The sequence below is a fragment of the Simochromis diagramma genome, unplaced genomic scaffold, assembly GCF_900408965.1.
Source record: "Simochromis diagramma unplaced genomic scaffold, fSimDia1.1 OVJJ01000703.1, whole genome shotgun sequence".
In the NCBI taxonomy this organism is placed as follows: Eukaryota; Metazoa; Chordata; class Actinopteri; order Cichliformes; family Cichlidae; genus Simochromis; species Simochromis diagramma.
In genome coordinates, this window is record NW_024386914.1 from 10,825 (window position 1) to 82,913 (window position 72,089).

General features: G+C 39.3%; 2 long non-coding RNA genes across 4 annotated transcripts; both read left to right on the forward strand.

The window, feature by feature from the left end:
• The first annotated feature begins 35,568 nt into the window (after positions 1-35,568).
• LOC120736370 lies at positions 35,569-36,748 on the forward strand. 2 transcript variants are annotated; one of them, XR_005696483.1, is made up of 3 exons: positions 35,569-35,783; positions 36,204-36,267; positions 36,625-36,748. It is a non-coding gene; the product is annotated as an uncharacterized LOC120736370 (long non-coding RNA). The 2 variants fall into 2 exon arrangements; XR_005696484.1 differs by having other exon boundaries at positions 36,232-36,267.
• LOC120736371 lies at positions 36,742-38,583 on the forward strand. 2 transcript variants are annotated; one of them, XR_005696486.1, is made up of 3 exons: positions 36,742-36,777; positions 37,144-37,234; positions 37,834-38,583. It is a non-coding gene; the product is annotated as an uncharacterized LOC120736371 (long non-coding RNA). The 2 variants fall into 2 exon arrangements; XR_005696485.1 differs by lacking the exon at positions 36,742-36,777 and having other exon boundaries at positions 36,841-37,234.
• Positions 38,584-72,089: the final 33,506 nt, after the last annotated feature.

A 72,089-nucleotide genomic window follows, 5' to 3' on the forward strand; every position in this document is an offset into this window, starting at 1 on the left:
TTGAAAAAATGTATAGATTTCATTGTGAGCCGTCCCTGCCTTCACACTGATGAGAGATTGTTGTCTAAGAACTGATTTAACCCTGATTTCAATGTAAAGTAATAAACTTGTGCAGACAAAAGCTTCGAGTGTAGCTAAAAAGTAAATAGAGCAGGTATAGAAGAAGGGGAGGAGTCAGGTGGTAACAGACACTCATATCCAGGTTATCAGACTTTGCGCTGAACCTCCTTTCTGAAACAGATCAGTTTTAGGCTGCTTTAACTCTTTATTTGTGGTGCAGTGTCAAGCCACGGGAATGAATCAATGAGCACAGGTCACATCAGTGTGTGGTGTTGTTTTGAAATTTAGAGTCAGGATGTTGGATCTGCCAAAGACTGATTGCCCTTACTCCCATATATCTTGGCTTGGATTTGTCAGTATAAGTAAACTGGCTTGGTAGTATACTCTGGGTGAGCACTAAGATAACAACACAACAGTGCATTCCAGGAATGTTCCCAGACTGACCTGTACTGTGTGTGGTCATGTTTAGACATATTTGTGAGAACAGAAAATTGGCATGCTACTCTACAACTCTACTTGCGGAGATCAACAGTCACTTATGGGCACAAAATATGGATCCCCGTGAGTTTGAAGGGATTTTTGAGGCACAAAATGTTGCTTTAGTGTCAGGGTTACAATTAGGTTAAGGTTAGGTTTAGGCATTCATTTTTGAAGGTTAGGGTTAGCAGCTAGGGAAAGCATTATGTCAATGAGATATCCTCACTAAGATATGAAAATGAGCATGTGTGTGTGTGTGTGTGTGTGTGTGTGTGTGTGTGTGTGTGTGTGTGTGTGTGTGTACAAGCTAGATTTCACCTGCTGAGGCAAACATTAAAAACATTAAACTTTAAATCTGTCTACATTACCCCAAAGTTGTTGAACTAAAGTGAGTGGGATGACTGGTGTGTTTATTTTCAGCAGCTCGCTGTGTTTGCCTTTCAAGGAAGATGGAGTTAATCTGTTTCAGAACGAAAAAGAAAAACAAGGGTGGAGTTCTAAAAAAACACAGGATCCTGTTTCAGAGCTGTTCATCTTTAAAAAAGAGCTTCACATGAAAGGCCTCATAGAAATGATGTATGCATGCAGTATAAGACAAATTATGCTGGTTTAGAACACCCATCCAATATAATGTCAATACAAAAGCACCAAATCACAACAACGATTTCCTTTGGGATGCTTCATATTGTAATGTGAAGATCTTGCCATAATACAGAGAAAAAACACAACAATCAGAAGACCCCCTATGATCAAGCACTTGGCAACAAAGGGAAGGAAAACAGTAAGAGACCTCCAGCAGAGCCAGGCTCAGGGAGGGCTGTGACCAGTTGAGGGTGAGGGGAGAAAGACAGGATAAAATACATGCTGTGGAAAAGATCCAGAGATTAATAGCAAGTATGATTTAATGCAGAGAGGACAATTAACACATAGTGAGTGAGAAAGGTGACTGGAAAGGAAAAACTCAATGCATCATGGGAATCCCCCGGCAGCCTACGTCTATTGCAGCATAACTAAGGGAGGATTCAGGGTCACCTGGTCCAGCCCTAACTATATGCTTTAGCAAAAAGGAAAGTTTGAAGCCTAATCTTAAAAGTAGAGATAGTGTCTGTCTCCTGAATCCAAACTGGAAGCTGGTTCCACAGAAGAGGGGCCTGAAAACTGAAGGCTCTGCCTCCCATTCTACTTTTAAATACTCTAGGAACAACAAGTAGGCCTGCAGAGCAAGAGCGAAGTGCTCTAATAGGGTGATATGGTACTACAAGGTCATTAAGATAAGATGGGGCCTGATTATTTAAGACCTTGTATGTGAGGAGCAGGATTTAAATCTGTTTCCTGGTGGCCTGTTGTTGGTTTTGGACATACTGCTTTTTAATCACACCGAAATAGAAACTAATCGAGTGAGGAAAGATCGGTCACATAGGGTGTTGTATCAGACAGATTTATGGAACAAAAATATCAACAAACAAAGAAGCTAAGAGTCATTATTACACAATGGCAGGCAGGAGAGCACCAAGCCGAATGAAGTGACAGCAGCAGATTATACAGCGTGAGAATGCAGGGTCCCGGACCTGGAAACATACCCCGCCCAAGTGTGACATCTACAAGTGTGACATCAGCAGTCACGGAGAGTCTCCATCCAGCTGGATCACTGTCACAGGTGAGGAGCTTCACTTTTTCACTCTGATTTTTACCTTATTTTTTATCCACATATTGTATTGTATTGTATTGTATTTGTATCTTTATTTGTTTCAGACATATAAAACAAAAAACAATATATACACACTACATATATTTTCATTTACAGATACGAATATATATGCAGATATACACACACACACGTATGTGTTCAGATAAACAAAAAATATATAATGAAATAAAACAAAATCGTCTGACATAATGTAACAATGTTTGGTCTGAAAAGGAGTAGGAAGAAGTATGAACATACTTATTAATTCCTACCCCTGCTCAACATCTTATTGATCCCACATAATTCACCTAATTCCCATCATCACATACTCCACACGATACACGAGGAGAACCTATATAAACTTGGCTACTGTGATTGATATAATTTGGATATAATTTGATATTTTTATACATACAATGGGTGATCATCTTTATCGGTATCATATTCTTCCAAAATCAGTTTTCGAAGTATTTTCATGAACTTACTAATTCCTGAGCATTGCTGTAGATCTATAGTAAAACTATTCCACAGTTTTACTACATAAATAGTGACACAAAAGGTTTTAACCTTTGACCGTGCTTTAAGAATCCTTAGATTCAATTTCCCCCTCAATTCATAGTCTCCTTCTCTGTCATAGAACATCCTCTGTATATTTCCTGGTAACATATTGTATCTGGCCTTGTACATAATTTTTGCAGTTTTATATTTTATAAGATCCATAAACTTCAGTATTTTTAATTTCAAAAACATGATGTTAGTATGGTCTCTAAATCCTGCTTTGTTAATCATCCTGATTGCTTTTTTTTAATTTTACATATTGGTTGAAGTGCAGTTTTATATGTGTTTCCCCAAATTTCCACACAGTATTCCAAATATGGCAATATAAGTGAACAGTAAAGTACCCGGAGTGATTTGGAAGGCAAAAAATATTTAACTTTACTTAGTACGGAGATGCTTCTTGACAGTTTGGCTTGTATATGCTTTATGTGAGGTTTCCAGCAGATTTTGTTATCTATTATCACACCCAGAAATTTTGTATCTGAAACTTGCTCTATTTCAACATTGTTTACTAATAATTTTGCTCCTGCATCTTTTTTACAATTTCCGAATAACATAAATGTAGTTTTTTCCAAATTTAATGATAGCTTATTTCTATCAAACCATGTTTTCAGTTTAATCATTTCTTGTGTGACAATTTCCAAAATCTGCTGTAAGTTCTCTCCAGCACAAAAAATATTTGTATCATCTGCAAATAGAATAAACTGTAGTATATCTGATGTTCTGCATATATCATTGATATAGAGGATAAACAGCTTTGGTCCCAATACTGACCCCTGCGGAACTCCACAAACAATGTCCATACACTCTGATTGATATTCCCCAATTTTCACAAATTGCTTCCTGTCTCTCAAATAACTCTTTACCCACTCTAACACCACTCCTCTAATGCCGTAGTACTCCAGTTTATCAAGTAATATGTCATGATTAATTGTGTCAAAAGCTTTTTTTAGGTCAATGAATACACTAACTATACATTGTTTTTTATCTATATTGTTGGTGATATTTTCGATCAGTTCCATTAATGCCAATGATGTTGATCTATTTGATCTGAAACCATACTGACTGTCCATTATTATTTTGTGTTTATCTATAAATTTGTCAAGTCTATTACTAAAGACTTTTTCCAGTATTTTTGAAAATTGAGAAAGTAGAGAGACAGGCCTATAATTTGTGAATTGGTGTCTGTCACCATTTTTAAACAGTGGTGTTACTTTAGCTGTTTTCATTTGTTTTGGGAATGTACCAGTTTGTAAGGACAAATTGCAAATGTGTGTTCAGGGTTTGGAAATGCCCTCTATCACTCTCTTAACGATTTCCATATCAATGTCGTCAGAGTCTGTAGAGTTTTTTGTTTGTGATTTCCCAACAATATCAATGATTTCCATTTCTTCCACCACCGTTAAGAACATTGAATGAGGATTGCGGTCAATGAGTCTAGTTTCTTTCTCTACAGAATCTGTTATATCAGGAATTGTTTCAGCCAAGTCTGGCCCAACACTTACAAAGAATTTATTGAACTCATTTACCACATCTCTCATATTAGTAATATCATTATTTGCGAAATACGAAGGATAGTCTGACTGTCCAGAGCCCTTTTTGATGATGGTATTTAATGTTTTCCAGATCCCTTTAATATTATTTTTATTCATAATCAGTAATTTCTCATAGTATTCCTTTTTACATGACCTTAAAATACTCGTTAATTTATTTTTATATTTCTTGTATTTATTTTCAGCTTCTGTACTTCTGTTCATTATAAATTCTCTGTATAAGGTATTTTTCTTCTTACATGCATTTTGCAATCCTTTTGTAATCCATGGGCACTCTGCATATTTTTGTTTTTTACTGTATTTCCTTACTGGGCAATGACTATTATATAACAGTTTAAATTTTCCTAAAAAAATCTCATAAGCTTTATCAATATTTTTTTCCTTATACAGCATCTCCCATTCTTGCTTGAGTAAATCACTTTTGAATCAGTTTATTGACTCTTCTGTTCTCACTCGTTTGTATTTTATTGTGTTTTGCTGTTTAACCTTCCTGTAATTGCTGTTATACACTATAAAAACAGGTAGATGATCACTGATGTCATTAATTAGGAGACCACTTATGGTTCTATTTTCTATTTCATTAGTAAATATATTGTCTATTAGGGTTGCCGACTGTGCTGTAATCCTGCTGGGCTTAGTGATCACTGGAAAAAGTCCCAAGCTATACATTGTATTAATAAATTCCTCTGTCGCTCTCTGCTTGTTTGGATTTAGTAGATCTATGTTAAAATCCCCACAAATGAACATGACTTTTTGATTTGTCCTAATGAATGTTTTATCTACCCACTCCTTAAAAATTTCAATATTAGAACCTGGTGTTCTATATATACAGCTTACAATGACATTTTTCTCTTTTCCCATACTAATTTCTATTGTTACACACTCTAATATATTATCTACCGCCATCGTAATTTTTTCTACCATCTTGTATTTTAAATTTTTATCCACAAACAAGGCCACACCACCGCCATTCTTATTCTTTCTATTTGTAAGATTTAATTCATATCCATCTATTACAAAGTCCTCTCCTTTCTGTTTATTAATCCATGTTTCAGATAGTGCAATCACACTGAATAGATGTGTAAATTTGCTTAAATATTCCCTTATTTTGTGAAAATTTGCATATAAACTTCTACTATTAAAGTGGATTATAGATATTTTGCCGTCGACCTTGACAGTTTTGTTGAATTGTTCTTCAGTATGATAGTAGCAGGTATTTTTGATGTTAAAAAAGTTCAGTTCTGGATCAATGTCCTGCTCTGTGAAGTGTGTTTTGTATTCCGTGTTTACTGGTGAATTTATCTCCTGATTAGCAATCCTTTGTGGTTGCAATGTATAATTCCCAGATAATGAATTAATTGATTGTTTCATCCTTGAATACGTTACGCTTTAGCTTCCGTTGTTGTCTTCTATTACCTGCTTTGATGACTGTAGATTGTTTGTCCCGCTCCTTGCCTTTGTAGTCAAGTGACCTGTTAATATTTTTCCAGATCCTGGATGCATTTGATGATGCACCTTGGCTTCCTCCGGTGTACCGTTGAGCTTTATAAATATTTTACAGTTTGCAGTCCAGGTGTTCTGAATTTTACCCAGTTTCTTTAGGTATCGTGCTTTCTTCGCTATGTTCGCATTGGATTTGGTTAGATGGTCATTCATGTAGACGTTCGATCCTTTTAGTTTCCTCCCCTGCTTCAGCAGTGCATTCTTGTGTTTCCTGTTTACAAATCTTATGATGATAGCTGGTTTATCACTAGCATTTCTCCTGGGCAAGGGGTGGCATGCCTCGATGTTATTACAGTGCAGGTCGATCCCTTTCGACTGCAAGAAACCAGCTACTTGTTGCTCCGCAGAGCTCCCATCCAGATCTCCTTGCTCCTCTTTACTGCCAGCAGTCACAGCCCGAGCATATGACCGGGGTTTTATGTACAGCCCTGTGATGATCACGTCGTTCATTCTGGTATATTGCTCCAAGTCCGCGACCCTGCTCTCCAGATAGACGATCCGTTTCTCCTTCTCTGCATTCTGGTTACGTAGCGACCTTATTTCCTCAACTAAGTCTAGGATATATTTCTGTTGTAGCTTGATAGCCGATGTTTCCTCAGTTAGAAAGTCCAATGACTTTTTGATGTCCTCAATTTCATCGGCGTTCGGTGTTCTCTTAGGCCCCATTGAGCTTGTTGTCTTGCTCGCTCCGTTCACCGTCTTGTCACTGTTGATTTACTTGTTGGTGCCTTGCTAGAGGATCCTGGGCCCAGTGGCTGCTGGAGGATCCTGGGCCTGGTGGAGCAGTAGGATCCTGGGCCTGGTGGCTGCTAAAAGAGCCTGGGCCTGGTGGCTGCTGCAGGAGGATCCTGTGCCTGGTGGCTGCTGGAAGAGCCTGGGCCTGGTGGCTGCTCCACTATTCACCTGAACAGGTGGGATTTAAAATCCCACCACCACATCTCTACGCCCTGACTCCTCCCTCCAGCTTCTGATCAGAGTGGTTTTCCGTGTGGTGGTGTTCTCTCCATACCTCCTCTCCACTCTCCTCCTGGTGTCATTATATCAATGCAGAGCCAGAGGTAACGCTCTGAATCCTTCACTGATCAATCAATATGACTAACGTCTCTCTCTGTCTGAACTCTTCACATATTCACACACATTTTCTCTATTTTCTTGCTAGAGAGCCATCACAGTCAGACCAAACAGGGATTGGATGATGACTATGAATACATTTGTGATGTCATCACACAGTATCAACCCTGAATTTCTCCTCTGATGTTCCCAGCTGTGGTCAGATCTGCTGCATTTACTCATTTTGTAGTTTTTTTTAATCACTTCATGTTTAAAAGTGGAGAAGAACATCTGCCAACACAGACAGCACATCTGTTCTTTGTTATGGTGTTTTCAAAACATCATCAGCTGCTTATCAGCTACACACACCTGATTCTTTCAGCTTTGAGACTCACTGTAATGGTGACTGATGAACTGCCAGGTTTCAGTGCACTTGAATAGTATTTCTGGGTCCTTTTACAAACGTTCAGCTCAAAGTGAAATAAGACAACTGTCTCATCCATCACAGGAAACCTCAGTTTACAGGTACTGAACCGGAGAAAACACTCATGCCCTCTCGCTGCCTCTCACTGAGGGAAACTCCAGTCTAGGTCCAGCCCGTCTATAGGAGACTGCTTCCAGGAGCTGAGCTGTGAGTTTAATGATACATTACACTCCTCCTGACTGTATGAGGCTGCTTACACACTTTCTCTAGGCTCTTTTGTCACCACAGAGATTACGTTCTCAATCTTATGACCTGTTTCAGCAGGATCTTAAGAGGCTTTAGGGAGAAAGGCAGATACTTGTCTGTGTGATGACACAGGGCCAAACACAGCCTAAAAGATCCTGCCTGATGTTTTCTACATCAATTTTCTACATAAGTTAAATACAAATTAAGCAGACATTTTTTTCTTAAAGCAGTTCATTTTACCAGTTTAAACAACCTGAGCCTGAGGTTGGGAAGAGTCCCACAGCTCTGGAAAACCTCCTGTGTTGTACCAGTGCCAAAGACTTCACGCCCCAAAGACCTCAACAGCTACAGGCCGGTGGCTCTGACATCCCACCTGATGAAGACCCTGGAGCGGTTGGTCCTGGCTCAGCTTCGGCGCCTAACAAGCTCATCACTGGACCCACTTCAGTTTGCCTACCAGCCTGGCATTGGAGCGGATGATGCCGTCATTCACCTCCTACATCGTTCCCTCGCTCACCTGGAGACCGCTGGAAGCACTGTGAGAATCATGTTCTTTGATTTCTCCAGTGCCTTCAACACCATTCTTCCCTCGGTTCTAAAGGACAAGCTGGTGAACTCTGGAGTGGACCATCACCTCACTGCCTGGATTTTGGACTACCTCACCGACCGACCACAGTATGTGAGGTCTCAGGGCTGTGTGTCGGACAGGGTCGTCTGCAGTACGGGAGCCCCACAGGGAACGGTTCTGGCTCCGTTCCTCTTCACCATCTACACTGCAGACTTCTCCCACAATTCCACCCAGTGCTTCCTGCAGAAGTTCTCTGATGACTCTGCAATAGTCGGCCTCATCACTGATGGGGACGACAGGGAGTACAGAGGACTGACCCAAGACTTTGTGGACTGGTGCCAGCGGAACTACCTCCAGATCAACGCCAGTAAAACCAAGGAACTGGTGGTAGACTTCCGCAGGCACAAGCATTCCCCACTTCAACCACTGAACATCCAAGGTATGGACATTGAGGCTGTGGACAGCTACAGGTACCTTGGTGTTCATCTGAACAACAGACTGGACTGGACTCATAACTCAGACGCCCTCTACAGGAAAGGGCAGAGCAGGCTGTACCTGCTGCGGAGACTCAGGTCGTTTGGGGTGGAGGGCCCACTCCTGAAGACCTTCTATGACTCTGTGGTGGCTTCTGCTATCTTTTATGGCGTGGTCTGCTGGGGCGGCAGCATCTCTGCTGGGGACAGGAAGAGACTGAACAGGGTGATCCGAAGGGCCAGCTCTGTTCTTGGATGCCCTCTGGACCCAGTGGAGGTGGTGAGTGACAGGAGAACGGTGGCTAAGCTGTCATCCCTGTTGGACAACATCTCCCACCCCATGCAGCAGACTGTGACAGCACTGAGCAGCTCCTTCAGTGGGAGAATGCGGCACCCACGGTGTGGGACGGAGAGATTTCACAGGTCTTTCCTCCCCACTGCTGTCAGACTCCATAATAAAGACTTTAACTGATCAAACACACACATCCATACATATGCAATAACACTAAGTGCAATAATCCTTTCTGTCATCGTTGTATTTTTACTCAGTTGTATATAGCATTTGTATTTGTATTCTATTTTTATCTTATTGTATATTTATTTTATTTTATTCTACTGTATATAGTATTTTATTTTATTCTACTGTATATAGTATCTTATTTATTCTATTCTGTACAGTTGTGTACTGTATTTATTCTTATTGTATCCAAATTTTTGCCTCATAACTTTTGCACTGTCCACTTCCTGCTGTGACAAAACAAATTTCCCACGTGTGGGACTAATAAAGGTTATCTTATCTTATCTTATCTTATCTTATTTGACGATTTTATTTTCTACAGTGATTAAAAGTTGTGTTTCTGAGATTTGCAAATCATTGCATTATGTGATTCTTTACATTTTACACGGGATCCTGTTTTTGGAATTGGGAATATAAAACTATTTTGGTTGCAGTTTTTGATTAAAGTGATTTTATCATCTGTACTAATGAAGCTATGAAGCCTCCAACATGATGGAAAAAAATTGTGAAAGGTGGTCAAATTTTGACCCACCCTGTGTACTTTTAGCATATACTGTTTTTAACATATACTGTGACCTGCCAGTGAGAGGCAAAGAAGCAAAGAGTAGTCAAGTACCAAGTACACTTGAAATGCTTTCAAAAGTATTCGCCCCCTTGAACGTTTCCACATTTTGTCACATTACAGCCACAAACATGAATCAATTTTATTGGAATTCCACGTGAAAGACCAACACAAAGTGGTGTAAGAGATGCCGTTCATTTTATATGTAGTGTGAGAGTAGAGGAGTTAAATATTATGTGGATTCTCTGAAAAAGGACAAAAATCATTACAGCATAAATATGGAATAAAAATTATTGGAACGGGCCTCTTTACAGTCCGATTAAAGAAGCGCACCATTCTTAAATGTACTGCACAAACTCTATTCGCAACAATTCTCAAAACCACCACAAGATGGCACTCTAACACAAGGAATGAACTCATCCCTGATCAAGCACGTCTGCAATCACACCCACCAGTCAACCTACAACCGGTAAAATGGTTCCAATACCACATTTACCACCATTGTGAGATCTTGCCTCATCCTGTCATGTGACCTATTGAGATCAGCTGTTGCAGGATGTGATCAAGATCTCAAAGCTGGGTTGTAGGTGGCGGACAGTCGGTGTTGTGAGCCGCCTCCTCTGTTCAGAAATGGTCGTTCACAGATGGTTCATCCCAAGGACAAAACTCCCAAACACAAGCCAGTCAACATAGTGTGTGCTGTGCAGTACAGCGAGGAGTGCTCAGACCTCTACACTGGCGAGACCAAACAGCCACTTAATAAACACATGACAAAACATAGAAGCGCCACCTCGACAGGGCAAGACTCAGCTCTACATCTGCACCTAAAGGTCAAAGGTCACACTTTCAAGGATGCCGATGTTCACGTTTTGGACCGAGAGGACAGATGGTTTGAAAGTAAAGTAGTAGAAACAGCATATCTAACAATAATACAACGATATCTCTCAGAGTGTTTGCTGCAAGCCAGGCTGGTGTTAATCTGCTCGTACATGCACTGGATTCATTCACATGTCCTTTATTGCACATGACCAAGTGTAAAACATTTTGCTGATGTTACCGATTCATCAATCTGTAAAATTAGTTATAAAAACTTTGTTCTTTATACTAATAGTTAAAAAAAAATATAAATCTATGATCGATTCTCATGATGTTATCCACTGTTAATGACAAAATACAGTAAATAGTCCAACATCTTACTTTTTCCTTTTTTAATTCACATTTTATATTTTTCAAAGTCATCCAGTGGACTAGTGACGGCCATCAGGGCTTATATTTGGCCCTCGTTCCATATAATGTAACCTTCCCTTCTCAACAGTATTTTAAGTCTTTAAAAATGCAAAAAAAACATGTAAAATATAAAAATAAAATGTAAAATAAAAAATATGTAGGACAAAAATATCAAAATGTAAAATTCAGAATTTATAATAGTCACCATCAAATATCACTGAGCTAAAAAAGGCAGCAGATAACAATGTAAACAAACATGTATGTTGAGCAGGAAACTTCAGATAATCACAAACACGAACATAACTTAATGTTTCCTCCAGGTGCTAAATTCCAGTTTAATTGTGCATCGTTAACTTCTGTCTGTCCTCAGCACATCTGTCACTGTGAATGCTGAGTGGGTGGGTGGAGTGAATATACACTGTGATATTTCCATCTGTGGCCTTTCAAACTGGCTGCAGTTCAACAGACAGCTAAAACAACAAAACAGCAGCAGCAAGCACAACAGAAATCGACATGTCAACTTCTACGCCATCAGATCCACTCCTCTGGTCTTTGTCCTTATCGAGTACTGTCTGACCTGCAGGTGAGAAACAGGTGTGAGGTGTCAGCTGTCAGGTAGGTGATGAGTGAAGAACAGAACAGAATCAAACTGCTGTCAGACATTATCTACTGCACTCTGATCACATCACTCAGACCAGCTGCTTTCTACAAAGTCTCATCAACAACATCTTTAGAAACAAACATCAACAACCAGGAAGCAGCTCAACTTCACACTCACCTTCTTCTTTTACCTTCAGGTTGATGCTCTTCAAAAGCTGAGGTCTCTGTCTGTGGTATCCAGCATAACATTCATATCTTCCAACGTCGTTCATGGCGACATTTTTGAGAATCACAGAAAAGTCTCCATTTTTCATCTCTGGATCTTTCAGCTCCACTCGACCTTTAAATGATTCATGCTGTTTGTCTTTGTGAATGTGTTCATCACTGAAGTAAAACACATAATACTCTGACTGCAGGTCAGGCTTTTGCCAGCTTATCATTATGTTAGCATCACTGGGGCCATAGCACTCCAGAGTTACATCCTTTGCTTGTTTGACTGTTAGCTCTAAAATAAGAAGAAAACAGGTCAGTCATAAAGATAATATGCATCCAATAATTCAAACACGCTTATTATTGTGCTTCAAATATCAGAAACCTGAGTTTTTATTTTTGTGTAAATTATGTGGGAATTTATAAGAGAGTAAAAAAAGCTTTACTGCGTTACATTCAGACCCAGATATGTTTACACATCCAGCATTGTGATGGCCAAACCCGTGGCCACACTCTAAAGTCGGTAACTTTTGTATTTTCATTCTTCATTTGAACATAGTAATACATTTTAGTAGTGATGGCCCGCTTGAAGCTGACGCTCCGGAGCGTGTGTCGAAAAAAACAACACACTGGTTCAGAAGCACTGTGTCGAGGCTTGCTTCGTTTGGCAAAAGTCACGTGACCAGTGACGTCCGAAGCTTCATTACGCACGTAACTGCTTCGGTACCTGATTCAAACGGATATAAGGAAGTGAATCATCCACGGGATTCGTGGAGTGTGTTGATGGTGACAGAGAGCGAAGAGGTGATCATTCCACTGACAGATATGGAGCCAGCGAGGAAGAGAGGACGTTCTGGCGTGTGGGAATATTTTGAGTTGATTTTGCTCAATTCATTTTATCTGCCGAAGTGAAAAACTTGAAATGTCCAAAATCATGTTTTCATAATGTAAATATCATTACAGCATATGACTTCAGGAACACTTCCATGTGAATTAAAGCTAATGAAGACTACAAAAATGTATTTGACACTATACGTACATTACATTGCTACACAGTTTAGAAAATCATTTTGTTTATTGTTTTTAGGTGATAGTCTGCAGGACCCAGGAATACCTGCATATCTACCAGCTTGCAGTGTGGTTCCTGCACTCCACAGCCTCTTCTGTTCCATGCAAGTGGATTTTCTCCAGGGCAGGAGAAACTATTTCTAAGAAAAGAAACAGACTCAGCCAGCACACAGTAACACTAATCCTCTTTCTAAATGTAAATAACAAAAGGGCTACCTGACATAGATCATGTTTTTACTTTGCAAGTTCTTGATTAGGGGTGGGTTTTGATTATCGCTTTTCTGATTACAATCCATGCTAAATTGAATAAAGTGATATTGATTCATTACAATCCTGTGTCGATTTGTAAATTAACGTTATTATGCCTGAAACGCCAGCATATCAGGTTAAACCTCACAACATGTCGTCAAACACCATACAGCTAAAACAGTAACTGGGAGCAGGTTTACGGATTCTGCATACAAACGTGAACACAGAGCGCGGACCCGACGGGTCAGAATCAGATTTTGGTGTGTCGGCGGGTCCGCGCTGTGTTTGCCTCTTTTTGCTCTTTTTGCTCTTTGCTCTTTTGCCTCTTTTTGCTATTACAGCATATGACTTTAGGAACACTTCCATGTGAATTAAAGCTAATGAAGCTCAGTAGGTAGAGTGGTGGCCCCATGATCGGAAGGTCGGGGGTTCGATTCCCCTGAACAGCTACCCTGAGGTACCCTGAGCAAGGTACTGTCCCTACACACTGCTCCCCGGGCGCCCAGTGGCTGCCCACTGCTTCACTGAGTGAATGGGTTAAATGCAGAGAGGGATTTTCCCCAATAAAGTTCTTCTTCTTCTTCCCTGGCTTCTGCAGCTGCAGGTTTCATAACTCTCTGTTTACATCTCTAATTAAGTCTCACATGTGTCAGCTTTCTTTTAATAGATACGAAATTATGGATATATACTGATACATGACCAGAATTGTAATATTTCTGACTGAGGCAAAACTTTCCAGATTCCAATCAAATTGAATCGGATCCTGTATCGAATCAAAATGATTCTACAAATCAATAACGATGCAGCCGTACTCAGCTCCCTAAGCATTTTCCCTTTCCAGTTCACAATCAATCCCACCCCTAGGTCAAAAATATGTATAGGACAATTGGCCTCATCTAATATTTTGTATGAACCTGTCCAGCTGTCCAGTGATTAAATGACAAGTAGATGGAGGCAGGACTCCACAGCAGGGGCATACTCCATAATGTGCTGTGCGTTATCATATGTATATTGTATATATTGCTCACTTATTGTATTTACCAACATGAAGGAGTTATGAGCAAAGAAAGGCCACACCATAGTGCATGTTTAAATGGGGAAAGTTTATTGATCAAAATGTATTACGCAAATACGCATTACATTTTTTTCAGCCCCCCAATCGAGAAAACAAAACCAATTACATGTTCAAAGCAACACAACGGTGGCCCAATATCAGCGAGAACTCCACTCTTGAGTGAGCAGTGATGATTGAGCAGTCCGTTTTATTTTGCAGATTCAAGCTGCTCTTCAAAATATTCGCCACCAGATGTCACCGGAGAGGACTGTGTTGAAAAGCTTCGAGTAATGAACCGTTTTTTCAATACAAGCTTCAGTGTTTCGCAAAGCTTCATTTGGCCATCACTATATTTTAGTTTCCAATAACTTTATTGATTGGTTTGGATACATTTGTTCTATTTGTAAGCGCGCACATTTAGTTTACTTATGTATTCATACGACTTCATTTCTTTGCTTTCTGACTAACCTTGGTCTTTTTATTTCTTACCTGCTATCATCCCTGGGAGTTGCCGGACAAAAAGATGGTAGCCAGGGTTTGAAACCATTAAATACAAAGGAAGATAATTGGACCACACCACCACTTCCTGCTGAAGGGGGGGGGATGTGTGTTTTCTTTACTTTAAAAACAAAGTATTTGTATTTAATTAAATATTTGAGTTTAGGGTTTAATGGGGTTTTTGATTTTCTCCTTTAGTGTTTAGTTTATTAACAAACTAGATTGTACTGCATCGTTTGTGATTTATGATTGTGTTTTGTTTGTTACCCCTCATGTGTCACAATGGTCTGATCAGCCATTAGACCCTTGTATGTCATTTTTCATATATGACCTAAACATATTTCATGTTTAGGTCAATTATGTATGTTTGAGCAGTCATTTGGTTTGTTAAGTTTGCAGTCTTTGCCTGAGTTCAGTTTTGTTTCTGTGACCTCTTTTATGAGCTCAACATTTATTAGTCTTGTAAATATAATTTTTGGGGGTTAAATAAATGGAAACCATATTTTTCTAATAATTCCTGGGCTCCTCTTGTTTTTCAACTCGGTCCATCACAAGCATGTTAAATCATGAACTTCAGTGGGTTTTGAATGTCTAACTTCAGAGTTTATACGCTTTTTTTAACATTTGTAGACTGCATTGTGAGTTTTGTTGAGCTAAAATGGATAAAATGGCTTCACATACTTTGTGGAAAAGCCCAGAGTCTGTACAAAATGATAAAACAAAGGTATACAAACCTGTTTGTACTTCTCAGTCACGTTTAGGGTGTTTAATACAGAAATCTGTTGATTTTTGTGTACCAGACAGCGATGGCTTGTTATTCATTTCATAGTATATTTCTAAAGGACCTGTACATAAGCCCAGACAGTTGAGAGGCTGTGTCTGATGTACTGAACCTGTACTGTATATTAGCATTTGAATTTAACTACAATTAAATGTTTTACAGGATTAACACATCTTACCTTCACAATCCAGACGTCCCAGGAAACATGAGAGGACAAACGCAGTTAAAGCTGTTTTTAACATGATTTCCTTTCTTATCTCCCACAGCTTCATTGTTGGTAGTTTCCTGGATTAAAAAAACAATAATAAGGAATATACAGATGCTCTTTAAAGCTATTAAATTTACCTAAAGTTATTTTATGCGGTGTATGACTGATACCCTGAGCAATATCCCTGTGCCCCTGTGAGAGGAAATTCCACCACATGAAAAAAAGGGAACTTACAGGAAATTATGAGGTAAGGTGGGGCCTATTCGTCTGTCTGTATAAACAAGTGTTCAGAATCTAGTACCTAAAAAGATTTTGTCTGTTTTAGGTTCGAGTTCAAAAATGTCATAGTTTAAAATGTAAAAGCTTCTAAAGGTGTGAAGGTTAAATGTTAATAATGAATGTAAAATAATAATGTGAGGCCTTCATTGGATGGTATGATGTCATACCAGCTAATAAACCGCTGTTTGGATCGTAACACCTGATCAGTATGGAGGACCAGGGGTGTCAGAAATAAACATTTACACGAGTTTAAAAAGTGTGATTAAAAAAAAGTTGTTAATAAATTATACACTTTACGATAATTTTTAAAATTTTATAAGTTATAACTTATTATATAACTTAACTTATAAGTTCTATTATATATTCACACCCAGCTACAGTCACACATCTAGTATGTTAAATCATGAACTTCAGAACTGGTTTTCAAAGGCTAAATTAAGAGTTTATACACCTTTACCAGGAGTGAAATAAACCATTACATGAGTTTAAAAAGTGTGATTTTTTTAAGTCATTAGTACATTATTTATTTTATGATAATATTGGTAAATGGCCTGTATTTGTGTAGAGCTTTTGCTAGTCCCGCCTAGGGACCCCAAAGCACTTTACACAACCAGTCATCCACCCATTCACACACTGGTGAAGGCAAGCTACAGTTGTAGCCACAGCTGCCCTGGGGTAGACTGACAGAGGCAAGGCTGCCATATTGCGCCATCGGCCCCTCTGGCCATCACCAGTAGGCGGTGGGTGAAGTGTCTTGCCCAAGGACACAACAACCGAGACTGTCCAAGACGGGGCTCGAACCAGCAACCTTCCGATTACAAGGCGAACTCCCAACTCTTGAGCCACGATCACGTTACGTTTCCCCACGATCACGATTTAACCAGATTTCATATGTAGTCTGCAATAGGCAAACGTCTACTATCCCGGGTTTGTTTATGTTTTGCACTTTTACAGCTTATATAATATAACATTTTGGTTTAAATCAATTCCTACAAGTTTGTTAAGTTAACATGTTATTTATTTCAACTGTTAATTGGTTTAGTTAGAACTAACCTTACCTACCTGTCTTCCAGAAACAAAAGGAGGAAAGTAGTTTTACTTCCTGCTTTATACCTTCTGGGTTCATCTGAGGTCACAGGAAGAGACCAAGTGCAGAAGGGGGAAAACTCTTGTAATTTAAGAAAGTTGATTTTAGAGGGTTTATGGAGAAATAGATTTATTGTCATATGTATTGATTACACCAGAGTTTATGTTGCTAGTAAAGAGTGGCAGTAGAGGTTTGAATATAATCATTTTCATCTTATCTACCTACTGAATGGAATAGTCCAGTGGTGAAATTGTTTGGTTAAGTGGATTATTTGGGGCAATCGTGGCTGAAGAGTTGGGTGCTCGTCTTGTAATCAGAAGGTTGCCGGTTCGAGCCACGGCTCGGACAATCTCTGTCGTTGTGCCCTTGGGCAAGACACTTCACCTGTCGCCTACTGGTGTTGGCCAGAGGGGCCGATGGCGCGTTATGGCAGCCTCGCCTCTGTCAATCCATTATTATTATTATTATTATTTAAGCAGAACTCAGGTGTTTGAGGAGAAAGGACCAGGTCAGTGTAGCTGTGTCCAGTTTGACCTTAATTTTCATTGATTTAAGTTCAGTTATGTTTATTTGAACTGAGTTAATTTGGAGTTGAGTTTCTTATTTGTTTCTTTGTAAATATTGTTTGGGTCACAAAACGGTGACAGCATCAGTCTCCTGCACTTCTTTGGGCCGCTTAAGTCAAGTCCTACTACACTGATGAGGACTTTTATCTATCATTCCAAAAACACAAACCACTGCTTCCCTCTCTTTGCACCTTACATTGTTTATAAGCTACACTTGGTAAGCATGGAAGTATTTCACTAAACACACGAGGAAGCTTAGCTCGATAAAAAAAAAAAAATGCAGGTCATACGCCCTCATGGTGTAGAGCTCTAGGCACCTGTAGAGTCTTTGTATAGCAGAAAATAAATGCTAAATTGCATTAAAACTCTCAATGAAAGTGTGATAAATGTTTGTAGTACAGAGTGTGTACACGACAGGGAAGCCCAGCCCAGTATGCACTCTTACTGTCGATCTCAAACCCAGATACATGGGCAGGGCTTTGTCAGGAAGGAAATGTGTCAGGAAGCAACTGCAAAACATGGAGGTCATTAAAAAAGAATGTTAGGAGGCAGCAGGAGAGCAGGAAAGGCAGGATTGTGCTGATGAGAGCAGTCACTGTAAATGTTTTTATGTTCTGTAAAATCACACCAGAGAGAATGAAGATAGAAGGAGGACAGATATGTTGGGTGTGAGGGACAATAGATGGAAGAAAAGCAAGGACTTGTCCACAGGAGGGGTGGTGGACGTATTGTACAAAACATGATGAAGATGTTAAAAATTGAAAAAGATTTTTGGTCTGCCTCTAAAAAAAATTGGCAAACTGTCAGGTTGCTCGGGAGGGAAAACAGTTCTCTTCTCAAAAGGTGTCCAGTGTGGGTGGGCAGCGCAACGGAGGCTTTTTTAAAAAAAAACTTTATTGACAAACAACAGTATCACCGCAACGGAGGCTAGACCGTCCCATTTCACAAGCCTCGCACTTCTGGCCTTAGCGGTCTTTGAGTACGCGGCCCTTGAGGATCGTTGAGGCTGCGTACTTTAAGGCTGCAGACCCTGAATTGGGAGACAGCCACTGTCTGCTTGTGAATCTGTCTGTGTAGTTCATTGTCTTGTCTGGTTCTCTGTGTCTGAGTTTCCTGTTTTATTCTGAAGGTCTCCGTCTCATGTGAGTGTGTTCAGGTTACGTTTCCCCTGTCCCCTCAGCTCTGATTCCTCCCAGCTGTGTTGCCCTCCTGTCTCTCATCCCCTGATTACTGCTGTGTGTATTTAAGCCCTGTGTGTTCACCTGCCTGTTCGTCTGTGTTTCATGGTGTTTTGTTCCTCTGTCTGCGGCTCTCTGCGCTGCACCCCGTTTCTTATGTTTGTCATTTAGTTTTCCAAGTTTAGGTTTTCCAGTCATTTGTCATTCCTCACTAGTGATGGGCAGATGAAGCTTCATGAAGCACTGAAGCTCTTAATCCAATTGGTTCACCCCAGCGCGAAGCTTCATTTGCTCTAGCAGGACACCTACTGGACGTAGAAATATTAGTTGGCATGAATTTGAAGAGTGTGGCCTTTTGCACACAGCCTGTAAATGTCAACAACAAAAGGAGTGTGTAAAACATCTATATTGTAGTGATGCAGTATACTGTGTATATTTATACTGGCAGTATGGAAAATGATCATTTGGAAATGCTTAAAATGGAAATGATCATTTAGTGTGAGGTGAGGTGTGGTTGGGGTGTGGACAGTGGTTGTGCTTTTGTAACGTTGAGGTATGGACAGCTACACACTGAGGCCTCAGTCCTGCCTGTTCACATTTTATTCTGTAAAAACTAAATTTTCACTGCTTTTATAACCTTTAGTGGGGAGAACATAGCTAGGATTTAACGATTTAACAAATCTTTTAAATCCTTTGTCCTCCATAATGCTAAATGGCTGGGAGTCCTCAATCACCATGCTAACCAGGTCTTCATCTATTTGAGATTGTTCTCCTGAGGAAAGACAATAAAGACAAAGCACAAATATAAATATCACACACGTAACTTATTACAGTTGTATAATATTGTTATATCATTTAGTAACATTACTGCATGCTATATTATCCTGGCATTTGATGGCTCACCTGGTCTTGCTCCACAATCGGTGTTCCCCTTATTCTCATGCAAAGCTCTGTAGTGCCTAAGCATGGATGAGGTGTTGTTGTTATATCCCAGCTCCCTGGCACATAGCAAACACTTCACCTTGTACAAAAGTACAGACAGCTTAACATAAATTGTGTTGCACCATCAGTATTATGAAAATACATCTTCTGTAGAAATGTACATACCTTGTTGGGAGGAATAAGATCAAAATGTTCCCACACAGGGGAGGACATCCTCCTCTTCTTAGCTGGCTCCATTCTCTCCTGACTTTCTCTCCTCACTCTCATAAACCTCCAAACTGTCTCCAAACTCTCACTAACCGCAACTCTCCATCAAACACCCACATTTTTGAATGAAGTCTGAGGGGTTTATATCGCTGTCATAGCTCGCGGCACAGTTCGAACCACTTCATGAACCAGTCACGTGGTACAGTCGGGCAGCGAGGCTTCGGACGTCATCATTTTCAGCTCCTCCCATAAATGAAGCAAGCCTCGATACGCGCATCGCGGAAACGCCCCGTCCATTACTCGACACAAGCTTCGAAGCCTCGATACAGAACGTCACATCACTATTCCTCACTGCCTGTTCCGTCACTCTATTACTTGTAAATAAACGTCACTTGCACTATCAGTCAACTGCCTGCATTAGGGTCCTTTTACCTCCAACACCACACGGCTCTCCTCGACAGCTGTGACAGTTTCGTTTTTTTGCACCTTTACATTTTAATCCAGAGTTGGGATGTGAAGAAACAGGAGTGGGCATACTCACACACCCCTGATCTTCAATAGGAATAGAAATGTTTAACAAAGTAAAATAATAAAGCTGATAATGGTAAATCTATGTTCCGTTTATGTAGAAAAAGAAGCATGCATTTTATTTGAAAGAAAAAAACACATACATGCAGTGGAAGCCCAGATGTCAGTTTTACCCTGGGACTCGAACGCATCTTACATATGTGGCTCTGTGGGAAGCTGCCAGCGTTACATTTGTCTCAAACCCCACATGGGTGTGAGAAGTGATCCGTGCGGTGATTCGCGCACACATATTTAACCTCCTAAGACCCGAACTCTTCCACAGCATTTTTAATTTCTCTTTGATATTTGGGCTGATTGGGGCCCGATGAATGTAAAAACAAAGAATTGCCAGATTTTTTTTTTTTACCTTATTTTTGTTTTTAAGAAAAATAAGAGCCACATATTAGGATATTCATTTAAAATTTTGATACAAGAGTAGCAGTATAACGTCCTCGTAAGTGGCTATCAGGCCCATGTAGAGCAAAATTGAGTATTTTGCTCTAAATAACCCAAAATTTGATGTCCACATATGTGGACGCAGGGTCCTAGGAGGATAAGCTTTTGTGGGCCGGAGTGATGTCGTGTGTACTTCTAGATATTTGTATGCTCAGAAAGGTTTTCAAAAGGTAAAATTTTCAAATCCAGGAAGCTGAACTTAGTAAACTGTGCTTAAACGATCAGTAATTATTTGGCTTTTGCACATTTGTAAAATAGTTTTACGTGGTGGTCAGACTGCCTCGTATATGTGTGTGGATTGAAGCACCTGCGTGTGGGTCCTCAAAATTTACACGCAAATCATTGCACACATTTGCAAAGCTTAGTTTACATGTGGATTATGTCTCATGCTTTGCAACACTTTTTTGACGCTATTTAGAGAACAAATATAAAGAAGCAGACAAAGTCACAACATCAGAACAATTTGAACTTTTGCCGTAGTTAAAGTGTGCTTTAAATCGGCATCTCTGATTTGTGTCATTAAATTACCTCTTCATCATCAACAAGCAGAAACGCCTCTGTGTGAGGTCACTGTCTCTTTAAGACATCAACAATACTGGCTGCTTTTCACTCTCTCCAGTTGGCAAATATAAAATTAGAAAACAATATCAAAATAATAGTAAAATACATCATCAGTACTAGTATTACTGTAGTTATTTTTAGGGGTGCTGTGATGAAATTTAGGGTCTACTATGCCTTAAGGTGGAATTCTGAGTATCTCTGCAATCACCAAAGGCTTGGGTGAAAAATGGTTGTGTTCAAAGAGTTCTACTCCCTGGGTTTTCTGACTGAAGAAGTGAATTACAAATATTTGGAGTTAACACACTGACAAAGGTATGCACTAACTATTTTAGGCCTCCTGCTTGTATGGCCCTCTTTCCTTAACAACAGCTCCTTCCTCCAACTCACTTAGTGGGGGAGGGTGGGAGAGAGTGGGTCTCATACTAGCCCCAAACACACAACAGCTACCTGCTAAACATTATTTCCCAAGTTGACAGTTGAAAAACAGGGTTGTTGTTTTTTTTTTACCATTTTAACAAAAGTACAACGCTTTAAAGCATAACATAGAAAGGTCACATGGAGTTTGATCATCTGTGCTATTTTAAATCAGCAGTCGTAATGGTAACAAGAAAACCACAAAGCAGTATATGTAGCCTTGCATGCAGAAGGAAGTTGATTTAACTGCTGTGTCTGAGCTCAGTCAAGATGAACCCAGCATCTCTTCAGCAGCTGCTCTGTAAGTTCAATCTTTCACTTCCAAATGCAGTTAACTGTTTTTATAGTATATCAGCTGAGTTATACAAGGGTGGTGACATATGTTGTGAGACAGAGTACTGTGCAAAAGTCTTGAGCCACAGTTTTAAGCATTAAGCTATTTAACACTGACTTATGAATCACAGATGAACCAGTGTTGTTTGTACATAAAACCGAGAAATCAGGAAAGAACATATTTTAAAGTGTGTATTTTTAATTTGTATCTTGAGGAATGAAGGCTTAAAGTTGATATTATTGTAGGTGTGGCCTGTTTGATTGACAGGCGGATGTTGACACAGGGGCTGTACCTGCTGTCTGCTGCCGTTCACCTCAGCTATCCCAGAAGTGGGAAACTGAACCTATTTTATTTGTCTGTTACTGACACTGATTAGCAGCTGTCTGTGTCTCTGTGACACATTCATGATATTTATGGATATAGTTTTAAAAAAAAACCCAGACAAACGAACAGCTAGAAAAGGCCTAAGCAGAAGCTAAAAGTCCCCTAAAGGGGAGACGTGGTACCAGAAGGAGCTTTGCTGTAATGTGAACCAGCTGAAAACTCAGATTGACTGATATCATTTCTCTTTAGGTCTGAACTTACTGCTGTGCTGCACAACAAACCAAGGTCAGTGACCTCATCGTGATCATCCAAAACATCTCAAAGAGTCTTAAATAGAGATTTTCTGCATCTTATTTTTAATGCTGTCTGCCACGTATACACTTTCAATAAAGCTTGTCTCTAAAAACTGAGGCATTAAATCCAAAACCACCTTTTTTTTTGGTGTTTTTAATGACATTAATTATAACTGTACATCTGAGAGCACTGAACCTGGACCAGCCAGGATCTGACTGCATGCTTGACTACTGTCTTTACTATCAGTATCACATTTTAAATGTAAAGTGATTTAGGAATACTGAAGACACGTGATGTTTACTGCATTATATGTTTATAGTGCAATATACACAGCCACCCAAAATATGTTTTATTTTGGGTGGCTGTGTTACTGTTGTTGAAACAGTAAAAGATTATGAAACTCAGTTGGTCGTTCTCTTTTGAAAATTGATTCACATCATATCCTCTTCCTGGCAGCTCGTCTGACTGTGAGTCCCAGCAGCTCTCAGTTCTTTAAAGGAGACTTTGTGTCTCTGAGCTGTGAGGAGGACGACAGCTCTGCTGGATGGACTGTGAGGAGAAACACAAAGACACGACAGAGGACTCAGTGTGGAGATGGGTGGGGAAAACCAGCTGGTTCTTCCTGTAACATCAGCTACATCGACCCATTGGACAGTGGAGTTTACTGGTGTGAGTTCACAGAGGGTCCCATCAGCAACATGGTTAACCTGACAGTCACTGGTAAGCTGAGTGTGTGGAGTTAGTGTTGATGAAGCTGTGTGTAAATGGATGAAATGCTGTAGTTTGTCTCTGTGTTGAGGTGGATCAGTGATCCTGCAGAGTCCTGTCCTCCCTGTGATGGAGGGAGATGACGTCACTCTGCTCTGTAAAACAGAGACCACTCCCTCCAACCTCCCAGCTGCTTTCTATAAAGATGGCTCCCTCATCAGGGAGGAGCCTACAGGTCACATGACCATCCAGCATGTTTCCAGGTCTGATGAAGGCCTCTACAAGTGTGACATCAGCGGTCATGGAGAGTCTCCATCCAGCTGGATCACTGTCACAGGTGACACACTCACCTGTCTGTGTTTCTGCAGCTTTCAACATTCACAATGTGACGACAACTTAATGACTGTGTTTGCTTTATTTTAGACAAACACACCACCACGCCTCCACCTACATCCACCTCCAGCACTCTTCCTCCATCACTCTCTCCTGCTGTTCTCTCTGTTTTGTCATGTGTTGGATCAGTCTGTGTTGTGGCTCTACTGGTGTTACTGGTTCTGCTGGTGAGACGATGTGTTTACAGGAAACGTGAAGGTGAGATTCAGACTGTGGGGGCATGGAGGTGGGGGTGGGGGGTTGATGCATGAATGCTTCATGATCTAACAAAATACAATCCGTTAAATTCAGTTGTTACTTCAAACTATGGTGTGATGGTCTGTCCAACATTACATTACATTGTGGAGCAGCCATCTGTCACTGTCAGTTGGGGGTGAAGGGAGTGAAACCAGAAAAAAGCCATTCTATGGAAGAGAGCGAGAGATTAATAATAATGAATGATTCAAATCAGAGAGGTGCATAAACGCATTCTAAGTAAAGGAGAAACACTCATGAAAATCCCCCAGCAGTCTACACCTATTGCAGCATAACTGAAGGAGGATTCAGGGTCACCTGATCCAGCCCAACTATATGCTTTCTCAAAAAGGAAAATTTAAAAATAGAGATGGCGTCTGGCTCCCAAATCCAAACTGGAAGCTGGTTCCATAGAAGAGGGGCCTGAAAACTGAAGACTCTGCCTCCCATTCTACTTTTAAATACTCTAAGAACAACAGTTCCAGTCTGAGAGCGATGAGCTTTATTGGAATGATGGTACTAAGAGGTCTTTAAGATAAGATGCAGAGCTTGCCATATCCAGTCTTTTCTTGCAAAGGCAGGCAAGCCCTTATTCACCAAGGGTTTCATGTGTTAAAGCTTTTATAAAGTCAGGTGTGTTGTGACTTTTAAACCACATCTGGGCCTTTGAACATTCCAGCAGTGCACAAAGGGGAAAATAAAGCAGCCTAGAAGAGGCTGAACAAGTTGTTAGAAAGACTGAACAGACAAAAGATCATTAACTGTCATTACCTGTAGCTCAAACTGACCTTCAATCATTTTGACCACTTTAAAGTTCTGTGTAAGACCACAGCACCTCTTCCCTCTTGTTGTTTCCAGTTAACTGTAGTCTGACGCTGATCGGAATTTGCACTGCTACAAACGGGACAGACATGACTGTCCTGTTTTTAGCAACCGAAAATAAAATAAATTCATAATTATAATAAAGGTCAATCAAATGGACCAATATGGCAAGGCCATGATGATCCACTTGGTAAAATAAATCCGCTTGGCATCTTTCTTGGCCTTAAGACAACAATTCTGATGGCTAAAGATCCAAACGGGACACAAAAAAAAGAAGAAAAAAAAGAATTTGCACTGCTAGGTGTTCTGGTTTAGCTTAAAGTAGGGTTCATGTAGTAAGAAGGTGTTTTCCTACAAGTGTCAGTTTGCATTAACAGATGAACTTTGTGCAGCTTTGTGGTTATTTACAGCCCCCTGTTCTCTGTGTTTCACAGCGGAGGCGTTACGGGAAATAAAGCTGTTCACAGTTGATGGTGTTTATAAATATCATTGATTATTCTCTTCATGATGCGAAATTACAAATAATAAAAGTGTGTGTCATAGACATAGTGTACTAAAACACTCTTATTAAGAAAAAATGGAAAGATGGAAAGATGTTAAATAAACTTATTTAGCTCACTCACACATTTATAAAGCACTTTTAGTCAAAGTCAAAGTCAACTTTATTGTCATCTCTGCTATGTACGGTTTAGTACATAGAGAGACAAGACGATGAGGCTCCAGTTCCATACAGTGCAAAAGAGCAACAATAAATATAGGAAGAATAAGAATAAGAAGAATAAATAAAATATATACATACATACATATATATATATATATATATATATATATATATATATATATATATATATATATATATGTATGTATGTCTTTTCTAGGGTTCATGTAGTAAGAAGGTGTTTTCCTACAAGTGTCAGTTTGCATATATATATATATATATATATATATATATATATATATATATATATATATATATATATATATATTATACTGCCAATGATCTATCTGTCTGTCTGTCAACGATCATCTCCTTGGTTTTGTCCACATTTAGTGACAGGTTGTTCTCGCTGCACCAGAACGCCAGCTGCTGAACCTCATCTCTGTACGGTGACTCGACGTTGCTGTTGATGAGTCCAACCACGGTTGCGTCGTCAGCGAACTTGATGATGTGGTTAGAGCTGTGTAGGGTGGTGCAGTCGTGTGTCAGGAGGGTGAACAACAGAGGGCTGAGAACACAGCTCTGAGGAGCTCCTGTGCTCAGCCTGATGGTGCTGGAGATGTTGTCGCCGATACGGGCGGACTGAGGCCTCTCTGACAGGAAATCTAGTATCCAGTTGCAGAGAGAGGTGCTCAGTCCCAACTTGCTGAGTTTGTTAAACAGTTTTTGGGGGATAAAGGTGTTGAATGCTGAGCTGAAGTCTATAAACAGCATTCTGACATCCCGGGAGAGGTGAAGTGCAGTGGAAATAGCATCTTCGGTCGATCTGTTTGGCCGATATGCAAACTGCAGCGGGTCCAGTGAGCAGGGGAGGTTGCTCTTCATGTGTTCCATGACAAGTCTCTCAAAGCACTTCATGATGATGGGGCTCAGTGCGATGGGACAGTAGTCATGCAGGCAGGATACTGAGGATTTCTTTGGCACTGGGATGATGGTGGTGGACTTATAGTACGCTGGGACGATCATCTGGCTCAGCGATGAGTTGAAAATGTCTGTGAAGACATCACCCAGCTGATCAGCGCAGTCTCTCAGCACACGAGATGGGATGTTTTCTGGTCCAGGAGCTTTCCGTGGGTTGACCTTGGTGAGAAATCTCCTCACATCGGCTGCAGGCAAAGAGATGGTCTGGTCGGTGGTGGGGGGCGTGGCTTTCTTTGCTTGTGTGTTGTTCAGGGCATCATACCACGCGTCGAATTTGTTCAGCTCCTCAGGGAGTGTGACATCTCCATCACAGCTGCTTGGTACAGGCTTGTATTGCGTGACAACCTGAATGCCCTGCCATAAACTGTGAGAGTCCTTTATGGTGTGGCAGTGGCTTTGGATCTTTTGTGCATGTGCACGCTTTGCTCGTCGGATGGCGCAAGAGAGGTTGGCTCTGGCTGTTCTGAGAGCTGTTTTATCTCCAGACCGGAAGGCAGCATCTCGCTCTCTCAGACATGCACGTACAGTTGCACTGAACCAGGGCTTCTCATTGGCTCTCGTGGTGATGTTTCTGGAGACAGTTACATCTTCTGTGCACTTACTGATGTAACAGGTCACAGATTCAGTGAACTCGTCCAGGTCCAAGAAACCATTTTGGGTGGCTGCCTCTTTAAACATATAACACTCTAACAGATGCATTGGGGGAAACTCAGGATTCAGTATCTTGCCCCAGAATACTGCAGCACATGGAGTGGGGGAGTCATGGATTGATCCACACACTCCCTGACTCATAGATGAACCACTACCACCTGAGCCACAGTCACAAATAGGGCTGCTTGAATTACTTGAACCCTGATGGGCCTGACACAGGTGAAGATCCAAGTCCAGGCATTTAATGTAGGTTATGAAAAGTAATCTAAACTAAAGTAAAGAGCTAAAAACATTTGAAAATACCATCACGGATCAACCTTTTTAAGAGTGTGGAGACAAAGATATTGACAGAGCAGTCATAGCTCGACTATAACTGCATTGTCACATGGTACAGCAGAGAGGCTGTCTTGATCAAAACTTCCTAAAGAAAAAAAAATGAGACATTCTTGAGAGAAACACTTTTAGAGATTTTTACTGAATCCCTGCTAATCAGAGACAAACTTGTGAAAGTCACCTTTCTGCTCTCAAACCTAGAACGTGGCTTTGGTGGCCTACAGACTGTGGTAACTGCAGTTATTTTGAGAACATGAAAGTTGACACTTTAAATATGTTTGGCAATAAAATAGATCATATCACCAGTTTCATAAACTGCAACATGACTGGAAGTTACTGCAGCTACAGTAACTGGGATGCTGCTCTGCCTGTTGTAGTAGAGAGAGAGTTGATGATGTACAGCTTGATCTGGTCATTCAGAAACGGCTCAGAGTAGAGACGTTAATCCTCCACATTGGAAAGGATTCATTTAAGGTGACTCATAATCTGACCAGGATGTCTCCTGGGCACCTCCTACAGTAGGCGAGAGGTTTGGGACTGGAGGCCGATCCAGGACACAGTGGAGGTTTTATATCTCTGGACTGGCTTGTTGTGTATTTATTTCAATTACTTTACTAACACTGTTGTATATTATTATTATGTTGGTTATAAAGTTGATTTAAATTTCCTCTGTTGACACAATCTTCTGTTACAAAAGTGCTTTTAACAGACCATAACAGCATGCACATAGTGTTGCACACCTATGGTGAGTGAAGCTGCTCTGTTGTATCTTTGTATCTCTGCACTGGGATGGAAGAGTAAGCCAATATGTGTTGGTATATTTTTAATGTATTTTACAAAATCATTTCTTTTTTTCAAACCTAGCATAGGTGCCTGGACTTGGATGTTTTATGTCATTTTATGTATAATCATTTTTAGATTTCTCTTATTGCCCTTATTGCAACTCCTGTTATTTCCTTTTAATATGACACTGTTCTTGCTAAATTTGCAGCTTTTGTACCTGCAGTAATCTAAATGTTCTTCATTGAACAGGAAGTGATCCAGATGCAGTCTACTCAACAGTGAGTACATATGAAGATGTCAGTGAAGGACAAATAGCCAACAGACCAAGAGGTACGAGAGGTACAGCCAGTGTAAAAGTGGACCCATTCTACTTTTCTTATTCCCTGGCATATATATCCTTTTTCACTGTTGGATGTTCATATTAAGTGTGTTTAAAGCTTCAAATAAAGAAGTCAACGTAGGCACCAGGATGGACTGAGGGTCCCAATGGACCAGTGTAATTTAAAGATAAAAATGTTGTGCTGAAATCATATTAGGTCCACTTCAAACAATTTGACATGACCTATTTATTTTAACAAGACATCTTTAAAATTAGTTATTCTGACAAGAGTCAGTTCCACGTCTTAATGTTTGAATTTGTGCTGAATTTAGGAAAACCAACCAAATAAAAAAACATATGACGTTGTAACAAATCTCATGGCTCACCAAAGTCTGGATGTCAAATTATTTTTAAAGCAAAACAGAAACAAAGGCCAAAAATCATTTCTATTAAAAAAAAGCTGTTTATGCAAAAGAGGGCAGCTGTACAGTTTTCACAGTTTCTGATTTTGAATGCATTGCATCTCCAATCTGTTAAGAAGTGCAGTTTCTACCACTCATTGGAGCACAGGTGCTACCCTTGAATTGTAATTTTTAAACTATGAAAATGGAAAAATGGCCTGATGGGAAGCTTTTTTTTAATGTTTCTCTCCTGTTTATGTCAGGGGGGCAGATCAGACACCTGTGTTTCCTTTTGTTTTCATTTGATGTAAGTTAGATCATTATATGTGAGAATGTTTTCATTTGCAGTTTCTGCCATGCTCACCCTGAAGTTGTGTTATGGACTGCAGATTCTTTGGAACATGGGAATCGTGTTAAGCTCAGGTTTCTCCAAAGCTGGGATGTATCCAGCAATATGCCCCTTTGGGGTCCATGCTAGGGCTGTGTGGGCCAATGTGGGTGTCACACTACTGTAGGCTACCTACACTAATCAAAGAGGGGGGCCAACAATGAGGTCCACTGTGGGCCCGCAATGTACCCACAGTATGCCCACACTCTAGAGTGTGGGCATACTGTGTCTAGGTTTTTCTACTTAGACTGATCTTCATCGAGGACCTGAACCCACATAAGTGGTAGAAAATGGATGGATTTGAGGTTTTGATTGAACTACAAAGATTGTAATCGTGTTTCCTGTTCTTTGGACTGTGTGTTTGTTTTCAGGCTTTAAACTAGTGCCAAACATCATCTACACTGGGCTGCAGCAGTCCACCAGTCCAACCACAGCCGCAATCCAGCCGACCCCGCCAACACCTCAAACCAGAGGACATCAACATGTTCAAAAGGATATTTTATGTCTATACCTGTCTAATTACAATTACAGTGAACCTAACCAAAACCTACATATTACTTAAAGGCACACACACACACACACACACACACACACACACACACACACACACACACACACTTATTTAAGACTAATACAAACATGCAGTTAATCACTGTTATTTGTGGGTTTTTTTTCACGTTTGTCAGATCCATCTCTTCATCCCACAGTAGAGATGTAGAGTTCATGTTTTGTAAAAGATTTTTTCACTAGTTTTTCTCGTGTGGTTCTGTGTAGGTTTCACCAAAGGTTCAGATAAAAAAAAAATTGGAGTTGTTCCATTTTGGTTAACCGATACACTTCACTCTTCAGAGCAAAAAATAAAGAATAAACCACAACCACAGACTAAGAACAGCATGGGCACTCTTGAGTGGCTGCAAACTGTGCAGAAAGCCTCAGTGCATGACGTATGTGTTTGAGACTGAAAAGATCTCATCTTTATGTACAAAAATATTCCAAGTAAACCGACCAAAGAAAACATTTTGAGTCTTTTTTTTTTCTTGATTTTCATGATTTGTATGATTGAAAAACTCTGGAGAGAAAGAAAAAACCCAACTCCAACAAGTTATTTTGAACTTTAGTGAATAATTAATGACATGAGTTGTGCTAAATTAAATGATGATCATCATTTTACAGTTAACCTCATTTTTACAAAACATCATAGTATTTGTATCAGTCTTTCTCATGGAAACTTTCTAGTGTCACACTTGATAGTTTAAGATGAAAACAAAGAGCTTTCAATTCAATTTTAACAACAACAGTTGCCTCAAGGTGCTTTAAATTGTAAGATAGACCCTACAATAATACATACAGACAAAAACCCAACAATCAAATGACCCAATGAACAAACACTTTGGCAACAGTGGTAAGGAAAAACTCCCTTTTAACAGGAAGAAACCTCCAGCAGAACCAGGTTTAAGGAGGGGCGGGGCCATCTGCTGCGACCGGCTGGGATGAGAGAAGGAAGACAGGATAAAGACATGCTGTGGGAGAGAGACAGAGGTTAATAACAGATATGATTCAGTGCAGAGAGGTCTATTGACACAAGCGTTCAGTCATAAACTGAAAACTCATAAATATGTGTGATTGAGACTGGGTATTTTCTGACTCCCATCTCCAGAACCAGCACAGAGTCCCTCCTAAAGCTCTGGCTCTGTAAAGCCAGAGGTGGATATGACGCACATTTACATTTTGCTGCCATCTGCTGGTAAAACTGGTAGCACAGTAGCTGCTTTATAAATGGCAACAGTTTAACCTCTTTAACATTTCCACTGCTGTCAGTATAAAATGTGGTGATTACCTCGTCCTTTATAGAATCCCTGTTCTTCCACTTATCCAATCACAGCCAGTTTTACTCACTAAAAAATGAAGCTCAGGGAGAAAATGCAAACTCCACACAGAAAGGCCAGAAAGGTAGATTTAAAATCAGGGCCTTCTTCCTGTGAGTCAACAATGCTAAGCACCGCACCACCAGCTGGCCTATGAAGATAATTACATTCTTTACCTTAGCACCAAACAGGTTAAAAGCAGTGTCAGGCTGTAAGCAGGTGAGTCTCATGGCCAAGGCCATGAACACTTGTGTAAATGTTATATTTTTGTCTTTTATTCACCCCTCGAAGGTAGAGGGATAATCAGTAAGCAGTCTAGCATCCACAGTTAAAGATGTCATGTTTAGATTTTGTGTGATGTAAATATGGAAAATTTTAATTCTGCTCCAATCATAGGGGTAAAAATAATAAAATAGGCCATTTTAGTATGCAACAGTCATAGGTCACAGGTCAGACATCAGCATAATGTAATAACGTCATAAAACTGGATGTTTCCATTTCATTATTGCTCTTCAAAGGGAGTTGTGCTCTAAGTGCTCTTGTTATTATGTTATTATTTCACATGTACAGTCCAGAAGCTTGGTGACTGGGTTTCATTATACCCCAAAAAGACAAAGTTAATACAAACATGTTAAATGAGAGAAACAAGCTGTTTTAAGAACTAAGTGGGCCCATAAAAGAGGGGAAATGAACAGAATTCTACATAAAAATTCTTAACAAAATATCATAACTCAAGAAAATGACCGGCCCAAACGACAGATAGCTCCACTTACACAGCCAAGCAGTGCTGTTTGGCTCACAAACACTGACCCCATTATGTGAACCTTTGAAAATCAACCGCAACAAAATAAACTTTTATTATTAGTGCAATATTTATCCAGGTAAAAAATCATCATGGGAAAAAAAGTCATAAATGTGATTGAAAATCAACATTTTTAACTACTGTGCAGTTGTACAATCAACTGCACAGTAGTGGACTCCATGGACTCTGTTTTGGAGAAAGTCCTAAGTGGACATAAGATGAACTGAACTGTACAGGCTTTCACTCTGGTTTGGGTCTAAGAAGGGGTTTATGCTTCTATAGTAAATCTTTGCTGTAGGTATGTCACAGCTGCATACCCTTGAAATATAACTATACGTCCTACTGACGCAGTCCGCTGAGATTGTTATTGCCACATTACCTTCTTCTTTAGTTCAGTTCAAATATTGTTGCCTCTGAAAAATAAACCAATAGAAAAATTATACACAACTTTTGACTCTAGATTTCTTATGTGTTTCCAGGAAGACTTTATTATGATCCATGATCATGTCCCATATTTGTTTATATCTATAGCTCCTTCCATTAGTGTGTGGTTTTGTGTGCACCCCTGTTTGCTGTTTGTTGTTAGATGAGAGCAATAGTCTTTGTAAATCATGAACTGCAAACACTCGACCACATTTTTGGGGTTGGTTTAAATGCAACAATCCAACATTCAAATTGTTCTTGACCAAAACAATATTAAAAACCATTTTATCTGGTGATACTCCCATATGTAAGAAAACTGAAAGGTCACCACACCAGTGCTGTGAAAGTTAACAGTCTAAAATGTGCAGTTTGCATTTTCTGCACTCACATGAACTCCAGTCCACCAGCACCACCTGTGGCAAACTGCCATAGCTTACAACCAGATTAACTTGTAACGCATCTGCACCTGGCTTTGTCACCACATTTTAATACCCATGTCATGCACAATACATTTGTAACTTTCATTCTTGTTTCTTACAAATTAACTATTAAATAGTGATTTATTCAGTTATCTCACACCATTTGGAACATGATGTTTTAGAGAGTAATATTTTGCTTGTGTTATCATGTTCTGTTGGCATAGACTGGTTTTGTTTTTGCTTAGGAAATAAATTCAATTATTTAAATGCCTCTGAAATGATGGGGCGGTGTATTTTACGTTTTATTTGTGTAACTATAGTCACCTGGGCCACTGGAACACTTTGGGCAAATATAGATGATTAATCAGCACAGCTGGAGAGAATTGCTAGTTACACACTGTCTGTATAAACTCAGTTAATTTAACAAACACGGATACAGCAATCAGTGATTAGAGAACAACTAGAGACAAAGTAAATGAGTAGAGACTGTGATTGGATATAAGAACGACGTTTTGCAACTGTGGACTTTTTTTTGAGCTTGTGTGATCATAATGAAGGTCCTCACATAGTTTAGCTTGCAAGTGAGAAAACAGCTCCTCTACTCAAGTTTAAACTGAAGTGACAAACATGCTGAGTGTAATTCATCATCTTTTTGAAAGTAAAAGTTAATAAATGATTCAATGCTTCTCAGTGCTTCCTCATAACACTATAAACTCACTGAGATGTCTTTCAGGAGCACACAAAACACATGAAACATAGTTTTAGTCTTCGAGTTACAAAGCCTGATTTTAAACCATCATATACTTTCTTTTGAGTCACAGTTATCAGCTTGGATATGTTTTTGTTTGTTTTTTTTTTCAAAATCAGGATTTGCAGCAGTGATTACTGAAGCTTTGTTTTAAACAGATATTTACCATTTACATCCCAGTTTGATCTTAAGTGGGCTGAACCAGTATGACTGTTGCGTAATAACCTGCATGGAAATTAAGCCCATGCTACCACATAATCAGTAACATTCATTGTACACTAACCATTAACTAAGGTACCCAGCACATACGCTTAAAAGTTAAGAACAAGTGTCCCATCTTCCCATGTGCTTTGGAGTTTGTACGTGCTTTGTCTCTAGGGGCCACTGTAGAATTGACGGAGAAGGCGTATAAGTTCATGCACTGCACTGGCCCCTCGAGTGAAAATACCAGGTAATAAAAAACTGCCTAGTGTCTGTGTACATGTCTGTGTGTGACACAAGGAAACTTTATAGACAAGTTGTCTGTACTCTTAAATACTTACAGAGACCAGTTGCTGGATTTTGCAAGACGACTGTTGTACTATTCATGTCTGATTCTAGCTGCTCGACTGTCCTGGGTCTTCTTCTTTTTGTTTGTTTGTTTGTTTTATGGTGCTCTAGATGTTGAAAGGTCTGGACCAGAGATGGGCAGTAATGCGTTACTTGTAACGCCTTACTGTAATCTGATTACTTTTTTCAAGTAACGAGTAAAGTAAGGGATTACTATTGCAAAAACGGTAATTAGATTACCGTTACTTTCCCGTAGGAACGCTGCGTTACTGCGTTACTAAAACCGTGATTTTTTTGTGAGAATGTCTCACGACAGTGATGTAAGCGAGTGCGCTGTTAGTGACAACAGCTGTGTGCAGATCAACAATGGATCATATATCGATTGTGGGAGAGAGTATGAGCGTGCAGCGTTTAAAGCGTGGAAGTACTGACCTTACTTTGAGTTTGATTCCATAAAAAGTGACAAAAACATTAGTGTCCGTTGTGCGTGGGAAGAAAACTTCTTTTTACAGCGAAAAAAACCCCTAAACTTCCAAGCAAGCACCGAGAGCGCAACGACGTAATAGGAAACTCACAGAGAAACTCGCGGATTCTTCAACTGACCGCTGCACACCTGCACCAGGGTAAACCTCCGCCTACCCTGCTCCTGCTTTACAGGTGAAAATAGAGCAACAGGACCGCTGAGTCTTTGACTTTATTTATTTTCTGCTGTGTTTTACTTGCATCTATTTGAAAGAGTGAGTGTAAACACAAAAAATATTTTATTTTATGTGCTGGAATGTGCAGAAAATAGGTTTAAATGTTAAACTAATTTATTCAAGTCAGACAATGTTGCATATAATTAAATTTTTGCTTGATGCATAAAGTTAAAAGATTAAAACTAATAAAACAAGTAAAAAAAAGAGACTTTTCCATTTGATTACATTTTGTATGATGGATTATGCAGAAAAAGTAGAATTGGGCTGAAAGATCTATCGCTTTATCACCTATTCAGGTTGTAAATCGTGTTTTTAAAAACTAAGTAACTAAGTAATTAATTACTTTTGAAAATAAGTAATCAGTAAAGTAACGGGATTACTTTTTTGGGGAAGTAATCAGTAATTAGTTACTGATTACTTTTTTCAAGTAACTTGACCAACACTGGTCTGGACTGCAAACTTCAGGGAGGTGAGTTCAGCATCCAGATGCTATGTTGACCTAAACTGACAGTATTGACAGTATCTTACCAGATGTGCACTGAAAAAAAGGGACTGGCCATCTCTTGGATTTATGTAAGCATCTTGCATGTATTTAACACAATTGCCTCATGTTTTAAAGTTAAATGTAACTATATAGTGTAAAAACTACATGATATGCAGAAAGGGTGTATTAAATTGTTCATATCATGTTCAGGTGAAGTAAGTCAATAAGATAGCAACGTTAAATCTCGTGAAACCACGCGTGATTTCATCTCGCGGGCTTTGGATCGTGGTTTAAAAAAGGCATCCATCTCAGTCAAGTCGAGCAGCCAACTCTACGTTTTTGGTATGTCTTGATTTTTTGAATTAATATTTACCATATTTCAGCCAAATGTAGTTAAACGTCTAGAGTGTCGCCATGTAACATGCTAAAAAAGAGCCGTTAGCTTATTTGCTGTTTTATCGGTTGTCAAAGAATTGGCGCTTTTTCATCTGAATTTGTCTTTGGCACAAGAGCCGTAATATCACATTAAACCTAATTACGAGGCACTCATAACATAATTTGGTTTTCTGTGTGAATAGATTTGCCAACTGACTCTTCAGTTACATTGTGTATTTACTGCACCGTGGTGTTAGTGAGATTTTGAACATTGAACAGCTTTAGCTAATATCATCAGCGACATTATGCTAGCTTACATCCCTACCCCTCCTGCCCTCACCTGCTGTCCTTTTGTTTTTGTTTTTGTTTTTTTTGCTGCACATTGAGAGACGACCTCTATTCTGCATTTCACCAGGAGTCAGCTGATGGATTGTGGGTTCAAGGTGTTATGGTAAGAAAGTATATTCTATTTTCATTTCTGTAACTTAATTATAATAGGTTTTTTATAATTATTAGGTGCATGCATACTCACCCTATTAATACAACTGAGAAATCCAAAATCTTCCATAGGTTTAACTTATACCTGTATGTATTGCCAGAAAGGTGATTACTGGACTCACATTAATGCACACTTGAACTGAAATGAGGTTGTAACTTGTGGGTTCTTGGGTTGCAAATCAGAAACAAACATCTTTGGATTTTTTTAATCCCATAAGATCTGGAAACACAGTTTTTATTCAACAAAACATTACTGATTAACCAAGCACAGTGCCTGCTGTTATTTCAAAATAATTTTATGTCATTTCAGATAAAATGCAGCATTCCAGTGCATCCCAACCTTGCCTTTACAGTCAAGGTTTCTGACGGAGCTGAGTTTCTCTCTGACAGTCTGCTGAAAGTGTTTGCAAAGTGATCGGGGGAACAGGGCACAAGGCTAAAGGATGTAGCTGCCATGATGACAGTAAGAACTTTAAAATTATTTAACTACAAAGTGTATATGTATTGCATTAGGTCAGTAAAAGATTTTTATGCTACATCCATTGAAACAGTCAACTATTACCTGTGAGTACTGATTCCACTAAAAGGATGCCATAATTTTCGTCATGCATTTACTGGCCCACTGAGAAAAATTTATCTTTTTTTAAAAATAAATGTTCTGGAAACGATATATCCATAAAGTTGATGTCAAACAGGAACTTTTGATATTGCTTTGTAGATGCTGGTGTTGCATGTTGACTGGTTTAAAAAGTCAAGAGTTTTTGTCTGGGATCATTTTCTTCTGTGCTACTGAAAAGTTCACAAATCTCTGTTTTCTTTGTTATAATAGTCAAGGATGACATTAATGCTCGGAGTCCCTCATCAAAGTGCTCCGCATCTGTGTGAAAGACAATTGCAACATCTTGGTGCAGGAGTTCATGGTGAGTGTTTTATGAGTAGATTGTGGCTTTGCAACATTTAAAAATGCATTTAGTTATCCACTTGATCCTCATTGGACTGGTTAGGACCAGTAGTCCTCTTTAATAATTTGAAGTTCACATGAGGCCTGGTAGTGAACTCGGCCGCCGGCCCTTGAGGCCCCACCCCCACCCCTGTATTAGGGTCACATCAGTGTGAAAAAACTTTAAATTTGTCATTCTAGTGAACCAAGGAAAATCCCACCAGTATTTACATTAGCTTTTGTTTGGAAAAAAAAAAAAAAAGACCAACTGACCAACAGCTAACCAAATTGTGGGGCTGAAAGTCTAAATTCTAACATCTTCTGAGTGACATAACCTGGATTTCTGATGGGCCGGTGTCTTTCTAACAAAAACTAATGTAAAGCATTTGAAATTATGTTTTTCACCCTCTCTTAGAAAGTCTGTTAGACCATGAATGGCAGCATGGCAGGCCACTCTTTGGCTATAGCTATTTACTATGTTGCTTGCATTGGTTTAAATTACTCTAACATTAGAACTGGTAGATTCAAAAGAGATGAGTTTAAAAAGGAATCTTAAAGAAATGTTTTGTGTTTAACCAGGACTTGACTGAGGCCACTGCACAGACTGAGAAAACTACAATGAACATCTGTCTCCAGAGATGCGCCAGGCAATGACTTTTCTGATGTTGTTCTTCAAGATCTGGATAACGTGACCTTTGCAGTAGCCATGCTGTTTGGACCTTTTTTATTCTTTCAACATGAGTTACCCATCACAACTCTGCTACACTTTTGAGGTGATTCAAAGGGTGGTAATGGAGTTGGATGCAACTCAGCTCTCAAGAAAAGCTCACAACTAAGACAAAACTGCTCCTGCAACAAAGCTCACTGTTATGCATGTGAGGTGACCAGCTCTAGGTGAGAGGACATTTAAATCTCACACTTGTTCTGCTGCATTTTTGAAGCTCAATTCCAGGAACGGATCGCAGGGTTCATTTTTATATACTCTGCAACTGCCATGAGGACGAGCTGTTTTTGTTGTTGTTTGTTTTTCCTTTTGCTCTGTACAAGTTCTGTTTGTCTGTTTGGCAGCATTTTTAAATTTCTCTTTGTATTTTTTCTTTCTTTCACTAGTGAAGAGATGTAGCGTGAACAGTTATACAGTCTAAATATCCCATATGGGTTGTGTGAAATGGTATTTTCAGTTTCATTCAGTTGAAGTAAAGAACGTTGAATATTTCTAAGTGTGCTGTTTTGAACCAACATGTCACAGTATGATCAGTGCTGTAATTTTTGACAGTCACTGTATCAATGTTATTTTTGCGTCTCTTGAATAAAGATTTTGACCTGCAAGTGCTAATTTCTTTAGTTATTGGGGTAAAATGGGTAATGTTAATAGGAAGGTGTTTGCCAATTCAGTAACCTAATTTAATGTTAATGGAAACTAACATTACCTCAAATTGTTTAGTTATAATTGTTGTTTAACTGAATCTTGACGTCAGAGGCCTTAAATAGAATGTTTTGTATTGTTCTTTCCCAACATTTTTCAAAAGAAACAGTTTAATTTCTTTGCTGTGATTGATTCCAGAGAACACGGAAGAACTGACATTATTTAACTGTTGATTTATATAGATTCAGTGGAGGAGTAATGTCAGTTTAATTCTTTACCTACTGTCAATGCAGTGAAATTAGACATTTTGTTTTGAAAGGTTACTGGTGGATGCCAGCAACCATCTTGGAAGAGAACAATACAATCTGTTATAAGGCCTCCATTTGAAAATTGTGTATTTGATACTAGAATATAATAGCAAAATGTAATTTGAAGATAACATGTAGTATTTAAGTGACCAAGTAGTATTGGGTAAAAGTTATTGAATGGTGTTGGGATAACGTGAGAAAATTGTGAAGGATTAAAATATTCCAAGAGCTCAAATTACTTCATCAAAACATGTTTAAGTCACATTTTATCAACACAAATTGCACAGGTTTATTGAACATGAATAAATTGTGTTAATTTAACTCAATTGTTTAAGTTGCTGCCAAAGCAAAACATCTGTGTGCAACAAATGTCCACCATTGAATTAAGTAAATCCAACAACATATTTTTTTCAGTGTGTAAACTGTCAACTCCATAGATACTAACACAGATTTAAAGGTTTTATTGATATAATTCCCACAAGAGGAGATAACCTACTGGATTTGGTGGACACAACCTGTAAAGGAGCACATAAGCCCCCCCCCCCGGGTCTCTGATCACAGAACCGTCGTGCTGAGACTTGTAAACACACCCAGAGTGAGAGTCACCAGACTAACACAGAAGCAGATACATGTGTGGCCAGAGGGGGGCGCCTATGCTCTGAAGGACTGATTCAGCACTACAAACTGGGACAGCTTCAAACAATCAGCCACCTACAATAACCACAGACACTGAGAAATACACTGAGGCTGTCATAGGATAGATCACAAAATGCACTGATGATCTCAGGAGGAAATATTAGTCCAGTGTCCATGAGAAAAACTTTAGCTGAGTGACAAATTAGGGTGGAGGTCCATCGATGGCTGGGACCTTCGATGGAACAGTGTGCAGTCCACCAGCATCAATCAAATCCCCCAAATATTCCACAGATGGAACTAAAAACTCACATTTTTCTTTGCAGACTCTCAACCATCCTGCTCTCTGCCTTTTCTCCCTTTTTGTCCTCCCCTCTCAGACTTTGTGGCGTCACCCAGGTTAAACGTTACAGTGAATAAAAGGCATAAACTGATCCGTATCATATTATAGCAATATTCAAAGTGCAAAAGCAAAACCCTTTAAAGCATTGTAAAGGAAGGTCACATGGAGTCTGATCATCTCTGTGCTATTTTAAGTTAGATCAGTTGTCATAATGGCAACAAGAAAACCACAAAGCAGTAAATGTAGCCTTGAATGCAGAAGGAAGTTGATTTAACTGCTGTGTCTGAGTGTTGAGCTCAGTCAAGATGAACCCAGCATCTCTTCAGCAGCTGCTCTGTAAGTTCAATCTTTCACTTCCAAATGCAGTTAACTGTTTTTATAGTATATCAGCTGAGTTATACAAGGGTGGTGACATATGTTGTGAGACAGAGTACTGTGCAAAAGTCTTAAGCCACAGTTTTAAGCATTAAGCTATTTAACACTGACTTATGAATCACAGATGAACCAGTGTTGTTTGTACGTAAAACGGAGAAATTAGGAAAGAACATATTTTAAAGTGTGTATTTTTAATTTGTATCTTGAAAAATGAAGGCTTAAAATTATAAACATTATTACAGGTGTGGCCTGTTTAATTCACAGGCAGATGTTGACACAGGGGGCTGTACCTTCTGTCTGCTGCCGTTCACCTCAGCTATCCCAGAAGTGGGAAACTGAACCTCTTTTATTTGTCTGTTACTGACACTGATTAGCAGCTGTCTGTGTCTCTGTGACACATTCATGATATTTATGGATATAGTTTTAAAAACAAAAACAGACAAACGAACAGCTAGAAAAGGCCTAAGCAGAAACTAAAAGTCCCCTAAAGGGGAGACGTGGTACCAGAAGGAGCTTTGCTGTAATGTGAACCAGCTGAAAACTCAGATTGACTGATATCATTTCTCTTTAGGTCTGAACTTACTGCTGTGCTGCACAACAAACCAAGGTCAGTGACCTCATCGTGATCATCCAAAACATCTCAAAGAGTCTCAAATAAACATTTTCTGCATCTTATTTTTAATGCTGTCTGCCACGTATAAACTTTCAATAAAGCTTGTCTCTAAAAACTGAGGCATTAAATCCAAAACCACCTTTTTTTGGTGTTTTTAATGACATTAATTATAACTGTGCGTCTGAGAGCACTGAACCTGCTGGATGGACTCTGAGGAGAAACCCAAAGACACCACAGAGGATTCAGTGTGGAGATGGGTGGGGGAAACCAGCTGGTTCTTCCTGTAACATCACCTATATCTTCATGTGGGACAGTGGAGTTTACTGGTGTGAGTCCAGAGAGGGTCCCATCAGTAACATGGTTAACCTGACAGTCACTGGTAAGCTGAGTGTGTGGAGTTAGTGTTGATGAAGCTGTGTGTAAATGGATGAAATGCTGTAGTTTGTCTCTGTGTTGAGGTGGATCAGTGATCCTGCAGAGTCCTGTCCTCCCTGTGATGGAGGGAGATGACGTCACTCTGCTCTGTAAAACAAAGACCACTCCCTCCAACCTCCCAGCTGCTTTCTATAAAGATGGCTCCCTCATCAGGAAGCAGCCTACAGGTCACATGACCATCCAGCATGTTTCCAGGTCTGATGAAGGCCTCTACAAGTGTGACATCAGCGGTCATGGAGAGTCTCCATCCAGCTGGATCACTGTCACAGGTGAGGAGCTTCACTCTGATTTCACCTCTTATTTCATCCACATATTCACCTGAACAGGTGGGATTCTCTCTGCAGAAAAACCTACAACCACACCCCCACCAACCACCTCAGCTCCCCCCTCATCTACAGTACTGTTCCCTGACTCCTCCTCCCTCCAGTTTGTATTCAGTGGTACTCCACCTGGTGGTGTTCTGTCCATACTTCATCTCCACTCTCCTGATGGCGTCTTTATATCGACACAGAGCCAAAGGTAACACTCTGAATCATTCTCTAATCAATCAATATGCTGATCGTCTTTTTATCTGAACTTCTCCTGTGTTAGCAGCTGTTATAATTTTCTAACATTTATAGGAAACTACATGCATGTCTCTGTGGTAAAGATCCCACCCAACCAGGCTGAGCAGGGATTGGATAATGACAATGAAGATGTCACTATAGAGCATCACTTCTGAAGCAGAGCTCATGCTCAGCTTCATATTGATAAAAACTTATTCCTGCTGTAAGGAGGATATACACCATGTGCTGTTTATGCATCACTGTAGTTCTGTGCAATAAGTAATATACAAGGCAGTTAGTTTACTTCTAAACCAAACCTGCAGTTGTTTTCAGATCATATTGGAAAAGACAACACATTTTCTGAGCAACTATCGTACCCTTTGACTGCAGATTTATTTATTTCTCATTTTAGGAAGACATTCTTTGTTTGCTGTCTCAGTGTCTCACTCATGTCTGAATAATGAGCTTCAGATTAAAAGATTTTAAAGGGAGACTGTTAGCAGGGCCACATAAACTTGAATGCTGTGCCATGCACATGAAAGATAACACGTACAATATAAAACTGATTTCATTAAAGAACCACTTAAAGAAAATGTTCTTTACTGGTGGTTACAGGTTGGTAGAGAGAATTTGTAGAACAGTGTTGAAGCTACAAAGTATTAAAAGATGCATTAACACACTGTTTGACTCTAAACCTGAGGTTTAGTGATAATTCGAAACAATGTACAATGACACCATAATTTACTATCCAGTCAAATTTGTGTCTAGTTTATACTTTACCGCTACTCTTACACTGAATGGATGCTTTAAATCCCAGAAAAAAATATGTTGTTCCCTGATCAAAGAAGAAATACATCTCTGTTTGGATAATGGCCCAAAATATGTATTTTTTTAAAGGTCATTCATCATAACAGAATGAAATACATGTATCATCCATCATTAATCAAGACAACTGGTTTAATGATGAGAACTTGAAAGAATTTTACACTATTTTTTTCAGATAGAGAAACTAATGTATTTGAAGATCAGACTCTGATGACTCATCATGGCAGAAAGGGATCCCAGTGGTGATAGGATTTAGGTCAAGAGCCCCATGAGTCTAAGGAGGTGGTGCCGGTGGTGTTGAAGATGAAGACTGAGGCTTGGATGGAGGTCTGGCTGATATCTCAGTGAGGCGGAGATGGGGAGGAGGTGGGTTGCACAAATCAGAATCTTACAGTATGAATGATGGAGAGCAGAAATTTAAACTACGAAAAGTGGAGGCTGATTAGTCCAAAGAAAGCAGGCAAGAAGATGATTGGACGGGAGTAATGGTGACAGTATTGAGATTGACGGCTACCACATGGTAGTGATGTAGAAAATGGAAAAGCAACCCAAACAGGCAGATGAGTGATTCCAGATCTCTGCTATTGAACTCAAACATTAGCTTCATAACAATCAGAATGAAAATGCTAAAATATAGACAGAACTTCAGAACTTTAGCAGTGTTTTCCTCCACTCTGTGTTTCTGCACATCTCACAATGCTAAGATGTCCTAATGAAATTCATTAAAAACATAACATACATTTTTAAACCAAGAAAGAAACCAAGAAAAAACAAAAAATGTTACAACTTTAAAGAGTTACATCATCATATTTGTGCTTTAAGGGGACAGAATATAAATTCTCAACAATTCTCTAAACCACCACAAGATGGCGCTCCAACACAAGGAATGAAATCATTCCTGCTCAGGCAGGTCAGCAGTCACATGTACTACACATCTAATTAACTTCTGCGCACCAGAAACATGGTTTCACAACTCCTTCCATTTTACACAGTCACACAATATAATGTTCGAAAACACATCAGACATTTAAGGAAACAAACAAACCCTGAACAAGATTAACAAATATCAAATTATGAGCCAATTTTAGTGGTAATTACTAATTAGCAAGTTAACTAAAGTGTCAAAATAGAGATCCACTTAGTTCACAACAGCGCTCTGCTTTGGAGTCAGACAGTCCGTTAGGATAAAATCCCATGAAAGAGCAAGGGCTGCTGGGTAATGAAGTCCCAATAACATAATCTGGACTTTTTATGCAACAAATCTGAGTGAGGCTTTTGTCTCAAATTCCAACTTCATACCAAACCAAATGCATAGAGAAAGTATAAACAGCGTATCGTCAGTGTCGAGGATGGAGATCAACCAGGATGGCTGTGAAACATCTGCTGACATCTTGTTGAATTTAATGGTGTAAATCCACAAACAGCAGCAGGTCATGTGATCACATCATGTACATTAAAAAAACATAGTGAAGCTCACATTAGAAATTATTATGGGTTTTGATTTGTTTCCCTGCTGAACCACTAAAGAGATTTTAGGGTTCCCCATCTGCTGAATCCCAATTTAAACCTTGACTGTTCTAATTTTACTGTTTAGGTTTGGAGGTGAAGTCACCCTCTGCCCTCTGTAAGCAACAGTAAATACTTATTTTCTTTTACTGCATGTCTCCTACATAACACACTAGCCCCATTTTTAAAAATTATAGTTCAAATTGTAATAGTATTTGTATTCTGTCGTAGTAATATTATTATATTAATATAGCACAGGTTCAGTTCTCTTTGTACAAAATAGTTCGTAGAATCTTCCTTGAAGGAGCCCTTTTTACTTTCTTACTTTGACTACATTACAGAGTCTGTACTTTTTCACTTTGACTCAAGTAATAAACTTACTTAGCTAAACTGAACATCTCTTCTCGGCACAGTAGTAATACACAGTACTATTTTCTATTAACACTGCTACATTTGTATAGTGCTTCTTTGCTACACTACCTACATTCAAATATTGTACAGGTGTGTAGTTTAAGCTGCTTAAATAGCAATGCATTGTTTGTGAGACATGTATGCCACCCCAACATGATCACAGCTCCATCCTGGCCATCCTGTGGAAAATGTTATTTTGTTTTCATTGCAGTTTAGCTTCCCTTTTAGCTCAAGTTTTCTTAGTTATTCTAATATTTTGCATATATATTGGATTCGAAAGTTTAGAAAAAAGATACAACCACACACATTTTCATCTCATCACCCATGTTTGGTTGACAAATCTGGCCAAACTGAAAGTGAAAATATTTTTATGATTTGTAAGGTCAAATAATGGTTTCAGTGGGTTTTATTTTTATTTTCTAAAGTCAAGTGTTTGTTTTTAAAGACAAAAGAGAAGACAAAAGTGTAAATGAAGATGATAATAAGCTAAATTTGTGATTGTGTGCCTCTAAAAATTTGGTTAGTCTGTGAAAAAAAGCATTGGAAAAATATTAAAGTTGTTTTCTACTACAAATGTTGCTGAAGCTTCGACCTCTTCTGAGCAATAACTCAGATATTTCTCAGCAGCTTTTGAGGTTGAAATTTTTTTTATTCATTAATTCTTTTATGTCATGTGTCCCCAAGAAGCATTTAAGACAGAGAAAATATTAACAGATCAATATCATAAAACACTCATTTAAAATAAAATTTACTATTAGATGACAAATGATTAATGTCTTAGTGGATAATGATCAGAAGCTGAGTCGTGTTAAGCCAGTTTTGAAGTGTGTATTTGCTCTTAGGTTGAGGTCTGGTGAGGGGCTGGGGTTGATGTAGTACCTGTACTGGCCACCAGGCGGCACAGACATCAAAGTGGACACAGCCTGTTTACAGAAGTCACAGGTGAGCAGGTAAGAGGAAGGACAGCTAGAAGGAAGTGAGTTTTTCCACTGTCTCAGCTGTTGGTCACGTCATGTTTTCTACTCTCTTTTTTTACAAACATGAGTTTTGCCCCAAGACTTTTGTAGATGTTTTAAATCTAAATGAAAGTGAAATTTGAAGCACAAGAACCAGTTAGACTCAAATATACCTGAGAAATATTAAATGTTTGTCTTATATTAATGAAATCACAAAGCTGCAGGTTTGTGCCTCCTGATAAAATATATTTCTAGAGAAGAAAAATCAAACAATAAATCAAACAGGACTTCAAATATTATGACGCAGCAGTCTGGAAAATTCCTGTCCCACCTTATCAGCACCTTTTGTCTGAATGAAATTACTGTTTTTAGTTTTCTTTTAAAACATTCACAGAGGAATGAACTGAAAATGTAGCTTAGTGATGGTATACTGTGGGTGTATGTCGAGGTTGTATTGAATCAGACTTCATGTTTGAATGCAACGACCTGTTAAACCTGCTGCCTGGGCTCTTTTCATTTAAGCACCTCCCACAAACACAGCCACTGTTCTCAGTACTGCTGAAGCTGCCGGGCTCTAAAAAAGTCCCGCCCTCTGTGTAGAAGGAAGTCATCACAACATTTGGTTATTCAGACTTTATTCTGACTGAAACAAGGCTGCAGGCTCCAAACTCTGTTTCACAGGGACATGCTCAGACAGTTTCACTTTAACTCAGTCACAGTGTTTTCAGGTTTCTGTGTTTGTACATGCAGTGGGTTCATTCACACGCCCACACATCAGTGTTTTATTTTCTTTGGACTGATTCCAGATCAGATTAAATCTGCATTGACTGGCTCAACCGGTCAGAGGTTGAGCCAATAAATACTTTTTAAAAATCAAATATTAAAACATTTTAAGCCTATATTTAAAAAAAAAAAAAAAAAAAAAGCCATGGTAAAAACTTGGAAAAAAAAATTAAGCCCATTTTTCAAACCCATCCGATGGTTCTCAGGCTGGATATTTGGCTCTCCTACCATAAAGTGTAGCCTAACCTATCTAGCACGTGTGTGTGTGTGTGTGTGTGTGTGTGTGCGCGCGCGCGCGCGCGCGCAATAAGAGAACATAACATTCTCACCTGTACAGTAGCTGAGTGATACATGTTTATGTGTTACAAACTTTTAAAAAAAAAATCACTACATAATCTGTAACAATTCAAATACATTCTTATTGTTTTTTATATATAAAATCGAATAAAATATTTTATAAACAATAGATAATGATTTATTTTATTTTTTTTATTTATATTTTTTTATTAAGGTTTCAAAAACAGGCATTCACAGTATGTACATCATGTAAGCATACTTCTTGCTTAGGTTATCTGCCTGAGATACCAAAATAGTATTTTAATTTACATCCAAGTCATAAAGAAAGAATATTTACAACTATAGAAGCAATTGAAACAATCACATAATCCAGAATAAGAAAACAAACAAAACCAACAAACAAAACAAAACAACAAAAAAACAAACAAACAAAAAAACAAAAAAAACCAAAAACAAAACAAAAAAACAAAAACACAGATGTGTTGGTAGGGGGTGATCCTATAAATATATACTCTCATACATCACCGTTATTGGTTTGTAAAAATAAAATCTGGCCTATGAGGTGTGATATATTTGACCCAGTTTTCCCAGTATGATGTAAATTTCTCCAGCTTGTGGTTAACAGAAGCTGTTGTCTTTTCCATGTTATAGATTTCCATCCATGTACTTATGTTTGGGCTCTCCGGGGATAACCATTTTCTGGTAATATTCTTTTTACAGGCCACCAGTAGAATATTTACTAAATGTTTATCATATTTAGGCCATTCCTGAGGTATATATCCAAAGAACATAATCTTACTCTCGAGGGGTATTTCACATTTAAAGATATCCTGTAAGGCATTATGTATTTCTCTCCAATAATCCCTCAAGATAGAGCAGTCCCAGAAAATATGGTAATGATTTGCACTTTGATTTCCACAGTTCCTCCAACAAGCAGGGGAATTATCATCATAATGAGACTTCTGAGAAGGTGTTATAAAGTATCTAATTAGGCACTTCCAGCCAAATTCCCTCCACTTTTGTGAGCTGGTACACATCCACTGATACCTCCATATTGCCGTCCATTCTTCCTCTAATATTTTTATCCCTCCTTCCTTCTCCCATTTTGTTCTAATATATGAAGTCGAATATGGTTTCAAATCCATTAGACCCTTATACAGACATGATACAATTCTATCAATAGTTTCTGAGTTATAGCTTTTTATAAACAATTCCATCAAGCGTGTGTTTGTCATTGTTACATTTCTCATCTTCATGTCAGCATAGTGCCTTAACTGCAGATATCGATAGAAGTCTTGTTTTTCTAATGAAAATGTCTTTCTAAGCGTGTCAAAGCTGAACAATTTTCCATCTTTCATTATACTATATACGGATAATGATTTAAACTGACAATTATTTTTAAAATTAGGCAGTTTGTTGGTATGGTGAGCAGGAACATCAGAGATCAGATAATTATGCAAAACAATGCAAAGTTTCATTTTGTATTATTTCCTGTGTCTCTCCTCTGTCAGTCTGAATGCTGAACTTACTGATAATAACCTGGAACAGCAGCAGGACTCACAGTTCAGTTATGAACCCACTGAACATATTTCAAATCATTGGATTATTTGGAAGAAGTCGCCCTCTACGATTTCTGTAGAGCACAAAACCAGCAACAAAAACAACAAGCACAACAAGAACTGACAGACCAACTATAAGTCCAACAGAACCACTCTCCTCTACTCCAGCCTCCTCCCCTCCATCCTCCTTCCCTCCATCCTCTGTGTGTCCTCCTGTCTGACCTGCAGGAGAGAAACAGGTGTGAGGTGTCAGCTGTCAGGTAGGTGATGAGTGAAGAACAGAACAGAATCCATTTCCTCTTCAAACTGCTGTCAGACATTATCTGCTGCACTCTGATGTCATTTTCTGGATGCAGTTCTGTTCTTTGCTGAGACTGAGGTGGATGAAGCAGTTCCTTCTCAAGTGTCAAAGTGACATCAGGGAACCTTGCGGCGTGTTGGTGACAGCTGTCTGTTTTCATATCATTTTTGTCTCCATCTTCATCAGCAGGAGATTCACAATTCAGCCACAGAACGTTTTCAAACATTTGTCTCTGTGGTTCAGTGCCATGTGAGTCCTAACGTTGTTCTTTATATCTTATGTTGATCAAAACACCAACAACTGCAACAAAAACAAAAACTGACATTGCTACTATCTGAGTCCACTGTTGGACCAACATCAGTCACTCTGAATGTTGAACTGGCTTTTCATGAATCTGAAACAAGCAGCAGGACTCACGGTTCAGTTTGGAAGTCACTGATGGAATTTCAAAGCCCCTGATCCACAGGGGGCCGGTAATCTGGATTTGGTCTAGGTGTACATGTTCTGTAGATAAAAACAGCACCAACACCAACACCAACAACAAGCACAGCAAGAACTGACAGACCAACTATCAGTCCAACAGAACCACTCTCCTTTACTCCAGCCTCCTTCCCTCCATCTCCACTTTGTCCTCCTGGCTGACCTGCAGGTGAGAAACAGCTGTGAGGTGTCAGCTGTCAGGTAGGTGATGAGTGAAGAACAGAACAGAATCCATTTCCTCTTCAAACTGCTGTCAGACATTATCTACTGCACTCTGATCACATCACTCAGACCAGCTGCTTTCTACAAAGTCTCATCAACAACATCTTTAGAAACAAACATCAACAACCAGGAAGCAGCTTCACCTCTGATCACACACACACACTCAGCTCTGCTCACTCACCTGGAGGATCAACAACACTCAGCTTCACCTCTAGCCTTTAACTCTTTACAGCATGTTATTTATGACTACTTGGGGTTGATTGACAGATATAACATAAAAATCTATATTCAAGTTTCTAAAAGTCACTAAAATTATGCCTTTGGGTCAAGAATTTGAGCTGTTGATTAATTTAACAAGTTTTGAATTCATTTTAATTTAATCAGTTTAGCAAACACAGTGTACAGACTATTATACAATACAGTATAATATAATATAATACCTGTGTTATGGAGTCACATCCATAACCAGGAAGAAGCTGAAATTAAACTCACCTGAGTTTTCAACCTTCAAAGTGACTCTGTTTAGAGACTGTGGTTTCTGTCCATCATATCCAGCTTCACATTTATATGTTCCAGCGTCGTTCGTGGTGACATGTTTGAGAATCACAGAAAAGTCTCCAGTCTCCTTCCATTTTGGATCTTTCATCTCCACTCTACCTTTAAATAGTTCATGCTGGTACTTATCTTGAAACCGACCATCTCTGAAGAGGATGACAATACCCTCTGACTGCAGGTCAGACTTTTCCCACCTCATCATTATTAAAGTAGCATCTGTGGGACCAGAACACTCCAGAGTGGCATCTGCTCCTCCTTTGACTGTTAACTCTTTTTGGTATGAAACATTTTAAAAAGTAAATAGAAAATAGACAAACAGGAAGTAAAGACTCATTAGTAGAAATACAGTTAATAGAAAACAATACATTGCCTAATAATTACTTTCCATCCATCTGTCCTCTTTCATTTATCCAATTCTGGGTCACAGGCTGGGGGAGGTTATACCAGCCTTAAGGTGACAGAGGCGACCTGGACAGGTTGCCAGTCTGTCACAGAGCTAACACAGAGAGACAGACAATAATTCACACCTACGGGCAATTCAGAATCATCAACTAACCTAACCCCACTAACTGCATGTCTTTGGACTGTGGCAGGAAGCTGGAGAGAGCCCACGGAAACACAAGAACTTACAAACAGGGAAAGACCTCGGCCTGAACTTGCTGTGAGGCAACAGTGCTGATCACTGAACCACCCTGATGCTCTAATATTAAACTTAATTCTTGAAAATATTAAACTTTAATCAAATAATTTAAATAACATGTTCACTTTAAGCACCTTGAGGTTACTGTTGTTGTGACTTGATGCTATATAAATCAAACTGAATTAAGCTGAACTTTACAATGATTGTATCAAACAAAAGATGATGATGAGAGAAAAAAAACTGTGTGTGAGGTAATATGTGAATAAAAATCCTTCACTGCTGGTTTATTCACATCCTGTATGTTAAATTGTGAACTCAATTCTGCTTTAAAGACCTGAAACCTGAGTTTAAAGAACTTTTTGTCTTTGCTTGTCGGCAACTGGCTCAAATATTTTCATTTACTCTATGAATAGAAAAGTTATACAAATTTGTTTGTGCTTTACAGTCATGTCCAGGACGTTTAATATGGAGATTTGTTGACTGGTGTTTGTTTAACAGACTAATGTAATGTCTATAAGTACAGACAAGGACATGATCCTCAGCCGTACCACAATATAATTATTATTCTTGTATAAAACTATCATAAATGCACACATTTGTTTCATGTTTAGATGTATTAGAATATACATCAACATAGTCTAGAGTAAAATTGTGCATTTTAATAAGGAAGTCCTACAAAGTGTTTCAGAGGATACAACTAGAACCCTGACAGTTGTGCTGTGAGGTCTCATTTAAACTGTGTTTTAAACAGTGCTCATCTAAACTGAACTCTGCCAGTTTCAAAAATAAAACAGATGTTAAGAAATGTATTATGGTTCATGGCTGTGAAGAATCTAGGTCCTCTGAAGTATAAAATCATTACAACAACATTTGTTGTGATGCAGTTTGTGAGGAGAGAGAATGTGTGACCATCTAATGTTAGCAAGATGAACCACATGACAGAATACAAACAGCACCCAGAGCGAGATGCAAAGAGTCAAAGTTTTGGTGATTTAAGTTTTTTGGTATCTTATTATTTCTACAAATTTGGATATTTCTGTCCAAATGATACAATTATGATTAACAAAAACACTTCTTCTTGCTTGAAATTCCAGGAAAAGTTTCCAGCTGATTTCTTTTTTCTTTATGTATAAAAAGTACAATATAACAGGGCAATACTTTCATCACCAGGCTACTGCAAAGTAACATTTACTACAACAAATCCTGGTTAAAGTAGAGATTTTAAATCTTACTAAAATATCTTTTTCAACATACATTATGTAAAGGATATCCCTATTATATGTTTCAACTGTCTAAATTTCAAGCAATTCCAATATTAATTCCAAATATTCTTAATTAAGGTCTTTCCATATTTCCCCCAACTATATTATCTATTTTTTTTTTAATCATGATTTCAGTAAAAACATTTGAAACTGTATCATGTAAAACTTTAAAAAATAATACCCATAACCATTGACATTCCTGTGTAAACTTGATTGTGTTTTTTGCTGATGTTAATGAGACTCAATTTACAGTCAGGTCCTGTTGTCAAACATGAATCTTCATATTTATTTCATCCATCCCAGTGTGTGTACTGACTTACACTCTTTTTGTCTAACATTATATTAACACAGAAAATAAAAATAAAATCTATTCCACTGCTAAACACAGACTTTTGCTAAATGTAACGTTTACTTTCATCAGGTACAGCAGCTCCTCACACAGGTGAGCTGAGGTTTGTCTCGAGTGTCACCGCCACATGAAAGTGACTTCAAAGTTAAAATGAAATGAAATGAAACTGGAAAGAGTACAAAGTTTTTCAAATGATCTAATATGTAACTTTGAATCCATTTCTCTCTCTTGTCCCCTTTACCTGTGCGCCAACATTTCCTCTACACTGACTCTAAAACTCTTTTTGCTCTGATGACGAAACAGAGACTCATACACAGTGATCCAGTACAGTAACTTCTAAAACTTCAACAGTCTCTCCCTGTGACCCTCTCTGTCCCTCTGCTAGTTCACAGATTTACTCACACAGGTACAATTTTTTGTACATTTAAATTTAAATGTAAAGAAATGTAAATGATTTATAATTATTCAAGAAATTAAAACAAAAATAACTTAATTTCAATACTTTAAACACATATTTGTGCAACTGGAAGTATTTATATCAATTTGTGATTATATTAACTGTTGATTCATTCAACAAGTTTTCCCATATGGAAAAGAAATAGTAAAACCATGTATGATTTACTCATGAAAGTGGCCACTTTCTCATTACTTTCATATATTTGTTTCGTAAGTATCCAAAACATACAAGTTTCATTATATAATTTTTCAAGGGATCTTATATGTGTTTTTGCTCTTGTATGCTTTTCATACAAGTTTCATACAAGACAGATACAAACTTTATAAGATTTATATATATCTTTTCCATATGGGTTGAATTCATTTTAATTTAATCAGTTTAGCAAACACAGTGTACAGACTATTATACAATACAGTATAATATAATACCTGTGTTATGGAGTCACATCCATAACCAGGAAGAAGCTGAAATTAAACTCACCTGAGTTTTCAACCTTCAAAGTGACTCTGTTTAGAGACTGTAGTTTCTGTCCATCATATCCAGCTTCACATTTATATGTTCCAGCGTCATCCGTGGTGACATGTTTGAGAATCACAGAAAAGTCTCCAGTCTCCTTCCATTTTGGATCTTTCATCTCCACTCTACCTTTAAATAGTTCATGCTGGAGGTTTTCTTGAAACCGACCATCTCTGAAGAGTGTGACATAATCCTCTGACTGCAGGTCAGACTTTTCCCACCTCATCATTATTAAAGTAGCATCTGTGGGACCAGAACACTCCAGAGTGGCATCTGCTCCTCCTTTGACTGTTAACTCTTTTTGGTCTGAAACATTTTTATAAAGTGAATAGAAAATAGACAAACAGGAAGTAAAGACTCATTAGTAGAACTACAGTTAATAGAAAACAATACATTATCTAATAATTACTTTCCATCCATCTGTCCTGTTTCATTTATCCAATTCTGGGTCACAGGCTGGGGGAGGTTATACCAGCCTTAAGGTGACAGAGGCGACCTGGACAGGTTGCCAGTCTGTCACAGAGCTAACACAGAGAGACAGACAATAATTCACACCTACGGGCAATTTAGAATCATCAACTAACCTAACCCCACTAACTGCGTGTCTTTGGACTGTGGCAGGAAGCTGGAGAGAGCCCACGGAAACACAAGGACATACAAACAGGGAAAGACCTCGGCCTGAACTTGCTGTGAGGCAACAGTGCTGATCACTGCACCGCCCTGCTGCTCTAATATTAAACTTAATTCTTGAAAATGTCATCTTTAATCAAAAAATTAAATAGCTGGTTCACTTTAAGCACCTTGAGGTTACTGTTGTTGTGACTTGATGCTATATAAATCAAACTGAATTAAACTGAACTTTACAATGTTTGTATCAAACAAAAGATGATGCTGAGAGAAAAAAAACTGTGTGTGAGGTAATAAGTGAATAAAAATCTTTTACTGCTGGTTTATTCACATCCTGTATGTTAAATTGTGAACTCAATTCTGCTTTAAAGACCTGAAACCTGAGTTTAAAGAACTTTTTGTCTTTACTTCTCGGCAGATTGAACTGGTTCAAATATTTTCATTTACTCTATGAAAAGAAAAGTTATACAAATTTGTTTGTGCTTTACAGTCATGTCCAGGATTTTTAATATGGAGATTTGTTGACTGTAATGTCTATAAGTACAGACAAGGACATGATCCTCAGCCTTACAACAATGTAATTATTATTCTTGTATAAAACTATCATAAATGCACACATTTGTCTCATGTTTAGATGTATTAGAATATACATCAACATAGTCTAGAGTAAAATTGTGCATTTAATAAGGAAGTCCTACAAAGTGTTACAGAGGATACAACTAGAACCCTGCTGTCTACAATAAAATCTGTTCTACAGCTAAACACAGAGGTTTGTTAAATGTGACGTTTACTTCTATCAGGAACAGAAGTTCCTCACCTGCCCTGTGCACGCCCCTCACACAGGTAAGCTCAGGTTTCTCTCGAGCGTCACCGCCTTTACATGAATGTGACGTCAGAGTTAAAATGAAACTAAACCGAAGAGGAAACGAGGCTCTTGAATTAATCGAATATTTAGCTTAGAATATATTTCTCTTTCAGACGATCACATCATTAGTAAAAGTCTCAATATCGATAAGACCCGATTTACAGTGAGGTCGAATCAAACATTACCCTTCATCTTTGTGTCGCGCACAGCGACTCCACCATTACGCACAAGAAAATATATCCTCCCCCCTAAGTGTGTTTACTGACTTAGGCTCTTTTAGTTTCACACCGTGTTTCACCAGGAAGAAGGAAAATATCTTTACTATTAATGCAATCAAATCTGTTATTGTTTAGAAGTTTGTTAAAGTTTACTGTTATCGGGCACAGCAGCTGCTCATCTGCTGCTCACACAGGTGAGCCGAAGTTTGTATAGCGTCACCGCCATTACATGAAAGTAACGTCAAAGTTTAAACTGAAAGGGGCCGAGAGTTTTTGAAGTGTAGTCTAATATTTAAATCCATTTCCACTCTCCTGTCACCATTACCCATGTGTACCTACATTTCCTCCACACTGACTCTGAAAGTAACGACCGTAAAATGAACCAGAGCGGAAACTTTTTTGCTCTCACGAGGAAACAAAGACTCTTACACAGTGATCCAGTACAGTAACTTCTAAAACTCCAGCAATCTCTCCCTGTTACCTGTCCTTCGGTAACAGATTTATTCACACAGGTACACACGGCTTACCTGTACAGTCCAGAAGTCCCAGCAAACAGAGGAAGAGAAACAGCGATGTCAGTGATTTTAAACTCCATTTCTCGCGGTTCTGCACCACGGTCAAGTGAGCCGTCATTTGTGAGCCGGTGTTCTGGGAATTTCTCCTACCCCGTAAACCGTCCTACCCGTAGTTCCTGAGCATGTGCGCGCATGTGCGCGCATGCGCACAACACAAAAAGGGAAGCTAAGCGCATCCGGCTGTGATTTCACGCTACTCCATTGTCATATTTGCAGGAGAATAGGTAAGTAGTAAGTATTAGTATTTTTTATTGACGTTGATACTTGATTTTTTTTAAGCCTTTGTGATTGTTTGTCAATATTAAAGTGAAGTCGCTATCTGCTTTCTGCACAAAACTGTCGAATTTGCAGATTCGGTGAAGTCTGCTGTCAAGTTACTGGACGCGTGGTATTTGCACAACACTTTTGAGTCCGCAGCTTCGGTGTTTTAAGGCTGTTTCGGTAATTTCGTTATTTAATAAGTTAAATTATTTGCATTGTCAACTGCACATATTGAAGCTCATAAGAAAATGTTTACTGACATTCGTAGATATGGAGAAGAAGTGGGAAGAGATTCACGCGTTCATTTCTGCGGGCTCCTACCCTTCAGGATATGACAAGGCTCAGAGGCAAAACCTCAGAAGATATGCCTCAAAATTCAAACAAAAGGGTCAGTAATTTATTGTTAATACTAACAACTCATATATGTGGTTAAATTAATTTCTAAATATATATTGTTTTACTGCAGATGGAGAACTCTTTGTTGGAACCAGAAGAGTAGTAAAAACCATGGATGGTGCCAGGAAGATATTTCATGAGTTTCATTCATCTCCAATTGGAGGACACACTGGCACACACAAAACGCTAAATGCAGTGTGTTCCAGATTTTACTGGTTTGGTATGACAGTTGACATTAAAACATGGGTATGTATTAACTGTTTGTACTGTTGTTAAATAGTGTTTAAAATAAGCAAATTTTTTTATATCAGTTAAAAGAGAAACTGTACACTTGCAAAATATAAATAAATATGGTTAATTAGTGATATTACAGTAATAACCTGTAGGCCTGGCAGAGATTTGAAGACACGCACACAAACTATTGTTGCTAAATAGTTTGTTCGTTAGAGAATATGTCATTAAGTGTTTTTGGTTTTTACAAATGAGAATGTTGAACATTTACGTGAACTCTATAAATATTTTTACCTTAAAGATTCAGGAATGTGACCAGTGTCTAAAAGTTGGGAAACCACTGACTGCTGTGCAACCGTTGCAGTGTATTCAGGTAAATATTATGCCCCGTTTACCCATCAAACTATGCTTGTAGCTCATATTCATAAAGGCAGGAGGGTTTGCCAACTGGCTGGCTACATTTTAAAAACTTGTTTTGTTTTTATTAGGAATTTTCTGAAGATGAAAGGAAAGGAAGAGTCCCGAGTGGATTGGAAAATGGAGACTGCCACACAACAAGCAGATGGACTCCAGCAGTTGTGGAGTTTTAGTGTTGAAGGTATTTAATAAGCAATTGGATTTAATGTATTTACCTAGAATTAAGTTAATCAATTGCAATTACTGTAACATATTCTACAGTTTGCCGAACACTACCTTCTGAGTGGAGAGGTTACTAGGGTGCTGTCCACTCCAGAAGCCATTGGGCTGCACCGCACTGAAATTGCTTGCGAACTGCTAGAACATCAAAGTAAGTTGAGTCATGTGCTTTTGTATTGCAATAGCACTTTCAGTTTTGTTTAAAACTGTTAGGTTGAATGTCAGTGTGTTTCTAGGTAATGCTGATGACTACTGTGTGGTTTGTTCCATGCTGGAAGCCGATCCTGAGTCCAGTATGATTGAAATGGTAAAACAAATAAACCACAAATGCAATATACAGTGGCTTGCAATAGTATTCGGCCCCCTTGAACTTTTCCACATTTTGTCACATTACAGCCACAAACACAAATCAATTTTAATTGGAATTCCACGTGAAAGACCAACACAAAGTGGTGTACACGTGATAAGTGGAACAACAATCATACATGATTCCAAACAATTTTTACAAATGAATAACTGAAAAGTGGGGTGTGCGTAATTATTCAGCCCCCTGAGTCAATACTTTGTAGAACCACCTTTATCTGCAATTACAGCTGCCAGTCTTTTAGGGTCTGTCTCTACCAGCTAGAGACTGGTAGAGACATTGGTCTTTCACGTGGAATTCCAATAAAATTGATTCATGTTTGTGAATGCAATCTGACAAAATGTGGAAAAGTTCACGGGGGCCGAATACTTTTGCAAGCCACTGTAGTAATTATTTTCTCATCAAATTCATAATGTTGGTTAACACACTTACACCCCCCCCCCCCTCTCCCTCTTCAGGTGCAGTGCGAGATTTGTTCCAGATGGGCACATTTTGGATGTGCTCAATATGAGAGCAGCCTGGTCAAGTACCTGTGCGACAAATGTGCATAATTTGTACACGTTTCTTTTTCAGTTCTTTCTCCCTGTGTTCTGTTGATCTATAAATGTCAAATATATGTATCTGTAAATATATTCAGTAAATATATACTTTAACTATAATGGAGTGAGTTCATTGTCAAAGTTTATATAGTCAGGTGTTCCAATCACTTCAGTGGTGACAGCTGTATAACTTAAGCACCTTGGCATGCAGACTGCTTCTACAAACAAGTGCCAAACCATGCTACCGTTGTTATTATAAAGTAGAAGCATAATTCTGATGGGAAGAATTACGCGCCAAAACATGCTACCTTTGTTAATAAGAGCAATTCTGACAGGAAGAATTACGTGCCAAAACATGCTACCGTTGTTATTATAAAGTAGAAGCATACTCTGACAGGAAGAATTACGTGCCAAAACATGCTACCGTTGTTATTATAAAGTAGAAGCATACTCTGACAGGAAGAATTACGTGCCAAAACATGCTACCTTTGTTAATAAGAGCAATTCTGACAGGAAGAATTACGTGCCAAAACATGCTACCGTTGTTATTATAAAGTAGAAGCATAATTCTGACAGGAAGAATTACGTGCCAAAACATGCTACCTTTGTTATTATAAAGTAGAAGCATAATTCTGACAGGAAGAATTACGTGCCAAAACATGCTACCTTTGTTAATAAGAGCAATTCTGACAGGAAGAATTACGTGCCAAAACATGCTACCTTTGTTATTATAAAGTAGAAGCATAATTCTGACAGGAAGAATTACGTGCCAAAACATGCTACCTTTGTTAATAAGAGCAATTCTGACAGGAAGAATTACGTGCCAAAACATGCTACCTTTGTTAATAAGAGCAATTCTGACAGGAAGAATTATGTGCCAAAACATGCTACCGTTGTTATTATAAAGTAGAAGCATACTCTGACAGGAAGAATTACGTGCCAAAACATGCTACCGTTGTTATTATAAAGTAGAAGCATACTCTGACAGGAAGAATTACGTGCCAAAACATGCTACCGTTGTTATTATAAAGTAGAAGCATAATTCTGATGGGAAGAATTACGTGCCAAAACATGCTACCTTGTTAATAAGAGCATTCTGACAGGAGAATTACGTGCCAAAACATGCTACCGTTGTTATTATAAAGTGAAGCATAATTCTGACAGGAAGAATTACGTGCCAAAACATGCTACCTTTTTATTATAAAGTAGAAGCATAATTCTGACAGGAAGAATTACGTGCCAAAACATGCTACCTTTGTTAATAAGAGCAATTCTGACAGGAAGAATTACGTGCCAAAACATGCTACCGTTGTTATTATAAAGTAGAAGCATACTCTGACAGGAAGAATTACGTGCCAAAACATGCTACCGTTGTTATTATAAAGTAGAAGCATACTCTGACAGGAAGAATTACGTGCCAAAACATGCTACCGTTGTTATTATAAAGTAGAAGCATACTCTGACAGGAAGAATTACGTGCCAAAACATGCTACCGTTGTTATTATAAAGTAGAAGCATACTCTGACAGGAAGAATTACGTGCCAAAACATGCTACCGTTGTTATTATAAAGTAGAAGCATACTCTGACAGGAAGAATTACGTGCCAAAACATGCTACCTTTGTTAATAAGAGCAATTCTGACAGGAAGAATTACGTGCCAAAACATGCTACCGTTGTTATTATAAAGTAGAAGCATACTCTGACAGGAAGAATTACGTGCCAAAACATGCTACCTTTGTTAATAAGAGCAATTCTGACAGGAAGAATTACGTGCCAAAACATGCTACCGTTGTTATTATAAAGTAGAAGCATAATTCTGATGGGAAGAATTACGTGCCAAAACATGCTACCTTTGTTATTATAAAGTAGAAGCATAATTCTGATGGGAAGAATTACGTGCCAAAACATGCTACCTTTGTGAATGTGACCTACAAGCACACTTTAGTGGCTAAAAAGAAGTGTCAACCCGTACTGGCTTTATGAATATCAGCTACAAACATGCTCTGATGGGCAAAGTTAAGTGGCAAACCGTCATACCTACTTAAATTTGTGCTGGAATTATTGTTTGGCAGCAGAAATGTGCATAAATTACATAAAGTAGGACATTTTGCCAAAGTAGGGCAGTTTGTCATATGGCAGCGTAAAATTATCCTACGGGTAGGACGTTTTGCCAAAGTAGGATGGTTTGTCAGAACACCGTCATTTGTGAGCCGACATTTGTGAGCTGCAGCCAGGCGCCTCTTTTCCGTCGCATTAATTTTCTTGCGCTTCTACACCGGCATTTACGGCAGCGCCTTTTCTCCTTATTTCCCGATCGAAAGCATAGACCCGCGCACAAGTACACGCGCGCACGCCCTCAGACACGCATGCGCGCGCATACATTGCTTTGGGGCAGCCCAAAGCAGGACAGTCTGGTTGCATATTTAGAAATTCATTAAAACTCATTCTTGATAGTTGATGTCCAACTTTCAACACATTCGTCCTCTGGGACAACTACTGCACCTCTGGGCCAAGTTTCATCCATATTTACTGTAATATTCCTCTGTCGTTTTTTACAGTGTGGTATGTTGGAGCTAGAGCTGGGCGATAGAACGATAACGATATGTATCGCGATATAACTTTTACTCGATAGAGAAATTAAGCTATCGCGATAGACCTCTTGTCCTCTTAAAAAAAAAAAAAAAAAAAAAGGTCAGCCAATCCAAATTAAGTAGCGCAGAGCCGAACTAATCACAGCCGCAGCGTCACGTCGCGTGACTTGTTACGTACAGCACAAGTGCCAAGCCGCACGTGTGTTTGTTTGGGAAGCCGCCAGCGGGTAATGGAGCCAGCGCGTAATGGAGGAAATGAGTGTGCCGACTAGAAAAATCAACTGAGCGTGACCGAAGAGAAAACAGATGATGGTTCCAATGCCGGAGAGATTGTCGAACGGAAGAGCCATAGAAGTTCCGTAGTGTGAAGGTATTTCGGCTATTTCAAGTCTGACAAAAAACAGAGTAGCGTGCACTGTAAATTGTGCCGAAAGCAAGTCTGGAAATACAATAAACTGGTGCATGCGTCACACTGTGCGCCATGTTATTGTTTCGGTGAAATGAATTTCTACAGTACTGTTACTGTTAATTCTACTCTCTGCAGTGTTTAAATGCTTACATATACACACAGTTACTGTCCCTCCACACATACGACTCGGTTCTGCTTCTATGCCCCAGCTTTGTTTACTTTTTCCCACCGAGGCTTCTAGACTTCTGATTGGCCAACATTTCTGCACGGTTAGGAATCTAGCTCCACCTGCTGCTTTGGCATGTTCATAGCAGCGTTTTCCTTCATTTCTCCCTTTATGTGTGGACGGGATTATTTTTTAAAACGAAAACGGAAAATCTCCGCTTTCAAAAATACCCGTGTACGTGTGGACGTAGCCTCAGTCTCTGACTGGAAGCGCTAATTCGTCATTCGGCTTTTGTCAGACTAAAGTAACTGTTAAAACTGTTTGAAAAGCTCAGCTATACAACAAGGAGAGATTGAGAATTTCCTTTTAGTTCTCAGTTTATTTGATATTGACAAAAGTTAGTCAGTTTTGTCTGTTCTTCTGTAAAACAAACTAAGATTTATTTTTAGAATTAATATTTTGTTTCTAAGTGGAATTGACAATTTAGCCTTTATTTATCTGAAAAAGTCTCATGTTCCTTAAGTACATCTACCCTGTTGAACTTATTATGGGAAATAAATATTTAAATCAAAACAAGCTGCTGATTATTTCACATTTCACTTGTGAGCAACGGCACATTTAAATCTTACAAATATAGTTATTTGGCTTATATCGTGATAGATATCGTTATCGCCTGAAATGAAAAAAACAAATCGTGATATGAAAAAATCTTATATCGCCCAGCTCTACACTTACTTAAATATTGCATCATATTCAAAAATTCATAAGAGGAGGAGGGGGAGATACAGGAGAGGTGGAGGAAGATCTCAGCCTGGGTGTTTATTGTCTTATGTAGTCTGGAAGATGAGTGGATGGTGGGGTGGGTGCAGTTTTCTCTGTGGTGGGGTTGGGTGGACTGTCTTGGGCTCTGTGGGGCCAGGAGGCGCTGCTGCACTCGGCCCCGGTCTGGATGGGCCTGGGCCCCCCTTTCCCTGGCGGGTCGCGGAGTATGGGGGTGCCTACTGGGGTCAGCGGGGGAGCTGGCCCCAGGGAGGGGTCACTTGCCCCTCCCTTCCTTCCCTCCCCATCTCCAGCTGCCTCCCTCTTCCCGCTCCACCACAACCACCCACACATGCAGGACCTTGGAGTAGGGGTATGTCACCAGGGTGCAGAGGAGCTACCCCCCCGTCCCCTTCTCGGTCTCGGTCACTCAGGCGCGGCTGGCTGCCGGCGGAGCTCACGGGCGCCTCACTGCAACTCCCCCTGGCTTCTGCTCCGCGGCTGCTGAGTGAGCCCTCATCTGGGACTCTCCTCAGCTCTTACTGGGACAGTGGCACGGCTGCCCCTCTGTTGGTCTTCCTTGGTCTCTTGTGTTCTGGGGGCCTCTGGATGTCTGGAGTTTTGATCTCCTCCATACCTGCTTCATGCCCTGGGGGACGGGGCTGCGGCCCCCCCCCCACACCCTCTAGCAGATCATTACATGAAGGAACCTTTTGAAAAAACAAGCGCGTCCATGCTCACAGGTGTACACACGGGTGATCACACCCACAAACTACACCCTTTTTGGCTCCTACCTCAAAGCACACTGTGTTATGTTGATCTTATGTGCTGCACAATAATGTTTAATATTTAGTATTTACTGTCATATTCCCATATATCATTGTGATGTTGTTTATTCTATTACTCTTGTTCTCTTCTGCTTGTTTTCTTTTTTCTTTCTCAGCAGGTGATCCAGGTGATTGATATATGCTTTTTTTTTTCTTCTTTTTTTTTTCTGCCCATTCTGTTGGTTTTTGGTTTTTTTCCCCTTCTCCCCCGTCCCTCTTCTCAGCTGTTTCTCTTTCCCTCTTTCTTTCTCCCCTTCTTTCCCCCAATCAAGTCTGTCCCGTATTCAGTAAGTGAAAATAAAATAAACAATAAAAGGTGAATCAAATGGACCATTACGGCAAGGCTGGGATGGTCAATTTGGTAAAGTAAATCCGTTGGGCATCTTTTTTTGCCTTTAGACAACAATTCTGATGGCAAAAGAGCCAAACGGGACAGGCAAAAAAAAAAAAAAAAATTCATAAGAAAAATCATCAACTTTCAACACCATCTTACTCTGGGCGACCTACTGTACCTCTGGGCCAACTTACATCTCAATTCGCTGTAATATTTATCAAAAATTGAAGTAACAATTATATGTCAAGGCTGGCTGTGTGCCTTTCAAAGTGGCACTAAATAACAGAAATCAAGCACATCAGGGAATAATCCAAAAGGTGGTTTTATTAAATGAAAACAACATACAAAATATCTCTAACCCATACTGCATAACCTACAAAAAAACATAGTGGAAACAAATGCTAAATGGCCTGTATTTATATAGCGCTTTACTAGTCCCTAAGGACCCCAAAGCGCTTTACATATCCAGTCATCCACCCATTCACACACTGGTGATGGCAAGCTACATTGTAGCCACAGCCACCCTGGCGCACACTGACAGAGGCGAGGCTGCCGGACACTGGCGCCACCGGGCCCTCTGACCACTACCAGTAGGCAATGGGTGAAGTGTCTTGCCCAAGGACACAACGACCAAGACTGTCCAAGCTGGGGCTCGAACCAGCAACCTTCCGATTACAAGGCGAACTCCCAACTCTTGAGCCACGATCGCCCCAAAGGGACACTTAGAAGCACAAGAAAACAATATTAAACTGAAAGCGCAAGAGACACAGCCCAAACATAATCCACAACTAAAACTCCAAAAGAACAAGTCATCCCACATAGCAGACGGATCTGGCCCAATCTGGTGTCAACCCGGCACTGCTGGCTAGTGATGGGATTTCCAGCTCTTTTTAGAGAACCGGCTCTTTCGGTTTGGCTCACTGAAAAGAGCCGGCTCTGAACCGGCTCTTCAGGTTGTTTTGTTGCTTTAATTTATTTATTATTAACAATAATATAAAATTATGCACAAAAGGAATTACTAATGTACAAAAAAGTGGTTTTATTTATATATGTTTATATATAAATAAATGCGGTGGCCCCTAGAGACAAAACACGTACAAACTCCAAAAAGCATGTACAAACTCCAAAACACATTTCTAGCATGAACTGAACTTCCAAAACAGAGCTACCTAGATCACTTAAATTACACAATTGAAAGCATATGTGTATTGTTTGTGTATTTATACACAAGCATTCATATATATTCAAATAATTTTAAAAAAAAGTTCATTTACCTGTTACCAGTGTTGGGTAAGTTACTTTAAAATAGTAACTTAGTTACATTACTAGTTACTTCTCTCAAAAGTACCTCAGTTACTTCAAGTTACTCGTTACTTTCAAAGTAACTTGTTACTAGGGAAAGTAACTTTGGTTTTACTCAGAATTCTCTTGTTAATGTGTTGCTTCCATAACTTTGCCAGTCTTCTAGCTTGCTTACTTGCCACAAGTGCACTGTGCCACCTACCAATAGAAAGGAAAAGATAATGTGCATATTTCCACGAGAGAAATCCCACGCCTGGACCGTCATTGACTGCTGCCATGATTCTAGCCTACGTCACAGCGCCATGTGCGCCTTTTACATCCAACACAAAAACTGCAGTCGTGGTGCTTTCGATTGTACTCAGAACTCGGAAATTCTGCCTTCTGAATAGGAAGATGTAGGTAACACCAGACTGCAGATGAGCTGCATACAGAGCTGGACTGGGACAGAAAATTGGCCCGGACATTTTGACTAGAGACCGGCCCACCATTATAGGAAAAATCATAAAGCCTTTGAATGAAAATAAACACTGTTGTGACAGTGATGTACACTGTTTTGATGGTATATATGTATCAATCTATCAATCGTTTGTTGTAAGATTCAGATAATTATTTTTTTAAAAGCTAGACATTTTAAATGAGAATAAGAAATAAAAGTATTTCTTTGTGCCCACCTCTCCCTGTTAATGCCCTACCTGGACCCCTGGCAACACTTTGCTAGATCCGCCCCTGCACAGTTACCAGCTGTCAGCTACCTAAAAAAGGATCCTGGGGTTATTTGTCTCTCAGAAACAGTTTATAACTTCCCTTCAACTCATTCATGTCACCTAAAAGGTAAACCTGTTTCTCCATCACCTGTTCAGCTCTGATGATTCAGTAAGGACATCTCCTGGTTTCATCTTCATGTTTCCCTCTCATCACATAACCAAACCGATATCATGACCAGCAGCTTTACAGCTGTGGCTCCAGCAAACATCAGCTGATACTAGAAATTAATATTAAATAAATTCTAACAACAGCTGATCAAGCTTAAACGTGCTGCTGTTGGTTAGCGCGACATCCGCTGGTTTCCTCTTTCTGGCGCAAAGTGGGCGATAAATAAACAAGAGAGCAGATCAGCTGATCATTGATCAGTTTCATGATTGAAGTAGAAACGGGAGAGGGAGGGGGGAGAATGAAAGAAGAAGAGGCAGCTGTGCAGCAAAGACACAGAATAACTCCAGCTTTGTGCCTTTTTCATTGTAGCTGAATTACGGGACAAACTGTTCCTTTTCACCTCAATAAGAAACGCATAATATTTTCTCTGAATACCAGACGGGACAGTTGGAAACTCTAATAACTTATGAACAAAATAAAGTTCAACATCAGTAACATAGCACCACCCAGCTGTATAGAAACTCCGTCATGCTAGCTAGCACGCAGTACGGAAAAAGTCAGAATAACGAAAATAAACTCCACCTAAACTTGGTTTATATCTGACCCAGAGAGACTGCAGGTCATAACTTCTTACCTGAAGTTCAGTTCACACTTGGACCGGAGGCCGCCTCGGCTCTCTTTTCCTTCTGCGTCCCTTTTCCTTCATCCACCTGCTGGCCTCCACCACTTGCTAATGTTATTGAATCTGTGGAAGCTCCGCGATAGCCACCACACGAAGCAACGAGTAACGAGCCTATCTAAATCCCAGTAACGACTAACGCGTTCCTGATTTTGGCATAATAACTAGTTACCATGCTCGTTACCACAATAATAACGTAGTTACTGTAACGCGTTACTTAATAACGCGTTAGTCCCAACACTGCCTGTTACTACCACACACCAAATCCCATCATTGGTACTTGCTGGCTTGTGTAGCCACTAGGTAACAAAAGCTCAACACTGTGCCTAGCATCCTGGAGCACTTCTGTTGTCTTTTGTACGTGTTCTGAGTTGTTATGTGCTTTAGAGTTCGTACGTGTTTTGAAGTTTGTACATGCTTTGTCTCTAGGGGTCACCGTAAATATACTTTTATTTATTCACTCCACATAAAATGTAATAAATAAATAATAATAAATAATAGTAGTAATAAATAAATCATATAATACAAAAAAACAACTATTTACATTTCAACTTTTAACTATCTAAATTTTCAGCTTTTTCCTTTTACAATTCTAAAGTGAAACAACACAAAACACTGCAAACCACAACACAATTAAATATAAATTATAATATGAAAACATCCTGTCATATGGGCCTTCATGAATAAACTTTCTGAATCCTTTATCATCTGCAACTGAAAATAGTTGTGGCTGATTACTCTACCTTTATAATGTGACCCCCTGGCTCTTTCTCTGTCTCTCCCTCCTGCTCTGTTCCTGTGCTACTGAGTGTAACTACTGCCCCTCCCTCCTCTTCCCAGCGTAAAGCACAAGGCTTGCAAGCGAAAAAAAAAGTGCGAGACAGAGGGGGAGAGAAAGAAAAGAAAAAAAAACACGGCTCGCGTCGTTCACGTCAAAGATTCGGCTCTATAAGAACCATTTCGTTCGCGACTGACACATCACTACTGCTGGCTGACTTCTGGCATGGTAAGTAGTATGTCATCCAGATATGGGCCAGGCCTGGCGTAGATGGCACTGTTTATGTGATGGCTAGGGTTGCCAACCGTCCCTTAAAAAATAGAATCGTCCCGTATTTCGAAACAAAAGTTTTTTTATCCACAGCGTTAATGTGCGCAGTGAAGGATTCCACTTCTTGTGTCTTGATTTTACTGCGCGCATTAACGCTGTGGATAAAAATATCAAGTTCACCAGGGAATACACAAAGGACAACTGTTTGCCTTTCCTGGACTGCGCCGTGCACATTGAAGAGAACGGCAACCTCAGCATCGAAATTTACCGGAAGCCCACACACACGGACCAGTACCTCCTTTTTGACTCCCATCACCCTCTGGAACACAAACTTGGAGTAATTAGGACCCTAAACCACCGGGCAGAACATGTTCCTTCTAAGCCTGAAGGAAAAAAGAAGGAACACACACATGTAAAGGAAGCACTCAAAACGTGCGGCTATCCTAAATGGGCGTTTTTAAAGTCAGCAAAGAGGCACAGAAAAAAAAGAAGACCAGACACCAGCGAAGGAGGATAAGAAGGACAGACGCAACAACATTGTCATCCCCTATGTAGCCGGTGTATCAGAAAAACTCAGGAGAGTTTTCTCCAAGCATGACATCCCAGTGTATTTCAGACCCAGCAACACACTCAGACAGAAACTGGTTCACCCGAAAGACAAAACGCCAAAACACAAACTTAACAATGTGGTGTATGCGGTATAGTGCAGCGAGGAATGCTCAGACTTCTACATTGGAGAGACCAAACAGCCACTTCACAAGCACATGGCACAACACAGAAGAGCCACCTCCACAGGACAAGACTCAGCAGTCCATCTGCATCTTAAGGATAAAGGACACTCTTTCGAGGATGCCAATGTTCACATTTTGGACAGAGAGGACAGATGGTTTGAAAGAGGAGTGAAAGAAGCCATCTATGTCCACTGTGAGCGACCATCTTTGAACAGAGGCGGGGGTTTACGACACCAACTCTCTGCCATCTATAATCCAGTTCTGAGATCCCTTCCCAGACGCCTTAACGCCCACTCACATCCTGGGCCATCTGACCTCAGGAATTCGCATGATAAGGTGGGGCCAGGTTTCACAATGAGCTCACCCGAAACTCTGGCTGATTGGGTCCCACACCCAGTTTCACACCTTGGCCCAGGCGATTAGAGGATCATCAGGGGATCCTTTTGTCCCTCTGTGGGGGGTTACTCCCACTAGGTTTATATCTGGGACTCTCCACCATTTGACCTTAGAACTGAAGAAGCTTCTCGGATGAGAGGTGAAACGTCTTCAAGCAACTTAAAGAAGTCCAGACGCTTTTCTTTGCAAGCTCCTTTGACTACAATGACCTGGATGACTGAGAACCTTCACAGACATTCTACAAGAGGTATGCCTGAATACTGAGTATGGCTTTTTCTTATAGATCCAAGGCGGTCCAATCCAACCTCCCAGCACGCAGTGTAACAAATCCATCTGCTAGAAATTATAATAGGAATATCTCCAAAAGTTGATTCTGTTCATCTGGAATAGGGCTGCCACAAACAATTATTTTGATAGTCGACTAGTCACCGATTATTTTTGCGATTAGTCGACTAATCAGATCATGCATCCATTGGACGTAAAACGTATAGATTATTGCACCAGCATGCATCTGCTCTTATATAACTATCATTAGCTTATAGCTTTAAGTGTACTTGGTGTTCGCTCGCTCTGTGTTAGAGTATCACTTCCTGTTCCTGCTCAAACACAGTGGTGTTTCTGAGTAGCTTAGCAATTTAATTAAAAACTTTTAAATACATTATTTTTTCATAGTATAATCTTCACGTGCTTCATCCGAAGCACACTTTCTGTGTACTCACTACCTAATTTATAGCCAAAGTATTCACTCACTGTCTCTGTACTGTTTCGCTAGCTTAGCTTAGCTTAGCTCGTAGCCGACTCGTTAGCACCATGGCCTCTTCAACTGTCCCTCCTGCACTTTCTTGCTCATTGTGTCAGATGTTTAGTTACTCCTCGGCCTCCTTTAGCAGTAATGATACCTGTAACAAATGTAGCATATTTGCAGCTCTGGAGGCCAGGATTACTGAATTGGAGACTCGGCTTCACACCGTTCATTCACCCCCAGCAAGCCAGGCCCCTGTAGCTGGTGCAGCCGAAGTATTATTAAGTCATGTCTCTGTTAGTACATGACTTAATAATTGATCAACAAATCGATTTACTCTGCCTTACAGAAACCTGGTTGCAGCAGGATGATTATGTTAGTTTAAATGAATCAACACCCCCGAGTCAACTACCAGAAACCTCGAAGCACAGGGCGAGGGGGCGGTGTGGCAGCAATTTTTCACACCAGCCTATTAATTAACGAAAGACCAAGACAGACTTTTAATTCATTTGAAAGCCTGATGCTTAGCCTTGTCCACCCCAGCTGTAAAACTCAGAAACCAGTCTTACTTATCATCTATCGTCCACCTGGGCCTTACACAGAGTTTCTCTCTGATTTCTCAGACTTTTTATCTGATTTAGTTCTCAGCTCAGATAAAATAATTATTGTGGGTGATTTTAACATCCATGTAGATGCTAAAAATGACAGCCTCAACATGGCATTTAATCTGTTATTAGACTCAATTGGCTTCTCTCAAAATGTAAAAGAACCCACCCACCATTTTAATCACACTCTAGATCTTGTGTTAACATATGGCATCGAAACTGAACATTTAACAGTGTTTCCTGAAAACCCTCTCCTGTCTGATCATTTCCTGATAACATTTACATTTACAATAATTGATTACACAGCAGTGGAGAGTAGACTTTATCACAGTAGATGTCTTTCTGAAAGCGCTGTAAGTAAGTTTAAGAATATAATCCACCCACTGTTATCATCTTCAATAACCAGTACTAACGCACATATTAAATAAATATGTAAGACTGCGTTCTTCCATTTGCGCAACATCTCTAAAGTTAGAAATGTCTCAGAGTGACGCTGAAAAACTAGTTCATGCATTTATTGCTTCCAGGCTGGACTACTGTAATTCATTATTATCAGGACGTCCTAAAAACTCACTGAAAAGCCTTCAGCTAATCCAAAATGCTGCAGCAAGAGTACTGACAGGGACTAGAAAGAGAGAGCATATTTCTCCTGCTTTGGCTTCCCTTCATTGGCTTCCTGTTAAATCCAGAATTGAATTCAAAATCCTGCTCCTCACATACAAGGTCTTAAATAATCAGGCCCCATCTTATCTTAATGACCTTTTAGTACCATATCACCCTATTAGAGCACTTCGCTCTCGCTCTGCAGGCCTACTTGTTGTTCCTAGAGTATTTAAAAGTAGAATGGGAGGGAGAGCCTTCAGTTTTCAGGCCCCTCTTCTGTGGAACCAGCTTCCAGTTTGGATTCGGGAGACAGACACTATCTCTACTTTTAAGATTAGGCTTCAAACTTTCCTTTTTGCTAAAGCATATAGTTAGGGCTGGACCAGGTGACCCTGAATCCTTCCTTAGTTATGCTGCAATAGACGTAGGCTATTCCCATGATGCATTGAGGTTATTCTTTCCAGTCACCTTTCTCACTCACTATGTATTAATAGACCTCTCTGCATTGAATCATATCTGTTATTAATCTCTGTCTCTCTTCCACAGCATGTCTTTTATCCTGTCTTCCTTCTCTCACCCCAACCGGTCGCAGCGGATGGCCCCGCCCCTCCCTGAGCCTGGTTCTGCTGGAGGTTTCTTCCTGTTGAAAGGGAATTTTTCCTTCCCTTTGGGGGTCATGTGATTGTTGGGTTTTTCTCTGTACCTATGAAGCGCCTTGAGGCGACTTTTGTTGTGATTTGGCGCTATATAAATAAAATTGAATTGAATTGAAATTGAATTCATACAGAATCTTTAGTCAAATGGAAACAATATGACAGATTGAGTTGAAGGATAAAATCATCTAACTTTTGTTATTCTATATTTTACTGCATTATTGTTTTGCATTTTATTTATTTTAGTGGGATTTTACATTGTTAAGCACTTTGTGCAGCATGATCTGTTTGGAAATGTGTTACATAAATAAACTTGACCTTGACTTGACCTTGAAAACCAATGTTCAGCATGTGGCTAAAATGCAGCCTAACCCCACCTCTAAGTCAACATTTGGGAAATGTTGAACTGGAAATGTATAAAGAAGCTGCTCTACTGTGTACGGTGGCTGGGAAGAGCAAATCACATTTACAACATCAACAACAAAATAACATTTCAGAAAACACTTTATATATCAGCTAGCCATACTTCAGTAACCCTACAAACCTAGACCTACTTTCAGTAACCTAAACCTTATTCTACTTGTCAATATTTTTATTTGTTTTTTTTGTTTTTGTTTTCGAAATGTTATTTTGTTGTTGATGTTGTAAATGTGATTTGCACTTTCCAGCCAATGTACACAGTAGAGCAGCTTCTTTATACATTTCCAATTCAACATTTCCCAAATGTTGACTTAGAGACATAGTTGACTTGTTGACTCACTGTAGCTGTGAGACTCAGTTTTACCAGTAGATGGGACAAGACTCATTTCAAGCTTTCACTGAAAAGTCCAACAGGAGGGAATCTGCTTTTTCAGGAGATATAATCCAGACAGAAGTAGAGTCTTTCTCACATTTTTATAAGCTTGTGGTTTATTGCTAACACTTCAGCTTTTTGTTTTCATCTTAAACTATTGAGTGTGAGAGTATAAATGTTTCCCAGGGGGAAGGAGCAGGAAAAACAATATATTAAAAATTTAATGTAAAAGAATGATTGCCTACTGAGGGAACAAGGTTCACTCTAATCTATGAATAATTCATTTAATTTAGACCAATTTAAAATTTCAAATATTGACAAAAAAATAAGTGATAATTCAATGAAGTTTAACCTTTAACATTTATTTGCATTTGAAATTATTTTAAAAAAAAAAACAATTTTAAAACTAAAACTGAAACTTTTGCTATGTTAACTGTGACTGGTTGGTTTCTGGGTGACTAAGGACATAAAGATAAAACTCTTTAGTTTAAAAAACACACATCTTTGCTGAAGCTTTTCTGTTCAGTTTATAGTCAGCAATTGTTTTTTGATATTTAAACTATTTTTTCTGCATGGAAGAAAAATGTGTTGTCATGTTAGTCACAACCAAACAAGTCATATTTTTTATCCGATTTCTTGACCAAACCCACAGAAAGAAACAACAAAAACCAGTGAGAACAAAAGTTTATTAAACTAGATCAGTGCTGTGCGAACGAAAGCAGGGACACCACACAGGACATAAACCAACAGCATAAAAAAATTAGAAAATCATTTAAAAGCTTAAAACATCAGTGTACTCTTTCTGTCAGTGCACTCTGTTCTGAGGTGCTGGTGGGTGGGACCAGTTAGAGATCAGCAGCTGGACATCAGTGGTT